At 41.0% G+C, this 72,089-nt stretch overlaps 2 protein-coding genes across 2 annotated transcripts in view; one reads left to right on the top strand and one right to left on the bottom strand.

The window, feature by feature from the left end:
* Nucleotides 1–15,006, top strand: part of man2a1 (mannosidase, alpha, class 2A, member 1) — a 96,907-nt gene extending 81,901 nt beyond the window's left edge. The window contains 5 exon segments of the mRNA XM_055633217.1: nucleotides 3,074–3,207; nucleotides 11,810–12,004; nucleotides 12,820–12,879; nucleotides 12,881–12,931; nucleotides 13,219–15,006. Of these exon segments, the coding sequence (XP_055489192.1) occupies nucleotides 3,074–3,207; nucleotides 11,810–12,004; nucleotides 12,820–12,879; nucleotides 12,881–12,931; nucleotides 13,219–13,371 (593 nt within the window). The 3' untranslated portion in view covers nucleotides 13,372–15,006.
* Nucleotides 15,007–24,263: 9,257 nt separating this feature from the next.
* On the bottom strand, nucleotides 24,264–68,607 carry tmem232 (transmembrane protein 232). The gene is made up of 14 exons (XM_055633216.1): nucleotides 68,461–68,607; nucleotides 62,448–62,607; nucleotides 60,869–60,980; nucleotides 59,339–59,444; nucleotides 54,707–54,864; nucleotides 53,896–53,995; nucleotides 48,244–48,413; nucleotides 47,473–47,624; nucleotides 43,663–43,789; nucleotides 41,435–41,648; nucleotides 36,922–37,094; nucleotides 31,790–32,034; nucleotides 29,012–29,105; nucleotides 24,264–24,679 (listed from the first exon to the last, which is right to left on the bottom strand). Exons 2-14 carry the CDS (start codon nucleotides 62,582–62,584, stop codon nucleotides 24,578–24,580), a joined length of 1,890 nt encoding a protein of 629 aa, XP_055489191.1. The 5' UTR covers nucleotides 62,585–62,607; nucleotides 68,461–68,607; the 3' UTR covers nucleotides 24,264–24,577.
* Between the last annotated feature and the right edge of the window lie 3,482 nt (nucleotides 68,608–72,089).

The raw sequence follows: 72,089 nt of genomic DNA, 5'->3' as shown, positions 1-72,089 counted from the left end.
AGAGCTCGGCTGGTTCTCCTTGTTTTTGACACATTGAGAGAAATTTATGTCGTTCAATGCTCACATTAATTTATAACTCACAGTTGTCGGAATTTACGTAGGAGGCACTCAGGACCACGGATGGACTCTGCTGGAATTTGTACGTTATTATCATCCACACCAGCACACCACACCACACCAGTGAAATCTTCTGGCATGTCGTGCTGCTTCAGTGCCTGCTAAGTTAAGGAGAATCGAGACACGAAGAGCGGGTACTGCGTTCGGATAAGCAGCATCAATGTAAATTGAGAAATCTCCCTCGAACACACGCCATCGTTCTGCAAGATCAGCATCAAACACCAAGATATCTGGCATTCTAAGAGCAGCAGTCATAATCGTGGTTAAAAAAATAAACTAAGATAAAAACAATATAATCTATCGGAGGGTGAGATCGTAAACTTTGACACCATGTTGGTTTTGAGTGTGTAATAATAAAGATCTCACACCTTGGAAAGGTTATACACTGTTTATTTAGAATAAACAACTACAAGCTCTTACTTGAGAGTTAACTTCATACTGAAGAGTGCAGTAGATCGTGACGCTAATAAGCTAGTGGGCGTAACTACAAAAGCATGACATAACATGAGCCACTGATCTACATTGACCTACAAACCTGTGGGTCTTTGGAGTGTGGGAGGACACTGGAGCATCCAGAAAAACCCCACGTGGTCATAGGGAGAACATACAAACTCTGTACACATAGCACCCGTAGTCAGGATCAAACCCTGGTCCCTGGCATTGTAAGGCAGCAACTCGACTGCTGTGCCACTACGCTGCCCTCTGATCATCAATTTCAGTATTGTTGGGTTACTGGTAATGGAGCCGATTATTGTTTCAGGTCTGAAAAATAATAACTAGAAATCATGTCTCTCTCCCCTAACCAACAAGTTTCACATATCTCTGGGCTGCAGGCATAAAGCCTACACTGTAGCACTTAATGGCAGGCATAAAGCTTACAGACAAGAACTGAAAAATGATATATTCCTAAATGTTGATGCATCTGCAGGCATTGTCTCAAAGCTCTTAACTCATCTATAGTTGCCAATTAAATATATTAACTCTAGGTACATGCATTAGTACTATGCATGGAACATCCCAGCAAGGGCATTAAGCTTTGTTTGGCAATCTCTACCAAAGATCCTATATAGCAGAGCTATAGGATCTTTGATCTCTACTGTCAATAATACCCATGAACCTTTGAATATAGACAACATCAAAACAGATCTGTACAATGTGGGCTTAAAGCTCAAATATCCTGTTAACTTTGTTCTGTTGTTTGTTCTTCCCATAATTACATGCATAAAGCCCACACTATGTACAGAGTAGATATTTACTTAAAGCAGCCATAAACCCTCTTCCACGCCTGTGGTCAGTTGCTACTGCTTTGTATACATTCGAATTTTCTGGCAGCGCTGTGAAACGGCTGTGGCTCGCCTGCAGTCTGTCTGTTTTTACTTTTTTTGTGTTTTTGTTTTGTCTTGTTCAGTTAAACTTTTGGTATTAGGTTGTGTTATGTGTGGGGGGGGGGGCTGAAACAGGGCTTTCTGTCTCTCCCTTCGGGGGAATGCGACTTTCTTGTCGTATCCCCCTTCTCTTCCCCCGTCTGAGCTGAGGCCTAATGGCGGAGCTGGCGGCCTCCAACCTGCGACCGACCTCGAGGCTCCGGATATAGAGCCAGCCAGGACCAACGCGAGGTCGGCGTTCGGGCAGCGACACGACTTGGCGCTCCAGTGAGGGTTGATGGCACGGGGCTGAGACATTCATGTGTGGGCGGCCTGGCTCCCAGCTGGAAGGCGCTCCCGTGTGGCCGGCCCGGCTCCCGGCTGGAAGGCGTTCCCGCGTGGGTGGCCCGGTGCGGGGCTGAGACGCTCCCATGTGGATGGCCCGGTGCGGAGCGGAGACGGTGCTCCGGTGGCTGAGGCGGCGTTCTGGCGGCGGCGACCTGAATCCGGGGCTCGGCCGCGGGCCAGTGGACGACATCGTCGGGAGCTCGCAGGTCACAGGCTGATGCCTGTTTTCCGGAGCTCCCGTGGCAACAGCTGCATCCGCTGGACTGGAGGGCGGCAGCTTCGACCACCCCGGGCCGCGGAGCTTGAACCGCGGGACTGACTTACCATCGCCCGGTGGGGTATCGCCTCAGCGCAGAGGGAGAAGAGGAGGGAAGAGACTGTAACCCTAAGACTTTTGCCTCCATCACAGTGAGGAGGTGCTTGGTGAACTCACTGTGGTGGATGTTAATTTGTGTTTATTGTGTGTTGTTTATTATTACATGTATGGCTGCAGGCAACGACATTTCGTTCAGACCGAAAGGTCTGAATGACAAATAAAGGATTCAATTCAATTCAATTCAATTCAATTCAATTCAATTCAATTAGCTGAAAAGGAAAATCAAGTCCAAAATTGCACTTTGCTACTTAGTGAACCTTATTTGCTCAGCTTGCATCATGGTGTCCTGAACTGAAAGTTGTGGTCACATTTGCTATCAATTTGCAGACTGGTGGAAAATGTTGGAAATAAGCAGAGTTACTTACAGATATAAATAATCCGCTTTGAAAAGTACAGTGGATTTAGTTATTTAAGAAGGAACTGCAGATGCTGGAAAAATCGAAGGTAGATAAAAATGCTGGAGAAACTCAGCGGGTGAGGCAATATCTATGGAGCGAATAAATAGGTGACGTTTCGGGTCGAGACCCTTCTTCAGACTGATGTGGGGGTGGTGGGGCGGGAAGAAGTAAGGAAGAGGCGGAGACAGAGGGCTGTGGGAGAGCTGGGAAGGGGAGGGAAAAGAGGGAGAAAGCAAGAAATTGAAGAAGTCAATGTTCATATACACAAGCAAAATATGAGGTGCTGCTCCTCCAATTTACGGTGGGCCTCACTGGCCATGGATTTATTTATTGGTCTGTTTGTTTGCAAGAATCCTATACATATGATTCATTAAAAATATGCAAAATATACCTAATCTGTGTTTCATTTAAAGTAATCCTGCCAAATAATAATATTCCTGAATGTTAAAACAAAAATTTTACTTTAATAGGTGAGCTGGAAGTCATAATGGATCGCAGACTGATGCAAGATGATAATCGAGGCCTAGGTCAAGGTCTTAAGGATAATAAAGTCACAGCCAATTTATTCAGAGTTTTATTGGAAAAAAGAATGGGAGTAAATCTGGTAAGGTTAGAAATGCAGCAGCAGTATTATTTTTCCTGAAGTATGGTTTTAAATGATGCACATCACACGAAAACATTGTGTTATTGAAACTTAGAAAGAAACTTAAATAGAGAGAGAATGTAATGAAACATGACTTTTTGTTTGTTTTTAATAATTTTTTATGCGTAAAGAATTATAGTCAAAGTTCTTATTTATGACCTAATCAATGTTGGGGTTAGTGATGGTTGTGAGCCACCTGAGCCCAATGTTGCGAAGGTCATAATAAGTGGAAAACATTTTGATTGTCTTCCGGATACTGTAGCACACACAGAGGACCCCAGCCAGTCTTTAAATAGAAAATCTTTAAATAGAAAGTTGAGAAGCTGGAATCTGCAACAAATACAGAAATGTTGGAAGAACTTGGCCAGTGAGGCAGCATCTTAGAGTCATAGTGATACAGTGTGGAAACAAACCCTTCAGCCCAACTTGCCCACACCGGCTAACACTTCCCAGCTACACTAGGCCCATCTGCCTGCGCTCGGTCCATATCTGTCCTATCCATGTAGTTGTCTTTAACTGTTTCTCAAACGTTGGGATTGCCCCAGCCTCAACTACATCCTCTGGATGCTTGTTCCATACACCCACCACCCTTTGTGTGAAAAATGTTACCCTTCAGATTCGTATTAAATCCTTTCCCCTTCACCTTTAACCTGTGTCTTCTGGTCCTAGTTTCCCCAACTCTGGGCATGAGACTCTATCCGATCTATTCCTCAACTTTGGAAAGAGAAGCTAGTCAACGTTTTGGATCAGCAACCCTTCCTCAGACTTTAAATGATATTTCGTATCAGAATTATATCTTCACACTAGATCTATAATTCTTTGCATCAACTATATGATCTTAGTAATTCAAGGTATCATGAATAGGCCTTTGTCTGTCGTCAGAATAGCTAATAATGAGGTCAACTGAAAGCAGGTAGAGCGCAGTTCCACTCCACTCTATCACAAGTTCACAACAGGAAATTTTGACGCGTAATTTTTAATTTCTGAATTATAGTACGCTTGTCACAAGATAACGGGTTCACATCCCACTCCAAAGACATGAGCAAATAATTCCACCTACTTAAAGTATTAAGGGAGTGCTGCATTGGCAAGAGTTATATTTTGGTTAAAGTATTTAATTGATGCTCTTATTGCATACCAAGATGAATGCAAGAAAACCCAATTTCATTATTTGAAGAAGTGCACAAGAACTTTTACAGAGCACTGACCAATGTTTATCTCAGAACCAAAAGTGCCACAACATCATATCTCACTACTGTTTCCAGGGTCTTGCATTGCACAAATTATCTTTACAACTGTACCTGCGCTTCATAATTGAAGAAGAATCATGACCTGAAATAATGTCTCCTGTTTACCCTCCCCAGTTTGTATTTTATTCAAAATTCCTGTATCTGCAGTCTCTTGTGTCTCCAAATTTATTTGTTTTAAATACTTTTTAAAACATTTCAGCATTGTGAAATGTTGAATGTAAATTTTTTTGTTCATATTTTTGACTGAACCGTAGTGTAAAATAATGGTACATTGAGGAAATAAACTCAAAATGAGCTGTTAGGTATTTCCAACAATGGGTTACTGAAGGTATAGAAGAATAAACTTCCTAGAAATGGTTTTGCACAAAAATAGGAGCCCCCACAGGGTGAGGCAATTTAGAAAAATAGTTAGAAGTGGTGAGTTTGGTTTATTAAATTTAGGAGAGGAGAACAGAGGAAAGTGAAATTGAATTTCAGTGTCACACTGTGAATCAGTTTCAATGTAAAATAACAACATAATGGAAAAATAAGATACATGCATGTTGCAAAGTCTGTTAATTTCTTTCACATCCCCCATATGTTTTGAATGCTAGTGCACAGAAGAAGCCAGACAAATTTTGAGACATCAAACGATAGTCAATTTTTCTCCTTGCACACATCCACTCTTTCACCATGATAGTCAAGCCCCTGTCCCACTTTCACGACCTTATTGGCGACCTCTGCTGAGTATGCCCTTGACTTGCACTCGCAGCATGGTCGCCACGAGGTCGTAGGAGGTCTTCGTAACTCTTCCTCATGCTCGTGAGTGGTCTCCGCGTACTTGTGGCCTCAAGTAGGTTGCGCCGTTTTTTCCAGTCTGATAAAAAATGTCCACAAGTAAAAAAAAGGGCGGCATGGAAAAAATGGATACTTTTTACTCGTAGGTAGGTTGTGATGGTGGTCTTAGGTAGTCGTAGGTCAGTAACTGGACCGAGAAAAAAAATGCAAACATGACACCATTTTATCATGTGATCATTTTCCACTCGTAGATAGTCGTAGTTGGTCTTAGGTGTGGAAGACTGAGGTTGAGGGGGATTGTAGTAGGTCGTAGACATAGTTGTAGGAGGTCTTTTTCTTCGGCGAGTCAACATGACCGTGACATTTCTTTCAACTCGTCTAGGGTCTTCTATACTCGTGGATTAGGTCGTCCAAGTGGGACAGGCCCTTCAGACGTGTTTCAGTGTTATTTGCACTGGTTTGGTCTCCTGCAAATTTGTGCCTGGCTATCCACTGCCTGCAATCCCACTTTAACCATTTCCAGTCATGGCACTTCCAGCTTGCAGCTCGACATGATCATTATCTAGAATACAATTTGTTGTAACAGCCCCTCACCCTGATTCTCTATTCTAGCCTCCCACACCATCACCCATGTCACCTTTATCAACTCCATCTGCACCATTCCCTAATTCTGACTCAATGGCAATAATTTCTCATTCTTTCTGTCCAACAACCCAACCCTCAACACTATTACAAATCCAGACTCCAATCCACTGTCAAGGGATTGGCAATGGCACTTCCATCACCCTGATATCTCAAGCTCATCCTGGCTCAGGATCCAGTCCTGTTTTACTCCATTTCGATCATTCACTCTGCGCAAACCTGCAAAGGCAAGACCCTGGATTGTGCAAGGCCTGTTCAGTAGTTCACAATGGTCTGTGCCTTGTATGCTACTGAATTTCTCGATGGCAATCCATTGAACACTATTGTTATTATTATTCTGTCATGAGCCCTAGCCCGATTTTCTTCCAACTAATATCAATTATCAGTTGTGAATCGGATACTGTGAGATAGTAAGGCAATTAAAATCTATCTTCAACTCGGGCAAGCTTGCCTTGAAGATAAACTTACAGGGAGTAACATTCCTACGAGTCTCTTGCACTTTTTCATTAAGTGTCACAAGCTGTGGATTTAGGAGGTAATATGGAAGAAGCCTTGGTGAGTTGCTGCAGTGGATTTTGGAGAGTATATGTGTTGCCGCTATTGTGTCCCAATAGTGCAGGAAGTGAATGGAGTCTCAATCAAGTGGGTATCTTTGTCCTGGATGGTGTAGGAGGTGTAAATGAGGAGAGGTTCATAATGCTCCTGACTAATGCCTGGAAAATGTGGAAAATCCGAAGGCAGTCCGAAAGTTAGCCATTTCTTCAGAATATCCAGTCTCCGGCCCACTCTTTTAGTCCAAGTGTTTATATTGCAGATTGTGTGAGGTCCCTGAATCTCAGGTAGCATCACCCATGTTTTAAGGTGCAACAGACAAAGGGCGGAATAGGAATTCTTCAATGGGTTAGAAGTCAGTGGAGGTGTATTGACAAAAGAAACAATTGTACAGGCCAACGAGATAAATGGAAAACTGAAGGAGATTAAATTGGGAGAAACACAATCCTCGTCTGATATTATTACAGAAACATATTGTGTATTGTGAAAATCTGCAATAAAATCTAGAAATCTCCATTATGTAATCATTGTACATCGAAGATGAAGACCAGCTGGAAGATAGAAACTGAAACACAGTCTGCAAATTGAACAGATGGAATGTTGAAAAGAGTGGAGAGAGAAAGATGTGTACCATTAAGCTGAAACAATCAATATTTATAGAACATGATCCATCAGTTGTTGAGGCAGCAGAACAGAAGGACAAGGGAAACCCTACCATCGGCAGAGGGAGGAGGAGAGATGAGAACAGAAGTGTGCGAATTGGAACTGATGATCAAAGGCTTTCTTACTGTATGGTAAAGCCCTCACTTGAGAAATAAAAACACCTGAAAAGCACTAGAATGGAAAGCAGCAGCGTCAGAACAGGTATAACCATCAGAGAAACTGGAAAATGTAATATTTCAGCAAAAAGGACAAGAGGCCCAATGTTGAAGGTGGCTGTGGGAGACAGCAGCCTACTATTGGATATCCTTGGATATAGACAATAGGTGCAGGAGTATGCCATTCGGCCCTTCAAACCAGCACTACCATTCAATGTGATCATGGCTGATCATCCACAATCAGTACCCCGTTCCTGCCTTCTCCCCATATCCCCTGACTCCGCTATCTTCAAGAGCCCTATCCAGCTCTCTCTTGAAAGTATCCAGAGAACCGTCGTCCACCACCCTCTGAGGCAGAGAATTCCACACTCACAACTCGCTGTGTGAAAAAATGTTTCCTCATCTCTGTTCTAAATGGCTTACCCCTTATTCTTAAACTGTGGCCCCTGGTTCTGGACTCCCTCAACATCAGAAACATGTTTCCTGCCTCTGGTGCATCCAAACCCTTAATAATCTTATATGTTTCAATAAGATCCCCTCTTATCCTTCTAAATTCCAGAGTATACAAGCCCAGCCGCTCCATTCTCTCAGCATATCCTGCCATCCCGGGAATTAACCTTGTGAACCTACGCTGCACTCCCTCAATAGCAAGAATGTCCTTCCTCAAATTTAGAGACCAAAACTGCACACGATACTCCAGGTGTGGTCTCACTAGGGCCCTATACAACTGCAGAAGGACCTCTGCTCCTGTACTCAACTCCTCTTGTTATGAAGGCCAACATGCCATTTGTTTTCTTCACTGCCTGCTGTACCTGCATGCTTACTTTCATTGACTGATGAACAAGGACCCCCAGATCCCCTTGTACTTCCCCTTTTCCCAACTTGACACCATTTAGATAATAATCGTCTTTCTTGTTTTTGCTACCAAAGTGGATAACCTCACATTTATCTGCATATATGCATATATGGATGAAAATCAACAAAGGGGAAGGAACAGTTGGAGTTGGATTCTGTAAAGTTGAGATGTGAGTGGAGATTTTCAGAAAAATTTATGGCATTTTCTAGTTTTGAATGCAAATCCAAAATGACATCAATATAAAAAATTATGGATAAGCAAAATATTTGAAGTTGTGACCCTGACTAGGTTTGAGCTGAAGAACATCCCACAAATCCTAGCAAACAATGAACCTGGCTTCCAAAGCAACATTTCTTTTCTGGAGAAAGTGAATGGAGTCAAAGGAGAGTCTGTTTAATGTGAAAACATTTCCCAGGATATTGATAGTAAAGCTGCTGCAACAGTAATTGTTAAATTCTGCATATTTGAGATAACGCTTGCCAAGTACTTCTGTGGTGAGTATAGTATTGCTCCCTATTAGTTCTTTTTCCCTGTTAGCCAAGACTGGAATGACTTGGAATCCAAACTGAGCCTGTGGGCCAGTTAATCGAGAGCAGGTGCTGCTTGTCACATACACCTTTCAATGCATCAATGATAATTGACCGATTGTAATTGATCGATTGGATAGTAGTTATCTGGATTTAATTTGTTCTGAATTTTGTGAATGAATGTACCTGAGAAATGTTCTTTATTTTCAGGTGGATGGTAAGAGTTTAAAGTGCAAGGAAACAGGCTGTCTGGCCATTGTGTGTATGCCAGCCATCAAGAATATAATTACCGTATACTAATCTAATTTTCCAGATCTTAGACTGTGGCACTCTATGCCATGGCATTTTCAGTGCATGTCTAATTGCTTCCTAAATGTGAGAATACCTGTCTCCACCACCACTGGAATAACTTGTCTAGGGTGGGGTCTGGTTCTGATGCAGAATTCTTCTCCACAAGTGGGATGTTGATGGGGAACATAGAAAAGTCAGTCACTCACAGATTCTACTCCAAAAGCTTCTCCAAAGCCCACCATCTCAAAAAGGACAATAGCAGCAGACACAGGAGAGCACTGCCACCTGCAGTATCCCTTGACATTTTACACCATCCAGACTTAAAATTACATTGACTGTCAGTATTGGTTCTAACCCCAGACATGCACAACAACATTGGGCGAGTAATTTCACCAGAAGGAGTGCTGCGGTTAAAGGCGATTCACCACGATCTTCATCTTGGCAATTGGAAATAAGTAATAAATGTTGATTTATGGAGGGTGTACATTCCATAAATTAATGCAAAATAAAATGGGAAGGATCTTCTGCCTGACATTACAGACAATACCTGGGCTTGCCTGGAATAAATGCCTGTCTCATCAGTGACATAACGTTATTAAAAGTGAATCCATATATTTTTTAAATCCCTTTGTTATAACTAGTAGCCTCAGCCCTTTCTGTATTTTATTGAGAATGAATTGAATTGCCTAAGGACTGGCTGACAGAGACCATGGAAGAACCACCCATTCGTCACATTTGGTTGAAAATGGTTTAAAACACCTCTGCTCCCTTTGTACTTGCAAGATGGTCTCTACCGTTATTAAGAATGGGCGTATTCATGGTGTCTCTATCTCACTTTCGCCGTCCGGTGGCCTAGAATTCTGCGTGATTGTGTAGTTTTCAGCTTGTTGATCTGTTCTGAATTTATTCCATTCGATAAGTTGCTAACACTGCGTGATGTGTAGAGGGCATGTAGTGAAAGCAAGTAATTTACTCTTCAAGAACTGTCGAAATGTTGCTCTGATTAATACTGTCAAGTCAAGTTTATTTGTCACATACACATACGAGATGTGCAGTGAAATGAAAGGACAAGCTGCAATAGATAAATTGTGAAAGCAAGTAATTTACTCTTCAAGAACTGTAGAACTGTTGCTCTGATTAATTTACTCTTCAAGAACTGTAGAACTGTTGCTCTGATTAATACTGTCAAGGGCAAGCTGCAACAAATAAATTATTGAACACGGGGATCAAACAGACTTTTCTCCCAAGTTGTTTTTTCATCTTCTGACACTTTGGAGCCAGTGTTCTTCAGTCTTAGACCAGGTGGATCAGTAGTGGTGCGACGATCATAGATACAGAATGGATTCACTTCATAATCCCATCCAAGCTCATCTCCAAACTCTATAATTTTGAAATCAGCTCCCCCTTCGTGACTTTCTGACCCACAGACCTCCCTTGGTGAGAAGTGGTGACAACACCTCTTCCGCAATAACTCGCAACACTGGTGCCCTGCAAGGATTCATTCTCAGCCGCCTATTATATTCCCTTTACACTCATGACTGTATGGCCAAATTTAACTTTAACTCAAGCTACAAACTTGTAGATGACACCACTATGGTGGCCGATTCACAAACAATGACAAGACTGAGTACAGGAGAACTTAGTGACGCAGTGTTTCTCCCTCAGTGCACACAAGATGAACGAGCTAGTTACTGACTTCAGGAAGCATAGTTATGCAGCGTGGAAACAGGCCCAACCTTGTCCAAGCTGATCAACATGCCCCATCCACACTAGTCTTCCCTGTCTGCACTTGACCTATATCCCTCTACAGCTATTCTATCCATGCACCTGTCCAAATGTATCTTAAATGTTTAGATAGTACCTACCTCCTCCAGCAGCTCGTTCCACATACCCACCACCCTTTGTGTTAAAAAATGTATCCCTTGGGTACCTATTAAATCTTCCACCCCTCACCTTAAATCTATATCCTCTGGTTCTCAGTTCCCCTATTCTGAGCAAAAGACTGTGTATTTACCCAATCTATTCCTGGTGGAGTACATGGGATGGGAATGGAATACATTCAGAACAGATCAACTAGCTGAAAACTATGCATGGTGGAGTACATGCCCCAATCAGCATCAATGATGTGGAAATGGGTGAAAGCTTCCTTGGCTCTGCCCAAAACCAGAAGAAATTCCAGAATGTTGTGAACAGCCCAGTCTATCACATAGACCACACTTCCCACCATTGACTCCATCCATACTTTATGCAGCCTCGGAAAAGCAGCTAATATAATTCAAACTTATCCCACCCTGAATATGCCTTTTTCTCCCTACTCCCGTCCGGCTGAAGGTTACAGAGGTTTGAAAGTGTGCACCACTAGACTGGGGAACAGTTCTTTCACCTCAATTTTTGGCTTTTGAATTGTCCTTCCACAAGCTAGAGTAACAGCTTCTACCCCATTGCGTCCATTGGAATGTATCTGAGGAACTGATGCGTCACAATGCTGAGAGCTATATTTTACACTCAATATCTCCCCCTTTTGTTCATGATTTTAAACTGTATCTATATGTGGTATATCTAATCTGTTTGGACAGCACACAAAAATACGCTTTAAAATAGAGCTTTTCACTGTACCTTGGTACATGTGATAAGTTGAATCCTCCGCAAAATAGAGTAATTAGCAAGTAATTAGCATTCTAGATCTGTGTACAATCTCTCTGGGTATTCTATTAATCTCCCCTTAAATAACTCTCCTTAAAATCACAGGCAATTATTCCTTTCTTATTTTTAATTGCATTGGTTTTTCTTTTACTACTTGTTGATACTGAGATACATTTTTTTGATTTGTGCATTTCTATTTTTTACCAGGATGAAGTGAAGGCAATGAGTTATCCATCTTTGTTGAGCCACAAAACATCATCTTATCTGAATCAGCCAGTCATTCCAATGGTTGTGAACCTAAATGTTGATGAAATTCCTCCACTCTTGAATGTATTCAGTCCTCTTTCATCATCTATGCCATGTGATATGCAAATACTTAACCTTAGAACAATAGAGGGAAAGGTAAGGCCTATATTTTACATGTAATTCCAAAAACTGATGAATTTTGAGTTTCTGTGGTAAGTTTTGCTCAAGTCCATTCAGTCTGGCTGTTGGGGTGCAAATTTGGTTGTTTCTGGTGTTCAGAAGATGTTCAGACCTAAAAGTAGGGAATATTGTTAGTAAGTCTTGATTCATTCTAACTCAGACTTGTGATTTAAAGAAGTAGAGCTATTGTACCAGATCAAAAACAAATTGCTCAGCAGTCTAGGCAGAATCTGTGGAGGGAAAGGGATAGATGATGTTTTGCGATCGGGCTCTTCTACTGAGTCAAGGCACTTCATCTTTTCATCTAAGCAGTAATATTGAGCATAGATAACTAACCTGAGGCATCTCCATAATTACTTAGCTAACCCATTTGGTACTGTCCTTTATTTTCTGTCTATTAATCATCCTTCTAGCCATACTAAATCACCTTTAATGTGGTATAGAATCATTGGCATTTGTGAATGTAGACCAACTCCATCCACCGGCTCCAGTTTATCTCTCCTGTTTCGTGCATCCTTGAAAAACTTAAGAAATGTGTTGATTATTTTTTTTCCAGTCATGTATCAAGGTTGATTCTGCCTATTTGTGTTAAACTTTTCAAAATGCCCTGTTATTACCTTCTTAGCAATGGATTCCAGCATTTTCTCAAAAGCTTTCCGTTTCCTGATGTAGAAAAATAAATCCTGCTTCCTTTATTTGCCGTTTTTACTGGATATAAAATACTCTCTATTGATTGTATCTTATAAAAAGTGGATAAATTGGACCTTTGAAAAATTGGCTTGTCATTACAGGATGAATGGAATCCATCAGATGAAGTAGCCCTGATCATCCACAGAAAGGGGTTTGATTGTAGATTTTTTAAACAAAAACACTGGACTTTTTTGTTCTACTACACAAGGCAAGGTAGGTAATTCTGTTTTGAACATCTGGCTTTGTACTCTTTGGGTAGGAAGTTATGCTGGTTAGAATTTTAGATTTAGAAAGGTTATGTCCTTTATTGCATTTAACATGCATATACAAATGTTTTTTTAAATTATTCCTCCAATGATTGAAGAGTCATATGTAAATATCAAAAATTATTTTATGTTTTTATGTTATTGTATTATTAATTCCTGTTTCTGTGTTAAAAAATTACGATAATATTAACTTCTACTTCTATTCAAACAATGAAATGAAAATATTTTTTGCAGATCCCTGTGCAGAAACTCTTTCGAGAATTAAAAATTCAACATTTTACCCCGTCAACTTTGACTTTGATGCACGTAATACAAGATCCAAATAATAGTACCGAAATAGAAGTGAATCCAATGGAGATAAGAACATTCAGAATTCAATTAAGATGATGCTGTCAATAGCTCTGATTGCGGAACGAGCTGTATTGAAGAACATGCTGCGCACATTGTTGAAATGCAATAACACTAAGCACATTAAAGATTATGTAAATTATGTCAATTCTACTGATCCAACAAAGGCCAATGATAAAATAAATTTAATTTAATTATGTGGAAATATTATGAAATTATAAAAGGTGAAAAATCATGCAACATAAGAAAGGAACTGGGACCAAAAAAACTGCTTCTTACAGTAGTTTAATTGTCTGTTTCATGCATAACTCAATAAAATATTGTCAGCATTTCAATGAGTTAAAGAACCCAGAAAGCATTTGCAGGTAGTATAAAATTTACTCCATTAAGCTTGACATTATTAAGTACAGTTTAGTTATTGCATTTAGCATCTGGTCTGTAACATTAAGATACAGGTGCAACCTAAACTTTAATGATATATCTACACAAGATATTATTTTCTTGTGAAAATGTACTCTTTATGAGTGAAATAAATGTTGAAATGTTACGATTTATGAAGCAAGAAATAAGGCAAAGATAACATTTTAAATGAAACAAAAATTTTAGATTAAACACTGGACTACATTTTGAGGTGCAGAATGATTGAACTCTGCAGATTACTGTCTCATTACTTGACTAAATGGGATCAGTGCAATGTTTCAACAGTCAGTTCTGATGACATTAAGCGTCTATACCAACAGTTAATAAAATATGTAAAATATATGTTTTCTGCTATTAATATATCAGAACAGCTGTTTTTCTATTCAAAAGTTGCCTCTGTGCCTTACGCAACTGACCACACTTTGCTGTACTTTTCACCTTGTCTCTGTTTTATAATCCAATCTTAAAAACTTTTATATCTTAATGTTAGAATTTCATGAATAGATCAACTATAAGGACATTTGATTCACTAAAAATGCAAATGTCATGCTTTTACTTATTTGAATATATATCCTTTCCTTTATCATTTAATATCTTAATACTACTGTAAACTGTCCTCTCAAGTCTTCAAGAAAGAAAATAATTAGTTTCAGAATATATGGTCTCACAGTCAGTCTTGTAATTCCAGGGATCAGTTTTGTGGTTCCTCAATTAATCATGTTTGGATCTTCAGTATACTTATGTAACCAAACTAAGATTTAAAAGCTCATCTCACTTAATAGGGGAAACAAAACTTTAAAATAATAATTAATTAATCTTTGCGTCAATAAATGCATGATGAATTTTTACATTTTTTTATATTCCATTATTCAATGACATTTTGAATGTAGTCATTTAACAAAATAGGATATTTAAAAAATGCTATTGATTAATATCATATTCTCAGTATAGTGAAGGATGTATAGGAACATTGAACACGGAATTTAACTTAAAAGATCTGCTAAGTTTTAATTGTGTGGTTTTGTTGGAGGCATTCCATTTTGATATATTGTCAAATTACATTGCCATTAATGTGCATTCAAATTATTTATCCATTAATCACATAAACCTATCACGTATTATTTGCACCGTGCAAACCAACATGATCCTTTCTGCTCCAAATGGTGGTGTAATATATTTACATTTGTATGTTGCTGTGACTACTTTTTGCCAACACCTGCTAATGTCAGTATGGTATCAGTAAAATGTGTTTTATACTAATACTAAACAAAAAATCTTGTTTGTGTAAATCAGTGTTTTTATTGAAGTGCCATATTAAGAAAACAATGCATTTATTAGGGCTTTATACTAATTTCCAGTACACTGACGTATCAAAATTCTGCGTATTGTCAGAATTCGCAAATCAGTGACTGATGGCAATCCATCCACTAGTTGCATTGTAATTTTTCCATAACCCCCTTCCCAAAGCAAGTCTGTACCCACATATATACAGGTTATGCATGAGGCAGCCATGACTTGTATTTGGCCAAAATTGTACTTTAATGTGATTATATATTTAAAAATGTATTAAATAAATGCATCTCTTCATTTAATATTTTATTATTGTTCAATTATGAATAGCAATTTTCAAATAAAATACCATGTTTAGAGCACATCATTATATTTTAAATGTATGCTGTTGAAGCAGTCAGTGCAAATTTACATAATTTCCTGCAATTAATAAAATTAATTATTTTTATACCATCCAGCAAAAGCTCTAAACTACTAGTGTCAATCAAAAATGCCTAGAATACCATAGAAATATAATTCTAGCATTCATTTTAGTTGTTAAATGTAATTATATTTTTGAATACTTATAAATGACATTATTTTAATTCTGGGGAAACGATTCATTATATACAATTCTGGAAAGCATTTTATTTGATCTGTGCATAACTGAACAACTGTCGTAGGCGGAATGAGTCTACATTAATAAATCTGTATAATTTTTCTTAACTTGTTTTGCTGAATAAAAGAGTCAATGATTGATTACTATATTTTGTTTTTTTAAATATATAATATTTTACAGGGATTTGCTACTATGTATATCGGAAAAATATTACCTTTCAAATTACATGTTTTCTAAAAGGTGTATGGTGAATTTATATCAATAAGAATGCTTTGTTTTGATGAGTTGTGCCTTCAAATAGGCACAAGTGACATTTATTTTTTCAAATTGTCAAAAAGATTTTACTGGGTGATTGTGGAATTGGAAATTTTGCTGCTTTACATTATGTGTCTTAAGAGTCTGTCAGTTTATAATTTACATTTTAATATCTTTCAATTTACAACAAAATGTTTTGATAATTTTTAAATGTTTATTTCATTATTTTCCCATTTTTTCAGCAGAAACATATTGTAAGAAAATAAACTGAATAAACTGATTTTATCTGTGGATCTTTTCATATAAGGAATAGTTTTTGTTTTTAATTTTAGAGATAGTCAAGAGTGTTTTATTGTCATGTCCCAGACAGAACAATGAAATTCTTACTTGCTGCAGCACAACGGAATATGTAATCATAATAACTAATATAACAAAAACTCAGAAAAGAAAAAACAAACATGGAAATAAGCTCTACGGCCCACAGAATCCACACCAACCATTGGTCGTTCACACTAGTTCTGTCATCCCATTTTCTCATCCATCCCGACATGTTAGCGGCATTTTCAGAGTGCAATTAACGTACAAACATTAGTGTTGTATTTACATAACATTTTATTTGACAAAGCACTCCTGACATCCTTCCATTCTTTTGAAGTTGGTTGAAATGTGATGATTACACATGCTGACTGAAAATGTTGGGACTAACCATATTATTGCTTGTAAATCTAAAAACTACAGAGAATGGAAATCTGAAATGAAGCAGAAAATGCTGGGGATGCTCAGCCATGTACACAGCATTAGTGGAATTAGTTGATCCTTGTCCACAGATCCATATCAGCACTTTGAGCTCCTTTCCCTTCATTGACTAAAATGCTTGTGCTTTCAACTGTTGCAGGGATGTTGTAAGATTCTTCATAACCTTCATTTTTTTGGTGCCCCCTCATCTTGCCTCTAATATTACTCTCACACAAGATTCTTGTAGCAAATAATATGGTGCTCAGAACTGAACACAATACTCTAAATGCGGCCTCACCAACATCTTGTACAACTGCAACATGACCTCCCAACTTCTTTACTCAATATTCTGACTGATGAAGGCCAATGTGCCAAACGCTTTTTTGACCACCCTATCTACCTGCGACTGCACCGTCAATGAACGATGCACCTGCACTCCTAGATCCCTCTGCTCTACAACACTCCAGAGGCCTACCATTCACTGTGGGTCCATCCCATGTTAGACTTCCCAAAATGCACTACCTCATATTTCTCTGTATTAAATTCCATCAACCATTCCTCAGCCCACCTGGCCAATCGATCAAGATCCTCCTGTAATTTTTCACAACCATCTTCGCCATCTGCAAAACCACCCACGTTTGCATCATCTGCAAACTTGCTAATCTTGCCATGTATGTTCTCATCCAAATCATTGATATAGATCTCTACTTATTTCTCTACTTAAGCATATTATAGTTCTGAAATTTTGGTTACCATTGAGTCCTGGAAGAGTATGATGATGGGACTTCCACGTGATTTTTTTTTAGCTTTTTTGAACATCTTTAGTGACTTAGAAAGCAATCTTGGGGAAAAAGTGATAGAAATGTTTATGATATTAACATTTAGCCTCTGTAAGGTTTTGAAATATGGCAGGATTTTGCAACACTGTTGAATTTCCTCTTTCAATGACAACTTGCTGCGAAGGGCCAGCAATCCTGTGCTAAGCTACCGTAGAAAAGATAACTTTGCCTTTAAATGTCAAAAGAACTGACAGGCCAGAAATTGGAAATGTGAAGCTAGAATATTGTTCCTGCCCTTGGAATAAATGAGTTGGCTCTTTGCGAAAGCTGAACCGAGCATGTGTTTGACCTCATGGCTAGTGCAGAATCTGAACAGCTGTGGACCAGGCAACAAGGCTGAAGGGTAAACACAACAGAATGATTTGAGCATTGGAAAGCCTGCCAGAAACCAAACCTCAGTCTGACAGAACATGAAGGAACTTGGCACAGGGATCTGTGGTGAGCTTGTAACCCATCCTTTCTGAACTAAACCAGATGGTGAACACCATTAGCAGTAGCATGTCTTTAAGCAATCACATTGTGAAGTCTGCCAGATTTTTCAGTTTAGAATGATCGGCCAAATCTATCAATGCATATCTGCTCCCGTAATAATGCAACAAATAATATCTCAATCACAAGCAGTTTCCATGAAAATCTGTAGTTTAGACTGAGGTTGTGCAAGATAAACATGGAGGCAAACATGCTTAGACTGTAATCGCTGTGAATATGAGTTTCCAATGGGTTACAGATTTTGAAATTAGTGTGGCAATGTTCTCCAACATCAATAATTTGGATATATCTCACTATAGGCATCACTAGTAAGTTTGGAGATGACTTGAAGACTGGTGGTGGTGTTGATAATGAGGAGGTTACCTCCTCACAGCAATGATGCACTTTGGGAGAGCAAATAAGGAAAGGACATATAGAGTGAATGGTAGGGACTTTGGGAGAATTATGAAACAGGAACCTTGGTGTATGGATCCCTGAAGGTGCTAAAGAAGTCATATGGGATAATTGTCTTCATTAGCTGGGGAATGGTAAATGAAAACATGGAGGCTTACAACTTGACTTTATAAAATATTGCTTAGTCTATAGTTGGCGTACTGTACACAGTCTGACCACCCCAGTTTCGGAAAGACTTAATTGCACTGGAAAGGGTGTAAAGATGTCTGACCAGAATGTTGCATGAGATGGATCATTTTAGTTATTGGTTATGTGAGACTGGTTTGGTTGGGTTTATTTTCTTTGGAACAGGGGCTGAAGAAAGGACTGATTGAAGTACACACAATGGTAAAGAATGCAGAGAGGATAAATAATAGAAAGCCTTTCTGGATAGAAGGTTAGCGTGCAACAAAGGCTTTTCAAAGTACATTGGTACACGTGGCAATAAACTCAACTAATGTATCCGGCAAAGAGTTAATGGACGGTGCCAATGTTCATTTGCAACAAGGACCGTTTGAAACAACCTTCAAAAAGGTAGACACGGCTGGGACCCACGGAAATGCTCATGGCTACACCTTTAACTTGAAGAAAGTGAGTGGAGTCAAAAGAGAAATTTAGTGTGAAGACATGTTCCACCTCACATAGGAGATTGTTGATACAGGGGAACTGATTGGGTCTCAGTTCAAGGAAGAACTGAATATCCCTGAAACCATCATGGTTGTGGATGGAGGTGTAAAGGGGCGATGTCCATGTTACAGATGAGGAGATGGGGCGTAGCAATTGAGTTATTGATGTTTGAAAGATGTGCAAGGTGTCTCTGAGGTAGGCGGGAAATATTCGGTGATGATTCAGTGGGGCAGGAGCAGGCAAAATCAATGAGTCTGCCAGGGCAGTCCTGTATATGGATTTTGGGAAAGAGATAGTGTGAAGGGTAGATTGGCAGAGGTGATGAGATCTGTAACAGTCTGGGAGAATGTGGCTTCATGATCATGGTCAAGGGGTAGGGAATGAGGAGCTGTATGAGAGTTGGTGCCTCGCCTCATCACAGTAGAAGTTAGCCTGCAAACTACAACAACAACTCCCTTGTCAGCAGGTTTGATACCAATATTGGGATTATTACTGTGTGAGGAGAGGGCTGTGCATTCAGAGGGGGTGAGATTGGAGTGAGTGAGACACATGGAGAAGTCAAGATGCTTGATGTCATGCGGGCAATTGTAAATAAAAGGGTCCAGAGAGAGTCGGCCAGCAGGGGGAGTCCATGAGGAAGAGGAATGTTAGACACAGGGTCATCACTGGGAGGCGAGGACTCTGAAAATGAAAAGGGTTTGAAGGAGGAGGCAGCGGAAGAAGAGAGCAACTTTATGATGAGCTCCGAACTCATTGAGGTGTTGCACTACAGGTGCTTAGGTAAGGCCTCTGCTGAGGACAGACCACTCTGTATTGTGAATGGGGGGGGATGGGGGGGGGGGGTGAAAAACCTAAAAGGGGTTAGGGCTGGGGTCAGATCCAGACTCTGAGGAGGGCAGGATGGGGCGGAGTGCCTGGAAGAGATATTGTCGAGGCGGGATAGGGGTTCAGAGATGAGGGGGTTGTGCAGGATGGTGTTGGAGTTGGAGTAGTAGAAGTGCCATTGTTAGCATGGGGAGAAGGGCAGCAGGATCCAACAGTGTTGGTATTAAAGTCCCTGGTTTTTAAGCAATTGGGGGAGCAGTAAGACCCAGGAGAATCTCTCAAGGGGAAGCAATTGGAGCAGGCAGTATCAAGCCAGGGGAGGAGGTGAAGTATGATGCAGTCAATGTCTCCGGTCCACAGATGTCTGAGCAGGTTGGGACCTTCAAAGTAATTGACCCAGCCTGAGAGCGCCCATGGATGTGGTGAGGGCCAATGGTGGTGCCTGGACAGGAGAAGGTGTGGAGGAATACCGGCCTAATGCTGGCAAATGGTGGCAGCATAAACAGGCATCGTGGTTGGCATGGATGAGGTGGACCAAAAGGGTGTATTATTTTGTGATTCTATGATTAACAATTTTTAAGGACTAGGAGACGAGGGAAAGAACAAAAAGGGTGTGTTAACGATGGTGAATAATTAATGAATAAAAATTATGTTTGGATAAAGCAAGGTGTGAATGAAAGCTATAAGGGTTTTACCTCATTCCAGGTAATTACCACCTTCTATGTGGACAAATACACCCCTCCTCTAAGTTTTTCCCTGCTCACCTTAAACCTGCGCCTGTACTTCTAGATCATTCTGCCCTGAGGAAAAACAAACTCCAATGAAAGTTAATGGTCAATTTTAAATGGTCAAACCAGGAACCCACCTGGAGAAATAGAAACATAGAAACATAGAAATTAGGTGCAGGAGTAGGCCATTCGGCCCTTCGAGCCTGCACCGCCATTCAATATGATCATGGCTGATCATCCAACTCAGTATCCCGTACCTGCCTTCTCTCCATACCCTCTAATCCCCTTAGCCACAAGGGCCACATCTAACTCCCTCTTAAATATAGCCAATGAACTGGCCTCGACTACCCTCTACGGCAGAGAGTTCCAGAGATTCACCACTCTCTGTGTGAAAAATGTTTTTCTCATCTCGGTTTTAAAGGATTTCCCCCTTATCCTTAAGCTGTGACCCCTTGTCCTGGACTTCCCCAACATCGGGAACAATCTTCCTGCACCTAGCCTGTCCAACCCCTTAAGAATTTTGTAAGTTTCTATAAGATCCCCTCTCAATCTCCTAAATTCTAGAGCGTATAAACCAAGTCTATCCAATCTTTCTTCATAAGACAGTCCTGACATCCCAGGAATCAGTCTGGTGAACCGTCTCTGCACTCCCTCTATGGCAATAATGTCCTTCCTCAGATTTGGAGACCAAAACTGTACGCAATACTCCAGGTGTGGTCTCACCAAGACCCTGTACCACTGCAGTAGAACCTCCCTGCTCCTATACTCAAATCCTTTTGCTATGAAAGTTAACATACCATTCGCTTTCTTCACTGCCTGCTGCACCTGCATGCCTACTTTCAATGACTGGTGTACCATGACACCCAGGTCTCGCTGCATCTCCCCTTTTCCTAGTCGGCCACCATTTAGATAATATTTGATTTGATTTGATTTAATTTATTGTCATTGTCTTCAATGAAGAGACAACAAAATTATTTTCCCCCTTACAGTCATACAAAACAAATTAAATTAAATAAACACAAAACACAGAACACAGTTGGTGTCCACAACACAAACATCCCCACAGTGGCACCAAAGTTCCCCACTGTGAGGGAAGGAACCAAAGTCCAGTCAACCTCCTCGCCGATGTTCCCCAATGTTCACCCGTGGTCGGGGCCTCCTGCGCACCCAGTATTCGCCGCTACGGGCGGCCCGATATTCAGGCCCTCTCGCCGTGGACCTCTCGTCGGCCACCTTCCACCGGAGTCCGCGGCTCCCGATGTCCACAAGTCGCGCTGGGCGGAGATTTGCGCTGGCGACCCCCGGCAAAGGATCCCAGAACTCCGCGATGTTAAAGTCAGCGCCGCCCGCGCTGGGAGCTCTGCACCCACAGCTCCGCGATGTTGGAGCAGCGGCCCAGCACTCCGGAGCTCCAAGCGATGATCCCAGGAAGGGCCTCACCCGCTCCGCGATGTTTCCAGCGCCTCGCTGCCGCTGCTGAAGCTCTGGTCCGGTCCAACAGGAAAGGCCGCGCCAATCCAGCTGGTAGGCCGCGAGGAAGGGGGCGAGGACGCGACTCGGATAATAGCCGCATCCTCGCCAGGAAGCAACTGAAGGACGGTTTCCCCCTTACCCTACCCCCCACATAAAATACCTCTAAATAAACACTCTAAACATAACAACAGTTAAAAAAAGGCAGCCAGACCATGGGCGGAGACAGCTAGCAACAGCGCCACCAGATGTCCAGAAAAAAAAAATAGCTCCTACTGCTGAGGAAAGTCAAACCAACATTCCCTCCACCCATCCCAGAAACTCTAGACCACTCTTGTAACTCTTGCTTCTTTCCCCGATTATTCTCCCTTCAATCATCCAGATGTTCATCCCGTATTGCAGTAAGTTCCAGGTTCATACCTTTGAGCTGGTTGAGTTAGCTTAAAAATGGGGTTAAGGTTGGAACTATAGACAATAGACATTGTGCAGGAGTAGGCCATTCGGCCATTCGAGCCAGCACCACCATTCAATTTGATCATGGCTGATCATCCCCAATCAGTACCCCGTTCCTGCCTTCTCCCCATATCACCTGATTCCAATATCTTTAAGAGCCCTATCTAGCTCTCTCTTGAAAGTAGCCAGAGAACCGGCCTCCACCGCCCTGAGAATTCCACAGACTCTCTGTGAGAAAAAGTGTTTCCTCGTCTCGGTTCTAAATGGCTTACCCCTTATTCTTAAACTGTGGCCCCTGGTTCTGGACTCCCTTACAGTATAGTGAAGGTTAACATTGGATATGGAAGTGTCATATTTTTTTGCTTTTTAGAACAAATACTTAATCATTGTAGGGATTGCAGCAGTAATGATAATTAGTTCTGCTTCACAGTATGAAGTGCAGACTTGTTATCTATATATTTGTAAAACTCTCATCTTGTTTCTTTCTATCTATCTATCTATCTATCTATCTATCTATCTATCTATCTATCTATCTATCTATCTATCTATCCGTATGTGCTCGCGGAACAACGCCAAAACGGTATACGATAGCGCTAACATTTTTGCTGACAGCTATGACATCACAATGGGATTGTAGCCCTGCTAGCAGGACTCGGTGTACTTGGATAGCAACAATGTTGCGAGCAGGGCTACAATCCCATTGTGACGTCATAGCTGTAAGCACAGGGAAGAAATGTTTCTTAAATTGGGGTTTTGTAAATCTAAAAATGTCATTAGCGTGAAGTATAACATCAATCTGAACAAAATTTGACACAAAACAACCACAGGACAATTGTGATTAAGGTGGTGCATCTGCAGTTCTTTCTAAAACATTAGGTCATAAGTGATATGAGTAGAATTAGGCCATTCGCCCCATACTCCGCCATTCCACCATGGCTGTTCCATCTCTCCCTCCTAACCCCATTCTCCTGCCTTCTCCTTGTAACGCAGGACAACCGCAAAGATTTACAAGGATGATGCCAGGACTCGAGGGTCTGAGCTACAGGAAAAGGTTAACAACATCTTTCCTATAACATGGTGTCACCTTGTCAACAATACCTGCACCAAGGAATGAATTGATCACAATTAAATGATTTTTTAAAAATCTAGAAACACAAAAAAAACAACAAAAAAAACCCCCCCAACAAAAACAGTCTTGGTTGGTAAACATAGAAACATAGAAATTAGGTGCAGGAGTAGGCCATTCGGCCCTTCGAGCCTGCACCGCCATTCAATATGATCATGGCTGATCATCCAACTCAGTATCCCGTACCTGCCTTCTCTCCATACCCCCTGATCCCCTTAGCCACAAGGGCCACATCTAACTCCATCTTAAATATAGCCTTAGTCCCCTTTCTGCGGAGTTTAATGTTATAATAGAGCAATTGTTTCTCCTTTCTTTTTCCTTCTTTTCTAGGCTCTACTTTCTTTCTTTACTTCCTTCCCTAACTTCTTTTCTAAGGGGCTTTCTTTTCTCAACACTCTCCTGCACCTTCACGACTCTTGCGCACTTTCCTTACTTCCTTTACTTCTATCTTTTTTTTAAAGCTCAAAAAATGAAGCGGTACAAAAAATGTATTAAGACATATGTGTTGTGTATTATTGTAACTTACCGTACTTCTAATAAAGATAAAATTTAAAAAAATAATAAAAAATCTAGAAGCATACTGTGATAACCTACTAAAGAATGTCTCATGACTAAATGTAATCAACAGATGGATTATAACTAAAATTAATCACATTGATTATCATTGTTCCAGATTAGTAACATAACATTTTATTGGTAGGGTTTAAGAATATATTCTTTCAAAAGAATACAGGCGTTTTCAGAGCATGTGAGTACTAATGTTAATTGGATTTCCAAACGTTCCAGTTGCTTCTTTGTTTTAATGAATTCTATCAGAATGTCAGAAAAAAATGGAGGGCGAGAATAAGCATTTCATTTCATGACACCGTTCCCTCGTCTAACACAGTGATGATAGCAAGGACACACATTGATGCCTTGAGATTTTCCATCAAACAAGAATTTGCAGTTGATGTTAGTTTCAAATGTCTCTTCCCTCTACATAAAGTTGATGGTTTTCTTGTAATTGTAGCTGCCTGTCCCTTTCTCGTTCTTCCAATTTATTACAGAGGTATTTTCTCCACTGTTGGACATAGAAGGAAAATGCAGAAAAATGTAAAACATTCAATATAATGAAAGGAAAAATAAACATATTAATGTTTGCAGATGACACAAAGTGGGTGCTTTGTAGATAGTGAAGATGGTTGTGAAAAATTGCAAGAGGATCTTGATCGATTGGCCAGGTGGGCTGAGGAATGGTTGATGGAATTTAATACAGAGAAATGTGAGGCGTTGCATTTTTTGGACGTCTAACATGGGCAGAATTACACAGTGAATGGTAGGGCTCTGGGAGTGTTACAGAGCAGAGGGATCTAGGAGAGCAAATATATAGTTCCTTGAAAGTGGTATCACAGGTGGATAGGGTGGTCAAAAAGGCTTTCATCTTGGCCTTCATTAGTCAGTATTGAGTTAGAGGTTGGGAGATCATGTTGTAGTTACATAAGACAATGATGAGGCCACATTTTGAGTATTGTGTTCAGTTTTGGACACCATGTTATAGGAAAGAAGTTGTCAAGCAGGAAAAGATGCAGAGAAGATTTACAAAGATGATGCCAGGACTCGAGGGTCTGAGCTGTAGGAAAAGGCTGAGCAAACTAGGACACTATAGCTTGTTGTGCAGGAGGATAAGAGGTGATCTTAGGAAGGTGTACAAAATTATGAGGGGAATAGATCGGGTAAATACATAGGGGTTCTTTCTCAGTTGTGGAATAGAGTACCAGAGGACATAAGTATAAGGTGAGGGGGTAAAGATTTAATGGCACGTGAGGGGTAACTTTTTTTATACCAAGGGTGGTAGGTATATGCCGGAGGAGGTAGTTGAGGCAGGTACTATCATAACGTTTAAAAACCATTTAGACAGGTACACGGTTTAGAGGGATATGGGCCAAATGCAGGCAGATGGGACTAGTGTAGATGGGAAATGTTGGTCGGTGTGGGCAAGTTGGGCTGAAGGGCCTGTTTCCACATTGCACATTCCCCAACAATTTTTGCCAAATCCAAATATTTGATAGAGGCCTCAGGTAGAAACTTTCAAAAAGGGATGAAAAGACACAAAATACAATTTAATGGACAAAAATAATCATGACATTGGGAATGTGTAAGTTTCTGATTTATTTAAATCTGCAGTGAGAAAATACAAACATGTTGGGTGACTTGTAGGAATCCGGTGTCAAATGGTACAATCTATTATTGTTTCACACAGCAAAATGCTTGAGAAATGTGGGCACAGGAATAGGAAAACAAAAAAATAATATACCAACCCCCTTGTCAACCCCTTACTGCAGTGCATGGCCTTCCAACATCCTCCTTGCTAGAGTGGAGTTAATCACAGCAAAAATACTGTCCCTCAACACAATTTCCATGCTGTTTTTCTCATCAACAATATTAATTTGTTCAATAGCTTAAGCTCCTGAATGAAAAATGGCCCTAGCACTGTCAATCACTCGTAATGTTGCAAATTGCCCTGTTCAAAAAAAGTGGAACAAATGTAAAAGTCTAATTACTGCCTGGCCAGCCTGCTTTCACTCATTTGCAAAGTGATGGAAAAAGGTGTAGCTAGTTATATCCAGCAACATTTATTCATTAGTAAGCTGCTGCACAAGGCTATCAAATAAAATTCGAGCATATGATATTGGGAGGTGATATACAGGAGTAAGGATTGGTTTCAATGTCTTGGATGGTGGGGCCAAAGTTGATATATTCAGGGTTGATACAAAGCTGGGTGCCCGTGGGTAGGGATGTGAGGAGGATGTGGAAACCTGGAGGGATATATCTTGAGACAGTCTGAACTGCGGAATATCTCCAGCATTTGCTGGTTTTATTTCAAATTTCTCGAAACTATGGTTTTTATGCATTTCAAAGAGATATACCCAGGCTATGCAAATAGGTGACAACTTAATAGATGGAATACAAAATAGAAAACAGTAAAGTAATCCACCTTGGCAGAAAACCCCCCAGAAAAGCAGGGTATTATTAATGGTGAGCAGAATTATAGCCACCATTAAAGGGTTAAAGATGCTTAAACTTGGTTTGTGACAATTTAGTGGGTAAAACAGGATACACCTGTTTGTGAAAACTAGGATATCTCTTCTCAGGAAGATCAAGGATATCTCTACTCAGGAAGATTGAAATCCCAAGATAAAATTTAATGATCTTCGATTGATAAGAGTTAATGGATGGAAGGACAACGCCTGTAGCTGGAATACAGATCAGTAATTAATAAATGGCAAAATGGCAACTTCTGTGCCTATGTGTGCAGACCTGGGACATATAGTGACTCTAGATTTTCTTGTTAGAATTCAGTCTTGAATATTTCACATGAGTAGAGGATTTTAGCTTCTCAATAATATCAATATTGCATTTGATTCCATTTTAAATCGCACCGCATTTGTTCCATGGTGTTCTACAATAATTCATCAATAATGCTTAGATTCTTTAAAAATTACATAGAAACAACATAGAAATTAGGTGCAGGAGTAGGCCATTCGGCCCTTCGAGCCTGCACCGCCATTCAATATGATCATGGCTGATCATCCAACTCAGTATCCCGTACCTGCCTTCTCTCCATACTCTCTGATCCCCTTAGCCACAAGGGCCACATCTAACTCCCCCTTAAATATAGCCAATGAACTGGCCTCAACTACCCTCTGTGGCAGAGAGTTCCAGAGATTCACCCCTCTCTGTGTGAAAAATGTTTTTCTCATCTCGGTTTTAAAGGATTTCCCCCTTATCCTTAAGCTGTGACCCCTTGTCCTGGACTTCCCCAACATCGGGAACAATCTTCCTGCATCTAGCCTGTCCAACCCCATAAGAATTTTGTAAGTTTCTATAAAATCCCCTCTCAATCTCCTAAATTCTAGAGAGTATAAACCAAGTGTATCCAGTCTTTCTTCATAAGACAGTCCTGACATCCCAGGAATCAGTCTGGTGAACCGTCTCTGCACTCCCTCTATGGCAATAATGTCCTTCCTCAGATTTGGAGACCAAAACTGTACGCAATACTCCAGGTGTGGTCTCACCAAGACCCTGTACAACTGCAGTAGAACCTCCCTGCTCCTATACTCAAATCCTTTTGCTATGAAAGCTAACATAACATTCGCCACTGCCTCGCTGCATTACCTTCAATGCTGGTGCTGCAGGTCTCGCTGCATGCCTACTGCATTGCCAAACAATGACTAGTGTCATCCGCAAACTTGGAGATATTGTACCATAGCTGACTGCCACTGCCTCTCCATACCTTCTGATCCCCTTAGCCACAAGGGCCCACTGGCCTCAACTACCCTCTGTGGCAGAGAGTTCCAGAGATTCACCACTCTCTGTGTGAAAAAAAGTTTTTCTCATCTCGGTTTTAAAGGATTTCCCCCTTATCCTAATCGTCCTTGACTTCCCCACCATTTAGATACAAAATCTGCCTTTCCTTAAGAATTTTGTTGCCACCAAAATGGAGTAAAACCTCACATAAGATCCTTATCCCACATTATGCACTCCCTCTGGCATCTGCGCAAACATTTGCCCACTCACCCAGCCTATCCAAGTCACCTTGCAGTCTCCTAGCATCCTCCTCAGCATCTGCACCTGCATGCCACTTTCTAACACTGCCCCCCAGCTTAGTGTCATTTCCGCCTGTTTTTGGAGATATTCCCTTACTGCATCTGCCAAACATTTCCCTCACCCAGCCTATCCAGATCATTAAGATACTATATTGTAAATAGCTTCAATTCCCTCCCAGCACTGACTGAGCCTTGCATGTGAATAATAAACATGTCCAATAAATAAAGGTAAGTCTCAGGAAGAATTGCTTCTTCAAAACACTCTGTCTAAATGCATGGGTTTCAGCTGCCAATTTAGCAGACCTCTGTATAATTGGCTCCAGTGTGGAACTGAATATGCTGTGGTCAGTAGAACGTTGGTAATACACATGCACTGATAGAACAGCTGGTAAAGCTGCTACCTCACAGTGCCAGAGACCCGGGTTCAAAAGTGACTTTGGGTGCTGTCACTGTGGAGCTGCACGTTCTCCTTGTGACAGGTTTTCTCCCACGTCCAGACGTGCGGGTTTGTAGGTTAATCGGCTTCTGGGAAATGCCCCTAATGTGTAGGGAATGGATGAGAAAGTGGGATAACAGAACTGGTCAACACACACTCAGTGGGCTGAAGGGGCCTATTTCCATGCTATCTCTAAAGAAATATACGGAAAGAGGCTCAAAGATGAATCTATTTTCTTTACCCCACCCCCAGCCCCCTCAACTTCATGGCCTCCTTAGAAACAAATATGTTATTGTAAACAACACTTCTTGCTGTCAGATCTTAGCAGTGCAACTCTAACACATTTCACCTCCACAAGAAGCAGATTTACCTGATCTTCCACGATCCTTCGCAGATCAAAGTCTGTGCGAGTATTGAAATCGGGTAATGAATGTTTACCTGCTTGTGCCAACATTATTTCTTGGCTGCAATAAAACATGACATTTAGAGTTAAATTAACAACTCACATATAAAAAAACACAAAAGTTCTGCAAAGTAATTAGCACCACAAGAAAAAAAATAACTTTGCTTAAACTGCGACATTTTGATTAGAGGTGAACCCATTTGTTAAAATAGACACAAATTGAAAACAAACTTCTCCGTATATTCGAATTGATTTTATTGTAGTAGTAACTATAAAACCACTTTGATTCATGCTTCACACTTCTTGTTTGGGTATCATGTTATGTGATCCTAAATGCAAAATGAGATTCACATGAAAGGACATAATTGCATCAGTTATTTTCATCCACGATGGCCAAAGTTAAAATTAGAATGTCAGAATAAAAATATTGAGCGAAACGGTCATCTGGTCTTTGCTTGGTCTCGGTGATGTAAAGGATGCCACATTGGGAGCACCAAATGCAGTAGATGTGGTTATAGGCGGTGAGTGTGAAACTCTGTCTTACCTGGAAGGGCTGCTGGAGTCCCTGGAAGGATGTGAGGGAGAAGGTGTAATGGCAGATGTCACTTCTCCTGCAGTTGCTTGGCAAAGTACCTGAGGAGGGGGGCATTATCGGTGAGGATGATTTGGCGAACTAAGGAGTGGTGGAGGGAGTGGTCTCTACAGAAATTGGTTGGGATCGGAAAATGTGACTCATGGCGAGATCACGTTGGAAGTGACGGAAATGTCGGAACATGATGTGTTGGATGCGGAGTCTGGTGGGGAGAAAGGGAAGGACCAGGGGAACTCTATCCTTGTTCTGTTTGGGGAGAGTGGGAGCAAGTCCAAAACTGCCGCACACCGAGGAAACATGGGGATGGGTTTTTTCTTTAATAGCTGCTTATACACTGACCATTTAATGGGAGAATCAGGAAGTGCCTTTTCATTAATGTTAAAAATAACTTTATAGAATATTTTCAGATATCAGAATAAACTAATTTCTATTTAATCAACATATGCACATTAGTGACTGCTTTAAACAGTTCTCTTCTGCAGTGCCATGAAGCTGAGGTGACTAATGAGACATATAGGACATGATACCAAGGTAATCTAATCTCCTCTGCCTCACATGGTCAATATTTCTCCATTCCTTACATATACACATGCTTATCTAAAATCTTCTTCAATGCCACTATTGTATCTGCATCCACCACCACCCTGGCAACATATTTCAGGCACCCCCATTGTCTGTGTAAACAAAAACCTATTCCACGTATCTTGTTTAAACTTTGCCTCTGTCATCTTAAAGCTATACCCTCTAATCCTTCACAATTCCACCCTGGGGAAAATGTTCTGATTGAGGCTTTTGTCATCTTGACTATTGTACATCTGGTAGGATCACTCCTGGCTGAATCTCCAAAGACCCTCAAAAGTAATTAGACAGACGATTTGAGACACTATAAATGTGGATAAGGATTGCAACAAATTGGAGATATTCCATGATCTTGAACTGTCCTTGGGCTCTAGATGGCCTGTTTTTTCCAGCTTAAATCGCTATTGATTTCCCTGAGCAAAAACAATCTCGTCGACATAATAGTCATGACATAAAGATTGTGTCAATGTATTAGCTAACCACTTTAGTATTCTACAACACCAAACTATCTGCTGAAGGAACTCAGTGGGTTGAGCAGCATCTGTAGGAAAAGGAACTGGGGCATCACAGTGGCGCACGGGTAGAGTTGCTGCCTTACAGCACCAGAGACCCGGATTTGATCCCGACTACAGGTGCTGACAGTGCGGAGTTTGTATGTTCTCCCTGTCACCGCATGGGTTTTGTCTGGGTATTCTGATTTCCTCCCACACTCCATTGACATATAGGTTTGTAAGTGAATTGGCTTCGGTAAAATTGTCCCTAATGTGTAGGTTAGTGTTAGTTCATGGGGTGATAGCTGGTCAGTGTGGGCTGAAGGACCTGGTTTCCGTGCTGTCTATCTAAACTCTAAATAATTGTTTATATTTTGTTGTAATTTCATGATAACTTTGGAAGGATTCCTAACAGTTTTACTTCTTTTCTGAATCTTAATCAATCCAATAATTTTTTCATTGGTTTCCATCAATAATAATTTCCAAATCATGTCCTTGGTGATGCTGATTGCAGGTACAATCCTTGATGATTCATTCTCAAGATTTAATGTTTGACTGGGCAACTCAATAACTTGCAATTGGCCACCTCCTGAATCTAGTGTTATTCTCAAAAATTGTTCTCACTTTTGTCTTCCTTTGTAAATTCCTGCCAACAACTCTTGTGATGTATATGACATCTATATTTGGAACATAGAACAGTACAGCACAGGAGCAAACCCTTCGTCCAAATATGATGCCAAGTTAAGCTAATCTCCTCTGCTGCACATGATCCGTATCCCTTCATTCACTGAATATTAATGTGTCTCTCTAAAAGCCTCTTAAATGGCATATTAAGCATTTATGAGCATTTTACATCCTGATTCCATTGTGTCTTCTTCTGTCTCCCATCACATAATGGCCATAGTAAATGTTGGGATGTTTAAGGCATGTCAAGGAAGTTTTAAAGAAAGAAAATTGTGTCAGTCTTTGCCCATCCAATACTTTCAGTTCCTAATTGTGACTTAACACAACTACTGATGTGAAATAATGGAGTTTTATTTTTATTATCAGATTTCTAAATCATTGTATAAAATTTGTACTTACCTGAGGGGAAGACGTACAAGTCTTTTGTTGACATTCTCTTTTCTCTTAAGTGGGGGTCTGGGACCAGTGGGTCTTTGTGGCAACAATCGAGGCAAAGGAATGTAAGGAACTACTGGAGGCAGGCAAAGCTGAGACAAAACACTTGCAATTCGCCAACCCAGAGTGCAAAATGATACTGATTGCTTGAGAGATGAAGTCTTAAGGTTTGTATTAATGAAAGGATTTATTGGACCATTTAATTCTGCCTGGGAAAATAAGGATGCCAATACGAGTTAAGTGAAACATGGATAAGCATCATCCGTGTACAAATAGTACCAAATAAGGTCTCAAAAATAAAGATACGGCAATTTTAATTATTTATGACCTTGGTTTCTGCAGCTCTCCCACATCCATTGGGACAGACAAACGGGAAGGCCCTATAATACTGAATTACACTTTAAAAAAAAATCTTATTCAGTAGTTATTTATAATTGAGACTCATTGACTGCATAGAATATTTTTCATGGCATGTAGTCAAAAGTCACTCTCATAACTTTTTCAACCTGTTTGAATTAGCTGGTTCATTCCAGGATCATAACACAAGTGGGTGAGTCAGCCGGGTACAGGCTGGTGTTCAGAAACGCTCTTAGAAAGGGAATCAGTATATAGACTTCTAATTGAAGGCATATTCAAAACACCTTACATTCTTTACATATTATATCATAAATCTTTCAGTGGTTGAAGTGAATCAACGATAAAGATTAGGTTGATTGCTCATAACATTCCATTAGCTTTCTTCACTGCCCGCTGTAAGCCAACTTTCAGTGACTGGTGTACAAGGGCGCCCAGGTCTCGCTGCACCTCCCCCATACCTAACCTAACCCCATTGAGATAATAATCTGCCCCCTTGTTTTTGCCGCCAAAGTGGATAACCTCAAATTTATCTATATTATACTGCATCTGCCACGCATCTGCCCACTCACTAAACCTGTCCAGGTCACCCTGCAACCTCCTAACATCCTCTTCACACATCACACTGCCACCCAGCTTTGTGTCAACTGCAAACTTGCTAGTGTTGCTCCTAACTCCCTCTTCCAAATCATTAATATATATCAGATTCAGATTCAGATTCAATTTTAATTGTCATTGTCAGTGTACAGTACAGACAACGAAATGCATTTAGCATCTCCCTGGAAGAGCGACATAGCAAACGATTTGAATAAATAATAATAAGTGTCCGGGGGGGGGGGGATTGGCAGTCACCGAGGTACGTTGTTGAGTAGAGTGACAGCCGCCGGGAAGAAGCTGCCATTCGGCAACGGAGAAAAGCGCCTCCCGGATGGTCAGGGTAAACAGTCCATGGTTGGGGTGAGAGCAGTCCTTTTGCTGAGCGCCCTCCGCAGACAGCGCAGACAGCGCTTGATATGGTAAAGTTGCGGCCCCAACACCGAGCCTTGCGGCACTCCACTCACCACTGCCTGCCATTCTGAAAAGGACCCATTTACTCCTACTCTTTGCTTCCGGTCTACCAACCAATTTTCTATCCATGTCAACACCCTACCCCCAATACCATGTGCTCTCATTTTAGTCACCAGTCTCCCTTGCGGGACCTTATCAAAGGCTTTCTGAAAGTCTTCCAAAGAAGGGGTGCCAGATACACTACATCCACTGGCACCCCTTCATCCATTTTACTTGTCATATCCTCAAAAAATTCCAGAGGATTAGTCAAGCATGACTTCTCTTTCATAAATCCATGTTGACTTGAGCTAATCCTTTTACTGCTATCCAAATGCCCCATTATTACCTCTTTAATAATTGACTCCAGTATCTTTCCCACCACCGAAGTCAGGCTAACTGGTCTGTAATTCTTCGTTTTCTCTCTTGCTCCTTTCTTGAAAAGTGGGATAACATTAGCTATCCTCCAATCCACAGGAACTGATCCTGAATCTATTGAACATTGGAAAATGATCACCAATGCGTCCACTATTTCTAGAGCCACCTCCCTGAGGACCCTGGGCTGCAGACCATCAGGTCCAGGGGATTTAGCATCTTTCAGTCCCATTAGCCTACCCAATACTATTTCTCGCCTAATCCTCGAATATTTCTTTCAGTTCCTCTACTCCCTTAGATCCTCTGTCCTCCAGTACATCTGGGAGATTGTTTGTGTCTTCCTAAGTGAAAATGTTTTGGGAAACTGCCAATATAGTGGCTAATAGTTATTCTTCAACAAACATGACCAAAATGGGCATGCCTAGAAATTGTGCTGTATTAGATATGGATTATGGTTATCAAACAGCCTGCCGATAGTTTCCGAAGTGTGCACAATGATGCAAACAAATGTAGTTCAAGGAATTGGACACTGTTGAAAGGGAAGTGTGACACCTGCAACAGAGGCTGCATTTGAGATGTTAGTGCGGGGAACTGACTAGATCAGAAGCCTGATAAATGTGGGATACTGGTTGGGTCAACAATTAAGAACATAATAAATATGAGCAGGAGGGTAATTTTGAGCCTCCTCGCCTCTCAATGGATCATGGCCAATCCAATCTTGGCATCAACTCCACTTTCCTGACTGTTCCCTATAACCTACAACTCCCCTATACACCCCATTTATTAATGTTGTATGCCATTCCTCTTGCAATAATACCGAATGCTCCAATTACTGCCCTGGTTTCTTGCTTATCTGCATGGTGAATTTCCAAGTTTCATCAATGAGGGCCCCCAGATCTCTTACACAGCACCATTCTGAGGCTTCTTTTTTAGTTTAGTTTAGAGATACAGCGCAGAGACAGGCCATTCGGCCCATCGAGTCCACACCGAGCAGCGGTCCCCGCATCCGATACATTATCCTACACACACTAGAGACAATTTACATTTATACAAAACCAATTAACCGAAAACCTGTCCATTTTTGGAGTGTGGGAGGAAACCGAAGATCTCAGAGAAAACCTATGCGGTCACGGGAAGAACGAACAAACTCCATACAGACATCACCCGGAGTCAAGATCGAACGCGGGTCTCTGGCGCTGTAAGGCAGCAACTCTACCGCTGCACCATCCTGAGCATTTCAATCCTGATTTACCATTCCTCCATCAAAGGTTGTAACAACCACCTACTAATTATTTCGATTATTTACTTTATTTATATATTTTTTGCAGACTGTGCCCTTTTCATAGCTTGCCTTTTTGATGCCTTTGTTCTGATCCTTTTGGTAACCCACTGGATACAACTTGCCAACCTTAAAATAACACCTTTATAAGTTAATAAATCATAGTAGCAGAATTAGGCCATTTGGCCCATTGAGTCTACTCCGCAATTCTATCATGGTTGATCTATCTCTCCCTCTCAATCCCCATAACCTTTGACACTTTTACTAATAAAGAACCTGTGAATCTCCACTTTAAAAATACCTAATAACTCGGCTTCCAAATAATTCATTCAAACTGTTCAATGAATTCCACAGATCTCCTTTCTAAATGTACCTCTTTTATTTCTGAGGTTGTGCCCTCTGCGCCTAGACCCTCCCACTAGTGGAAACATTATCTATTGCCATCTTTATATTCTGTTAGATGGACTATTTCTAAAAGTGCATTGCCGGTTAGATGGGAAATTGGCTTGAGAAGGGGAGTGGAAATGGAAGTGCAGATCATGTAATCATCAAATAAATGGTCCTCCACAATGCTGAATGAGCTGAGGAAGACGGGAAGCCAGAGGAGATGAAACTGCTGCCTTTGCCTCGTCCAGTCCCACCACCTGAGAACCCTTCCAAGTGAATCAACAATTTACTTGCGTTTCTTACAGTTTAGTGTGCTGCATTCATACCACACAATGAGGTGGTCTTTACACTGGAGAAAACAAATGAAGATTGAGTGGATCACTATTCAAGGCACAGGATTTTCAGTCACCTGTCACTTTAATTCTTCATTCCACTCCATCTCTGACATTGACCTACATTGGTTCTACAAAGATCAGTACAAGTTTGAGGAACAGCGCCTCATCTACTGCCAAGACTTATTGAATACCTGTGGACGTTATATTGAGCACAGGAGTTTCAAATTATTGGCTTTTCCTGCTTGTATTCTGATGCAAGATCATTTATATGAACTCAGTTTTTCTCTCTCCATAAATGCCATCTGATCTGCTGGGTAATTTTAGCATTTTCTGTGGGGTTTTTTAAATTGTCTTTCTAACTGCCCTTATTTATCTATCAACTATTTGACTCTGAAAGCATTAGGTCACCGGGGTAAGCTTGATCTCCACCATATTTCCTTTATTCTCTCATCCTCTTTGCAACTTAAAATACATTTGCTTTTTCTCATTCCAGTAAACATGTTCCAATCTCTGATGAAGGGTCTCGACCCGAAACGTCACCTATTCCTTTTCTCCAGAGGTGCTGCCTGACCCGCTAAGTTACTCCAGCATTTTGTGTCTATTCCCAATGTTAACTTTGTTTCACTCTCCACAGATACTGCCTGGCCTGCTGAGTATTTCTAGTACTCGCCATCACATTGAACTACTTTCGATTCTAGAGTAGTTACCCTCTGGAACAAATGTTCCAATGTGTTGGATGGAGAATGTGCACTTGATAATTATGGGCAGGGTCATTGGACCAATATAATAGTAAACAAGAACTTTCAAAGTAATGCAAATAATATTGGTAAATTATGGCAGATGGAGCTCAATATTATGCAGATTTACATCTGTCTGAATGTAAGGCAAGCTTTTGAGTTACCCCCATTGAAGCAGACTCAAATATGTTTGTTTTATATATATATATATATAATGCTGGATTTTTTTGTTGCTTATTATGGTGATTACAGATTACATAGAAATTAGGTGCAGGAGTAGGCCATTCGGCCCTTCGAGCCTGCACCGCCATTCAACATGATCATGGCTGATCATCCAACTCAGTATCCCGTACCTGCCTTCTCTCCATACCCTCCGATCCCCTTAGCCACAAGGGCCACATCTAACTCCCTCTTAAATATAGCCAATGAACTGGCCTCGACTACCCTCTGCGGCAGAGAGTTCCAGAGATTCACCACTCTCTGTGTGACTATATATAACTGTTGTGCTGCTCAAATTAAGAATTTCATTGTTCCATTTCAGAACAAATGACAATACAGCACTCTTGACTTTTGACCTGAAATTACCTCAGCTACTTTAATGGCTGCAAGCACTCGAGTGTCTTGCTCCACGGTTTGATGTTTCTGTAGAGCTTTCCAAGCAGCATTCCTTATGCCTTCTCGACTTCTGTCACCATAAAGAAGATGACAGATTTTTCCCAAACTGTATGATGCTCCATAGCGAACCCACCAGCTGTGATCTGCAAGATAAATTATTTATTCCCTTTGCTTCCAATGATGTTTGTGATGTGCAATGTGATTGCAGGATACAAGAAAAATAAATCTGCATCTTAATGATAAAACCTGGCATTTTGATAGAGCATTTTTAAATGTACAGGATTTGTGTCCAAATCACTAAAAGTCCCAAGTACAAAGTATAACTAGTAAAAAGGATGCATTATTTACGTGCATAAAATGCTAATAAATGATAACATGTTAGAAGGAAATTAATTGCTTTTAGATTCCATTAAATCACGCAGTAAGAACAGAAATCCATCTTTGCTAACATAAATGTGAATCTATAATAAGGAATATTACTTTTCAGGGCATGGAAGTGACAATTTAAGTGAAATCGTGAAACTGAAACCATTAAACCGCTTTGGAATGCAAACAATCATAATTTGAATAGATGCCATAATCAATTTAGTTTATTTTTCATGGACTAATGCTGAATGGGTTAATGTAGAATGTAATATATATCAGGCAAAGAGACAGTGCAAGGGTGTAGCCCCACAAAACTGATCAGTTGTTTTCTGCCACAGGTCTTTCACAGTATAACTAACCCCATGATGATGGAGATGAACACAACAGATTTTATAGACTGCGTGACCAGCATGAATAGATGAACTTGAAAGTAATCATTGATATTATTGACGTTTCAGAAATGAGAAATGTAATATTCTTGGGGAGTTGAGAGGCTGGAGGAAAGCGTACAAAGAGCTGAAATCAAATTTTCAAGACGGGGACATCGGCAAGATACTGTTAAAATGTCATTATAATTTTTTTAAATCAATTTCTACTGGAGAGCTGATCAAGTTAAGGGTCTGACTGATGGCTGGGACATTATCCAAATGTCAAGGGTCATAATCAGGGAATGCTTCAGATTGATGATCTTTCATCAAGATGGAGTGGCCTTGACTTAAATATGGAGACACAAGTAGATCCAGAGGAGACAGGAAACAGTTTAAGGACTCAGTGGGTTGGTGACTTGGAGAACCTAACTAACTTACCCCCAAATCTCATGACAGTGTTATGTGATCTACAGCAGACCTCCTGACCCAGTATTCAGCATCATAAGAATGGAGCTTACAACTTCCTTACATTTAAGTTCAATCTGAAGATTTAAGATATGGCTGCTTAGAAACTAGATAAAAGCATTTAAAACCTCATTGTGTGTAATGTTAGCATCAGTTTGGGAATACTGCAACAAAGGGTAAGCATTTAACGTATTTCCTCCCTCAAAAAAGTTATGATAGAAACAACCTTTAGAGCTTGGAATGCATGTTATTGTCATGCTGTTCTCTGGGAAATTATCAAATATTTAAAATCCATATGGCAGTCTCTGATGCATAAAAGGCAGCTATGAAAGTGAGGGATTGTGTGAGTGAGAGAGTGAGAGAACAACCTTTAGAGCTTGGAATGCAGAGTTATTGTCAGAGAGTAGTCTCAGGGACGCAGGCATCACCAATGGTTGTATCCTGATGGAGGTATGTATGTCAATATTTGAGGAAAATCCATATGGCAGTTCAGACTGATTCCTGGATCAAATGAAGAAAGACTGGATATGGAATTTAGGGATTGAGTGGGGATCTTATGTTGGGGAAGTCCAGGACAAGGGGTCACAGCTTAAGGATAAGGGAGATCCTTTAAAACCGAGATGAGAGAACTTTTTCACACAGAGATTGGTGAATCTCTGAACTCTCTGCCACAGAGGGTAGAGGCCAGTTCATTGGCTATATCACCATATGGTTGTCTAAGGGGATCAGGGGGTATGGAGGAAGGCATGTCACTGAGTTGGGATCACCATCATATAATGGCGGTGCAGGCTCGAAGGGCCGAATGGCCTACTCCTGCACCTATTTTCTATGATCTATACCATAAGATGCAGGATGATCAAAGAAGCACAGTCTGCAACATGGTGCAATGAAGCTGAGAAAATAAAATTCTATAATGATTGATGGACAAAATAATCATGAATTTTAAAATGTAGGTTTAAACTCTCCAGACCAACATTCTGTGGTGCAGCATGTTTTCAATCTGCGGTGGAGATCTATACTAATGAACTAATTTTAACTTAGATCTATGCAAGAATTAAAATTAACTAAGATCTGTACTAATCTGTGGCTAATTAGCCTACTAGTGCAACTTTTGCAATCTCAGTCAACAATGTTTCCGATTTACAGAAACTTGTGTTACATACAGTTTCTCAGACCCATTGTGTGGCCTGGGAAGTGTCTATATTAAAAAGACAGTTCTGCTCAGTTAGAGATTATCTGGGACATTTTCTATGATCCGACACCAGTGATGCCTCAAGGGTGCCAGGCTAGAATGTTTCAGTCTGTATGAGCTTTTAAATCTCTTGCACATAGCAAAATGAAGCTGTCAGATATTGTGTGCTATTCAGAATAGAGACACTTTCTCTCAGGTCTCTGCAGGTATTGTCACATGACAGTCATTTTCTCAATTTGGGTGGTTTAGTTAGGGCACGAAGTGTGAAATGTGAAGTGTCAAACATGTAATGTTTCCACATTTGATGTGGAAAAGATCAGATGCTCCACCATATCTCAGCTGCAGATGCCTAGTCATGATTTCACCCGATCAATTTCTGCATGCTTAGTATCCAAAAAAGGGGACTCATTGTTTTGAATTCTTGATGTCAATTAAGGGCCTGTCCCACTTGGCCGTCATTTACGCGACAGGCCGGTAGTGACTGACGCGCGATGGTCACGGGCGTCATCATGCGCCCGCACAGCCGTCTGGAGCGCGTGACGTCATTTGAAGATAGACACAAAATACAGGAGTAACTCAGCGGGACCGGCAGCATCTCTGGAGAGAAGGAATGGATGATGTTTCGGGTCGAGACTCCTCTTCAGTCTGAAGAAGGGTCTTGACCCGAAACGTCATCCATTGCTTCTCTCCGGAGATGTTGCTGGTCCCGCTGAGTTACTCCTGCATTTTGTGTACATCTTCAATCGTCTTGGCCCCGCTCTGGGAGTGGGAGTGGGGGCGGATCCATATCCACAACGGCCGTGAGCCCCAGGCCGAGCTCGGCGATCGTTTGCCTGCTTCTGCTGCTGTTGGAGGTGAGACGTTGTGCCGGGCCAGGGTCTTGGGCCTGTCCCACTTTGGCCGTCAGTTACGTGACAGGCTGGTGACGAGCGAAGGTTTTGTGTGGAACGAAATCCACACTCCTCCACGCCACTCCACACTCCTCCACATCCCTCCATGAGCCCGTCCCGCGCTACCCACGCGCTACCCACACGCTAGCAGGTCGCGTAAATGGCGCACGAATGACGGTCAAATGGGACAGGCCCTTTAATCTATTAACATGCCACAGATCCCTCTGGAGAACAGTATAATGATAGGAACCTCGGACTCAAAAGCCTCCAGAAATATCTACGGATAGCAATAAATGCAAAGTTTTAGATAAACTGGATAGCAAAGCAGTTTTAAATATATAAATGCCAGAAAAGTAAATGCAGTATAATCACATATTCTGGTATTTCACTCTCAATTTTAAATCTTAAAATCCTAATTTGCATTTCATTCTCATGGTGGCCGATTGGGAAAGGGGGAGATGCAGCGAGACCTGGGTCTCATGGTACACCAGTCATTGAAGGTAGGCATGCAGGTGCAGCAGGCAGTAAAGAAAGCGAATGGTATGTTGGCTTTCATAGCAAGAGGATTTGAGTATAGGAGCAGGGAGGTTCTACTGCAGTTGTACAGGGTCTTGGTGAGACCACACCTGGAGTATTGCGTACAGTTTTGGTCTCCAAATCTGAGGAAGGACATTATTGCCATAGAGGGAGTGCAGAGAAGGTTCACCAGACTGATTCCTGGGATGTCAGGACTGTCTTATGAAGAAAGACTGGATAGACTTGGTTTATACTCTCTAGAATTTAGGAGATTGAGAGGGGATCTTATAGAAACTTACAAAATTCTTAAGGGGTTGGACAGGCTAGATGCAGGAAGATTGTTCCCGATGTTGGGGAAGTCCAGGACAAGGGGTCACAGCTTAAGGATAAGGGGGGGGAAATCCTTTAAAATCGAGATGAGGAGAACTTTTTTCACACAGAGAGTGGTGAATCTCTGGAACTCTCTGCCACAGAGGGTAGTTGAGGCCAGTTCATTGGCTATATTTAAGAGGGAGTTAGATGTGGCCCTTGTGGCCAAGGGGATCAGAGGGTATGGAGAGAAGGCAGGTACAGGATACTGAGTTGGATGATCAGCCATGATCATATTGAATGGCGGTGCAGGCTCGAAGGGCCGAATGGCCTACTCCTGCACCTAATTTCTATGTTTCTATGTTTCTATACTTTACCATCTTCTGCTGTTGCTGCCAACCGGATTTGTAGCAGTTCAATTAATCCTGGTTTATAGGTCTTGTTGGTTGACTTTGATGGAACCTCGCTCCCGGTTAGAGCAGCTTTTTGGATTTCTGACGTACTGCCATGGAGGCAGATGTCCCCCAATATACAACAGTATAGCTGATTTAGCTGCAAGGGCCAAACATGTATATCTGGACTCACATTTTCCTAGAATTAAAATACAACATGTTAGTTTCAAATTCTTATCCTGTATAATTGATTGATTGATTGATTGATTGATTATTGAAAGATACAGCATGGAAACCAGCTGACCATTGATCACCCGTTCACACTAGTTCTGAGTTTTCTTTGAAATGTAAAGCACCAACGTTGTAATGTTTCCACATTTGATGGTGTGTGAGAGATCACTCTCCACCATATCTCAGCTGCAGATGCCTAGTCAAGATTCCACATGATCCATTTCTGCATTTCATCCGTTCTATACACCAGAGGGAATTGACAGAGGGCAATTAACCTACAAAACCGCACGTCTTTGGGATGTGGGAGGAAAGCAGAGCACCCAGAGGAAGCCCACATGATAATAGGGAGAACACTCAAACTCCACACAGCCAACAGGTCCATGCCGCTGTGAGACTGCAGCTTTACCAGCTGGGCCTTATTGTTGATAATAATAGCAACAAAAATAATTGAGTTACATTGCTCAATAATAATGTGATTCTATTGAACAGGGTAAAATAATCCATTTCTTTGTAGCACACTTTGTGCATGCAAATCCATTTAGAACAGGGTTGGCTGAGGAGTAAATTTTCAAATTATTTGGAAAGCTCAAGCAACTTGATTGTGATATCAAGATAATAACCAGTGAGACATAGACAGAGTTATAACACAAGCCAAAAGGGCTTCACTACCACCTTTATTTATTTAATCTTTAACATTGTAAAATATTTCAATTCTGCAGTGTCTCAAAACAAATTTGACTATCTACTAAATTTGACAATCATGAGTTCAATCAGACATTTTAAGCAATATTCGGAAGGGAGCCTGAGGTGTTTAAGAAGGCAATGTGGTAGCTTAGGATCTAGGCTGCCAATAGTAGAATGGTTCAAACTGAGGATACACAAAAGGCCAGAAATGTAAGCCTGTAACCATCTTGAACGGTGTAGGGTTAGAGAAAATGTCAGAGGGAGGGGAGGACAAAACAAAAGAGATTTGGAAATAAAGAAGACTAAAGTCAAGGCATGAAAGCCAAGGCCCCCAAAAGGGTGAGAGATGAAAGAAACTATGCTTGCAATAAAATGGGCAACAGAAAATTGTATGAACCCTGTTCAAATTAAGTGGAAAGTGAAAGGCTGATCGGGAAAACACTGAAATAGTAAACTCTAGAGATAACAATGGTATGAGTGTGGGTGCAAGAGAGAAATTAGTTTAAGGAGTAATGTGGGTAAGGAATTTGTGAAATGTGTACAAGTGAACATTTTTCTTCGTTGTGCTTCTTGCATCATGTGACTGGAAGCAATCTTAAATCTGGGAATGATGTAACAACACGTACAACATTGGCCAAAGAATCTGTCAGTGAATTGTATTCAGACTGGAAGAAATTCCCCAATTCTGATGCCAAATCACGATTAGGGCTTAGGAATAATTCAAAATCTGCAATATAAGAATGTAGTAAACAATGTGGCTGCCAAAAAAAGATTACCAAGAGATGATGATAATAGTGAAATGGGAATATGAATGACTGGCTAAATTTAACACGGAGATATGTCAAATGATATATTTCATTGGAACATTGAGAAACATTATTAAACAAATACCATTATTTTAAAAGAGGCTCAGAACTAAAAATACACAATTTTTTTGTGCAGAATTATTTTTTAAAGTAACAGCAAAACTGCTAAGGTTATTATTTGTGAAGAAGGGTAGGGTTCACACTCTCTGGCAGAAGTTGCTCATGAGAACAATTGCAGCTTAGTGTTTCTATAGTTAACCTTTATAGAAGGAAAGTTTTCTGCAATAGAACATAAAATACTATTGAAACCCAACAGATTTGGTGACAAGAGAAATAGAGTTTGTGTTTTAGGTCAACGATGTCCAGAAATGTCACCTTGCTCAGTTTTTCTAACTTCTGATTTATTTCAGATTTCCAGCAGTGGAACATTTATGGAAACATTTCTTAGAAGAATGGTTTGTAATAATTTGCATTGACAGAATGTAACTTTACCTCCTTTAAGTTGGGAACACTGAAATGTGTTACAAGATTTATACCCAGCTCTTTCAAAGCTTTCAAACAAGCCATGTTTATTTTGGCACTTTCACCAAGAAGTAGTAAACCAAGTGCAGAATCAATCCTGGAAAAGAAAATCAAGATATTATCATCATTTATTTGCATGGTTATCATACCTTTGTTTTTTTTTTTTTGTTTTATAATAGGTGCAGTGACAAATATTAAAAACTGTACAATGCTTTTGTATTGCATCATTTCATAAGTTATACTGGTTGCAATAATTTAAAAGAATACAAATTAAAATAAATAAATATAAAGTTGGTTGAGAAGAAAGTTCTCAGGGACAATATTAATCATTTAGAAAGATGTTGGGGAAGTCCAGAACTAGGGGTCACAGTTTAAGAATAAGAGGGAAGTCTTTTAGGACCGAGATGAGAAAATCATTTTTTACACAGAGTGTGGTGAATCTGTGGAATTCTCTGCCACAGAAGGTAGTTGAGGCCAGTTCATTGGCTATATTTAAGAGGGAGTTAGATGTGGCCCTTGTGGCTAAAGGGATCAGAGAGTATGGAGAGAAGGCAGGTGCGGGATACTGAGTTGGATGATCAACCATGATCATATCGAATGGCAGTGCAGGCTCGAAGGGCCGAATGGCCTACTCCTGCACCTATTTCTATGTTTCTATGTTTCTATGTAAGAAGTATAATTTAAAAAAGCATTTAGCATGGCTTTCCCAAGGAAAAATTGGGTCTTACTAATTAAGATTTGAGGTGGTAGTAATGATAATTAATGAGAATCACTGTTGATGTTCTGTGGAGGTAATGACAGAGTGTACAAATGCTGGAATGTTCCTAGTTTTAGCTGTAGGGTAAAGGTGGATGAGCTGAAGTTGTCTTCTTTGCAGTAGAGAAGGCTGAGGAGAGATTTAATTGAATTGTATAAGTTATAATGGTGTTAGAGAGTTGATGGAAATATTTCCCTTGGCAGAGTGGCCAGTAACCATGAATCATAAATTAGAGTAGAAACAAGATTTATAGCTGATACTTTAAAGGGTGCTGGAGCCAGAAGCTCTCAATGTAATTAACGTTGGATAGACATTTGAAATGGTGCAACCTAAAAATGTAACTTGTTTTTGGGAGATTACAGGTGAATATTGGGAATGGTGTTCTTAACCAACTGAACAATTTCAGTTCATCAGAGAGATCCGCGTGGACTTATAAAGAAGAGTTATGAATGACAAACTTGAGGAATATACATGGTTAGTGGAACATCTATGGATATTCTTGAAGGCATTTGATAATGTCCCTCATATGAAACTGTTATTTAAAGTTGCAGCATATAGAAAGAAAAACAATTCGTTGATTGGCTCAGAAATGAGCTGAGTGCAGGGATAACGATATATGATATCAGAGGATCGGCCGTGGGCCCAGTGGACGACATCGTCGGGAGCTCGCAGGTCACAGTTTGGTGACCTGTTCTACGGAGCTCCCGCAACAACAGCTGCGTCCGCTGGACTGGAGGGTGGCAGCTTCGACCGCCCCAGGCCGCGGAGTTGAACTTTTATGGCCGTTGTAGTGGCCTGGACGAGGTCAGAAAATGGGTTCAGAAGTCCTTTGATGAAGCATGGCAAAACACACAGATCACCCCGAGCTGGAGCCGGGAAACTGCGTGGGCAGACAACCATCCCTGTCCCTCAAGAGCCGAGGGGGGTGACCCAAGGAGTGGCCTAATCTCCAGGGACCGCCACACCGTCTTACACCATTTACAGTATTTAAGTGATTTATTGAAAATGTGTATACAACTCTGCCCATGGAAGCAGTACAGAATTAAATAACTAACGTACCGAATAGTGAAAGGCTTGCATAGAGTGAATGTGGAGAGGATGACAGTTGCCTAAAAAATCGCCTAAGTGGGACAGGCCCATAAGAGATGTTAATAAAAGAGCGAACAGGAAAAGAATTGTGGCAAATGGGAGATCGCATTTTTTGGACACAGAAAGTACAGCATTTAGTGCATTCTAAAAGTTAAAATCTATCAAGGTCCAAATAGATGCAGGCCATATACATAAATAATTAAAATGGTTTAGAAAATATATACAAAGGATAATGGAATCTTGGTCTTAATACCTAATATACTGAAGTGACTAAATGTTATAAAACCTCTCACCCCAACCATGGACTGTTTACCCTCCTACCATCCGGGAGGCACTACAGGTCTCTCCGTTGCCGAACCAGCAGGTCGAGGAACAGCTTCTTCCCGGCGGCTGTCTACTCAATACCTCGGTGACCGCCAATCACCCCCCCCCCCCCCCCCTGAAGGACACTTATTATTATTTATTCAAATCGTTTGCTATGTCGCTCTTCAAGGGAGATGCTAAATGCATTTAGTTGTCTCTGTACTGTACACTGACAATGACAATTAAAATTGAATCTGAATCTGAATCTGAATCTAAAACATAGATTCATTCCCATTTGGAATATAGCGAGTCTTTCCAGGCACCACATCTTGCAGGAATCATTGATTTCAAAGGTTGAGAGGTGATTTGATTGAGCTTTTAAAGATATTTTGAATACTGTGAGAACCAAGATCTAGTGAGTATACTGTAAAAGGAATGAAGTTATGGTATGCTAGCCTTTATAAATCAGAGCATTGAGTATAGAAGTTGGGATGTAATGTTAAAATTGTACAAGGCATTGGTGAGACCAATTCTGGAGTATGGTGTACAATTTTGGTCGCCCAATTATAGGAAGGATGCCAACAAAATAGAGAGAGTACAGAGGAGATTTACTAGAATGTTGCCTGGGTTTCAACAACTAAGTTACAGAGAAAGGTTGAACAAGTTAGGTCTTTATTCTCTGGAGGGCAGAAGGTTGAGGGGGGACTTGATAGAGGTTTTTAAAATGATGAGAGGGATAGACAGAGTTGACGTGGATAAGCTTTTCCCCATTGAGAGTAGGGAAGATTCAAACAAGAGGACATGACTTCGGAATTAAGGGACAGAAGTTTAGGGGTAACATGAGGGGGAACTTCTTTACTCAGAGAATGGTAGCTGTGTGGAATGAGCTTCCAGTGGAAGTGGAGGAGGCAGGTTCGATTTTATAATTTAAAAATAAATTGGATAGGTATATAGATGGGAAAGGAATGGAGGGTTATGGTCTGAGTGCAGGTAGATGGGACTAGGGGAAAATAAGTGTTCGGCACGGACTTATAGGGCCGAGATGGCCTGTTTCTGTGCTATAATTGTTATATGGTTAATGCACATTATGGAATGCATAAAGAGATTTTGAATACTGTGAGAACCAAGGACTAGTAAGCATATTGTAAGAGGAATGAGGTTATGGAATGCATATTCATACTTAGAGTATTGATCTGAGGGCACTTTTGCTTGAGGGACTAATTTGGATTCTCCCATTCCAAGTTACTGCAAGGCCAGGGTCTAAAAGGTGAAAAGTAGGATTAGTCTTCATGGCAGATCTCCCAGCAGGTCACTGATGGTCTCATGTGCCAAAAATCTCAATGATACTCTGTATGATAATGCCACCAATCTGAAATGAGAAACCGGTTTCTGTCTCCATATATCCTGTCTGCCTGACCTGAGTAGTTCCAGCATTTCATGTTTTTATTTCAGCTTTACAATATTTGTAGTTTTTTGCTTTTCAAATTTTCCTTTCTAATCTGTCAAATAAGACTATGTGGAAATCTTAATGAATATAAATCCGTCAGCAGTAATTTTGTTTCTCTGATACACATCACCTTTTGTTTAATGACATTTGAAAACAAATCCAATGTTTTAAAAATGAAACCTACCAGTTTGCCTTACAGAGTTGTTCCTTTAGGAAAAGATTTTTCAGAACATCATCTATGATTTGAATATTATGCTTTACGCAAATCCAAACCATAAGGCATTCTCTTAGGACTGGGCTGATGTTACATGTTTTCAGTGTGGGCTCATCTATTTGCTGAGGAGATTGACAGTCATTTTTTTAACAGAGGCAGAAAAGGAACATTTTGTAAAAGTTATTACAATTCCAGTGATGTTCTTAATCCAATTACAATTCCAGTGATGTTATACTTGTTGCTAACCTCCTTTAGTTTAAAAACAAACAAAATAAATTGATAGTTACAGTGAGCAATTTTGTATAATTCAAGGAAACAGTAAATAGATTGACATAGTTATGATAGGAATTTGAATTCAGCAAACCGACAGTCAGATTATATTTATATCTGAACAAGGGTCTCGACCCGAAACGTCACCCATTCCTTCTCTCCAGAGATGCTGCCTGTCCCGCTGAGTTACTCCAGCATTTTGTGCCTACCTATCAAATAATATTGTTCTCTGCGATTTCTATGGTCATACGATTTTTAAAATGTTGCTTAATCATTATCCAAGCATAACTAAGGACCAAGGAAATTACAGAACAATGACGATAGCACTCTTTCTCTGGTGATTTCAATGGTATTTCTCCAAACATTACCGTGGATGTGGGATAATGCGAATATTTCTGTAATTTTCTCAGAATTGTTGGAGTTATTAATTTTTCCCTCAATATGGCTTGAACCATATTCAATTTTCCTCACCTGTCCACAGGTATTTTTGTTTGGTTCCTCATTTGAAACACTACTCTCATGAGCATGTTCTTCAGTTGGTATCTGAGAACCACAGATGATTTCTCCTGAGCTAATGATGAAGTGAATATCCAGCAGAACACTCGGATAGGATCGATAACAAGGTTCACACTCTGGGAGACCTAAAAATAATGATAGTTTTTGACATCAGATATTTTATCATCAATGGAATTGGGATGGGTTCTTGACAAAGTAATATGGATTACTGACTAAGCAATATTATTGGGCCTGGACTCACCAATCTATTTATTTATGTTGTACTACATTGCATTAGCATCCATTGGAGCAGTGCTTTTTTGTATACAAATAATTCCAGTACACATATCAAAAGTTAAGCTAGATTTGTCAACATTTTTTTCCAAAATAATACACCCTCCTCTTCTGCTTTATTTGTGTGACCAATCAGCTTCCAAATTATTAAACTAATAATGAAAAATTTATAAAATCAAATAATGAAATCCACACATTTAAAATGTGAGAATCTAGTTATTAGCTTTATAGAGAATGTTAATGCTGTGCCAGCACATGTTGCCATAAAAAAGGTCATTGCAGGAGTAAACATAGAAACATAGAAAATAGGTGCAGGAGTAGGCCATTCGGCCCTTCGAGCCTGCACTGCCATTCAATATGATCATGGCTGATCATCCAACTCAGTATCCTGTCCCTGCCTTCTCTCCATACCCCCTGATCCCTTTAGCCACAAGTGCCACATCTAACTCCCTCTTAAATGTAGCCAATGAACTGACCTCAACTACCTTCTGTGGCAGAGAATTCCAGAGATTCACCACTCTCTGTGTGAAAAATGATTTTCTCATCTCAGTCCTAAAAGATTTCCCCTTTATCCTTAAACTGTGACCCCTTGTTCTGGACTTCCCCATCATCGGGAACAATCTTCCTGCATCTAGCCTGTCCAACCCTTTAAGAATTTTGTAAGTTTCTGTGAGATCCCCCCTCAATCTTCTAAATTATAGCGAATACAAGCTGAGTCTATCCAGTCTTTCTTCATATGAAAGTCCTGATATCCCAGGAATCAGTCTGGTTTGTGTAGTTTGTGAAGTCCTTGTGAAGAGCATAATCCACCTTCATATTAAGAGATCTACTACTGGGTAGTACAAATGAACTTCACTGCCAGAAGGGATCATAATGGAATCTCATTCATTAAAAGACGCCCCGATTAATGGAACAAGATTAATATTTGCACAATTTAGAAGCTCAGAACTGGACATATACTTTGGTCTACTGTCATCAAGATTAAAGGCCGACTTTGATTCAATGTTACAACAAGGAAGTGCCAGGCTGAGCTTATTGCCATTATGCACAGATATGGCGAGGTATAGTACAATGAAAATCTTGTTTGCAGCAGCATCACTGACACATTGTTCAGGTTTTTTTTCCTCCAACAAACTCATCAGTGTTCCAGCTCTCCCATCTCTTTGGAAATGCATCTTATCTAATGCCCTTAAATCCTGCCCTGAACTCATTACTACATTATTTCTCTTCCTCCTCTCAGTCAGCATTCTTCATTTCAACTACACTTGCTCTCTGAACTTGTTAATCCTGTTTCCTTATCTCTTCAACAAACGAGCTAAATTAATGACCGACTCGTCAATGTTGTTATGTCATATGGATGTTACTACATCTATGGACTTCTTTATTTTATGGGTCTCCGTTGCACTCAAGCCATTTGCAGCTGCTTCCTTGTTAACAACATCATCCAAATCCCCCTTCCTTCTTATAGAAACATAGAAACATAGAAATTAGGTGCAGGAGTAGGCCATTCAGCCCTTCGAGCCTGCACCGCCATTCAATATGATCATGGCTGATCATTCAACTCAGTATCCCGTACCTGCCTTCTCTCCATACCCCCTGATCCCCTTAGCCACAAGGGCCACATCTAACTCCCTCTTAAATATAGCCAATGAACTGGCCTCAACTACCCTCTGTGGCAGAGAGTTCCAGAGATTCACCACTCTCTGTGTGAAAAAAAGTTCTTCTCATCTCGGTTTTTAAAGGATTTCCCCTTTATCCTTAAGCTGTGACCCCTTGTCCTGGACTTCCCTAACATCGGGAACAATCTTCCTGCATCTAGCCTGTCCAACCCCTTAAGAATTTTGTAAGTTTCTATAAGATCCCCTCTCAATCTTCTAAATTCTAGAGAGTATAAACCAAGTCTATCCAGTCTTTCTTCATAAGACAGTCCTGACATCCCAGGAATCAGTCTGGTGAACCGTCTCTGCACTCCCTCTATGGCAATAATGTCCTTCCTCAGATTTGGAGACCAAAACTGTACGCAATACTCCAGGTGTGGTCTCACCAAGACCCTGTACAACTGCAGTAGAACCTCTCTGCTTCTATACTCAAATCCTTTAGCAATGAAAGCTAACATACCATTCGCTTTCTTTACTGCCTGCTGCACCTGCATGCCTACCTTCAATGACTGGTGTACCATGACACCCAGGTCTCGCTGCATCTCCCCCTTTCCCAATCGGCCACCATTATAACACCACTTCCTTTACATCTGTCCCTAATTTATTTTTAAATTATCTCTCACATTTGTGCTTTTTTGAATTCTACCCAGCCTAACCTTTTGATGTTATTATTTTGTCCACCTTTTCGAATACAGTATACCCAATTTTGTAATAATGTCCGTCTGATCTCAGCCCATTTTGTCAATGGTGGAATAACCAAATAACCAAGTTCTTTTTGTATTCTACATCCTCTATCTGCGTAGTGTTCAATAGCAAAAATCAGTGTAAGTGATCAGGGAGCAAAAAACTGGAAATCCAAAACAAGGATAGGAAATGCCAAAAGCATAATGTTGTTTCCACTATACTGGAGAAACCAAACGCAGATTGGGTAATCATCTTGCAGAACATCTCCACTCTGTCCACTAGGGGTCCTGAGCTTCCAGTATTCTGTTAACTCTTTTTTCTATTCCACTCCCACTTTGATTGTTCCTCTGTTCTCTTGCATAGCTCTGAATGCCTAATATTTCATCTGGGTACGATACAATCCTTGAGACAATAATGTATTTAATGTTCAGATAGCCCTCTTTTATCTTCTCTCTCTCCAAAGATGTAGCTCCATCTTTCTGTTTCCATATGTATCTTGTTTGTTGGTACACAAAAAAGCTGGAGAAACTCAGCGGGTGCAGCAGCATCTGTGGAGCGAAGGAAATAGGCAACGTTTCGGGCCGAAACCCTTCTTCAGACTATCTTTTTTGTTGTTGTGGTTTATCTGAAATTAGACTTGGCGACCGTTTTGCTGAACACTTGAGCTCACTCTGCCAAGGCCCACTGGATTTCCCAGTTGCTAACTATTTTAGCTCCTCTTCCCGTCCCCATACTGAAGGTTTGCCAGACTGATTCCTGGGATGTCAGGACTTTCATATGAAGAAAGACTGGATAGACTCGGCTTGTACTCGCTAGAATTTAGAAGATTGAGGGGGGATCTTATAGAAACGTACAAAATTCTTAAGGGGTTGGACAGGCTAGATGCAGGAAGATTGTTCCCGATGTTGGGGATGTCCAGAACAAGGGGTCACAGTTTAAGGATAAGGGGTAAATCTTTTAGGACCGAGATGAGGAAAACATTTTTCACACAGAGAGTGGTGAATCTCTGGAATTCTCTGCCACAGAAGGTAGTTGAGGCCAGTTCATTGGCTATATTTAAGAGGGAGTTAGATGTGGCCCTTGTGGCTAAAGGGATCAGGGGGTATGGAGAGAAGGCAGGTACAGGATACTGAGTTGGATGATCAGCCATGATCATATTGAATGGCAGTGCAGGCCTATGGCCTACTCCTGCACCTATTTTCTATATTTCTCTCCTGGGCCTCCTTCATTTACAGAGTGAACGCAAACTGGAGGAACAGCACCCCATATTCCATTTGGGTAGCTTACAACACAATGGTATGAACATTGAATTCTCCAATTTTATATCAACAATAAAAACCTGACCCCTCTTCTCTTTCCCCCTTCACTTTTTCCACATTTTGTTACGTTACAGCTTTATTTTAAAATGGATTAAATTCATTTTGTTTTATCATTAATCTACACACAATACCCCAGAATGAAGGAATGAAAACCAGTGTATAGACATTTTTGCAAAGTAATTAAAAAGAAATAACTGAAATATCACATTTACATAAGTATTTGCTATGCCACTCAACATTAAGCTGAGGTTTATCCTCTTTCCATTGATTATCATTGAGATGTTTCTACAACTTGATTGGAGTCCACCAATGCTAAATTAAATTGATTCGACATGATTCGGAAAGGCACACACCTGTCTATATAAGGTCCCACAGTTGACAGTGCATGTCAGAGCAAAAACCAAGCCATGAAGACAAAGGAACTTTGGAACCACCAGGACTCTTCATAGTTGGCCACCCGGCTAAACTGAGCAATCGGGGCAGAAGGGCCTTGTTCAGGGAGTTGACCAAGAACCCAATGGTCACTCTGGTAAAGCGCCAGAGTTCCTCTGTGGAGATGGGAGAAGCCACTCCTCAGTCAAGGGCACATGACATCCCACTTGGAGTTTGCCACAAGGGTTGTTTTCTCTGGTGCTCTTGGCTGATGAAACCAAGATTGAACACTTTGGCCTGAATGCCAGGCATCATGTCTGGAGGAAACCAGGCACCGCTCATCACCTGGCCAATACCATACCTACGGTGAAGCATGGTGGTGGCAGTATCATGCTGTGGGGATGTTTTCAGTGGCAGGAACTGGGAGACTAGTCAGGATAGAGGGAAAGATGAATGGAGCAAAGTACAGAGAGATCCTTGATGAAAACCTGCTCCAGAACGTTGTGGACCTCAGACTGGGGCAGAGGTTCATCTTCAAACAGGGCGACAACCCTAAGCACACAGCCAAGAGAACACAGGAGTGGTATCGTGACAAGTTTGTGAATGTTCTTGAGTGGCCCAGCCAGAGCCCGAACTTGAACCCGATCAAACATCTCTGGAGGGAGCTGAACATAGCTGTGCATCGACACTCCCCATCCAATCTGACTTGAGCTTGAGAGCATCTGCAGTGAAGAATGGGAGAAATTACCCAAATACAGGTGTGCCAAGCTTGCAGCGTCATACCCAAGAAGCCTTGAGGCTGTAATCGCTGCCAAAGGTGCCTTAACAAAGTACTGAGCAAAGGGTCTGAATACTTATGTAAATGTCATATTTCAATTATTTATTTTTAATTACTTTGTAAAACTTTCTGATCACCTTTTTTCGCTTTTTTATTATGAGGTATTGCGTGTGGATTGATGATTTAAAAAAAGTTTAATCCATTTTAGAATAAGGCTGTAACATAAGAACATGTGGAAAAGTGAAGGGGTCTGAATACTTTCTGAATGCACTATAGATTAATCAAAAATACTGCATCTTGATATTTAGAAACATAGAAACATAGAAAATAGGTGCAGGAGTAGGCTATTCGGCCCTTCGAGCCTGCACCACCATTCAATATGATCATGGCTGATCATCCAACTCAGTATCCTGCACCTGCCTTCTCTCCATACCCCCTGATCCCTTTAGCCACAAGGGCCAAAGTAAAGATCCCTTTAGCCACAAGGGCTTTGTAAACTATTTTCTCTTAATCACATGCATACCTTTTAAGTAATTACGAAGACGACATTGACATTGTTCAAAAGGTCTTATAAATCCAGCAAGGTGAAAGATAAACAATCTTAGAAATGTGATAAATCCAACCTATTGAAAGAACAAAACAAATATAATTTCTAAATATTATAAACCATATCATGTACTTTTAACGTCAAAAATAGTTTAGGTATAAAGATTTAAATTTGTAAGGTAAAATCAAAATTGACTATAGTTCTATTTTGTAAATGTTTTATTGAAACCTGAAAATTAAAACCAATAACCATAGATGCTGGAAATCTGAAATAAAATCTGAAATAATATTGTTTGTGGACTGACCCGGTGATACTCTGTAACGTGGTGGTCCAATTTGCATTTGGTTTTCCCAATGTAGTGCAAACCACACCACGATGACCACATTTACAGAATTGGAAGTATTACAGGCAAATTACTGGGTCAAAACTAAAACAAAATGCTGATGTTGAAAATCTGACACAATATAGAGAAAATGCCAGAGACAGTCAGCAGGTTCAGGCATTCCCTGTGGAAATACAGGTAGTGACTGATGAAATCCTGACGAAGGACCTCAGACCCAAAAAGTCATCTGTTTCCCTTTCTACCTGACCTGCTCAGTGTGTTTCCAGTATTTTCCATGTTTAATTTACATGGAAGGACGTGTTGGACCCTTGAAAAGCACCAAAAGCTTCAACATTTTAAAAATATAATTTAAAACATCAATCTATTTTGTGGCCTCAAAGTGTCTTCCCATCTTGTTATGCTTATGTGTTTAAAGACTAGGTGATATTTAACTTAACAAAGTACCTTTGTTATCTTGACTTCACAGGTGTAGAGATATGATTGCTTCACTGCATCCGTACAAATCCAGTACAAGATTGATTCCGCAAGGAAGAATAAAACTGGAATTTGGTCTGGATGCAATGGTGCATGGTCCAAAGAAATCAAGAGAATGTCCAAAGCCTCTTGAGAAATAAAATAACTCTATTAGTAACAAATCAGATAGAGCTCAATCAGCATAGATTAATCTAACTGTTTGTGTTACTTTTTCATTAAACATATTATCTTTAGCAAAATATCTATTTTATTAAATATTAGATTTGATCATAATCAAAGATATTAAATTCAAAATAGATGCTGTGGTCGATATGGAAACTAAAACATTTGTCCAGGTTTTTTTGTCCATCTATTTTATGACTGGAACCCCATGAATGAAATTTACAAGTCCAAAAATTCAGGGCAATTATATGGTTCTAGATTTTTTTGCACCTATTTTGGCCAATAGTCAGTCAAGGCTTTACAATGATCAGGAAGACCTTAGGTGTTAATCAACTATTCCTTCATGAGAGCGGATTACACAATAGACATAGAAACATAGAAAATAGGTGCAGGAGTAGGTAATTCGGCCCTTTGAGCCAGCACAGCCATTCAATATGATCATGGTTGATCATGCAAAATCAGTACCCCTTTCCTGCTTTCTCTCCATATCGCTTGATTCTGTTAGCCCTAAGAGCTATATCTAACTCTGTCTTGACTACATCCAGTGAATTGCCTCCTTTGCCTTCTGTGGCAGAGAATTCCACAGATTCACAACTCTCTGGCTGAAAAACGTTTGACCTCATATCAGTCCTAAATAGCCTACCACTTAGTCTTAAACTGACCCCTGGTTCTGGACTCCTCCAACATCGGGAACATATTTCCTGCATCTAGCCTGTCCAATCCATTAAGAATTTTATATGTTTTTTATAAGATCCCCCCTCATCCTAAATTCCAGCAAATATAAGCCCAATCGACCCATTCTTTCATTAAATGTCAGTCCCGTCGTCCTGGGAATTAACCTGCTGAACCTAAGCTGCACTCCCTCAATAGCAAGAATGTCCTTCCTCAAATTAGGAGACCAAAACTGCACCCAATACTCCAGGTGTGGTCTCACCAGGACCTTGTACATCTACATCCTTGCTCTTATACTTAAATCCTCTTGCTATGAAGGCCAACATGCCATTTGCTTTCTTCACTGCCTGCTTTTTTTCAGTGAATGATGTACACAGTCACCCAGGTCTCATTGCATCTCAGTTAGGCCACGTACCATCAATGTCTTAATGAATGTAACTGACACAGCTAATCACTACACTACATCTTGAGGCCTCAGGACTTTAAACCTCGTCATTATTTATGTGGGTCCTGACCGATCTGAGCAAATTATATAATAAATATTTTGAAAGGAAATAAGGAAATATTGTCCTTAAGTGGCTCAAATTAGCAGAAAAATCACTTCAATCCATTCTCCTATTAAACACATTAATGTATGGCACTATGATTTTATTTTTCTGTATTATTAAATGTTTCTGTCATTCTGTCATTCTTTCAGTACAGTTATGATGACCATCTTTCCCTGCCCTAGGTAGATTTACTTGATGTCTCAAAGCTATTTCTATTTGTTTGACAAATAGATTGATGTGGATGGAAGAAGTTTTGAAAGATGTACTCCATTTAACACCATATTTCAAACCACATTTGTTAAAGCACATTTGGTATTCCATTCCAAACACTCACAGGCATGCAGTTTACATTTCAAAATGAACATTTGCTTGGGCTGCACATTAGGAACATAGAAGAATACATAGATTCTTTGTCAGGAATCAAGATGTCATAAACATGGTGAAAATCACCGCTCTTATCACTGCTGGGTGCTGCTCTATGGGGAACTAGGCACTTTAGTGAACTCTTGAAGTACTAAATCATACTCAGTGAAGAGAGACTGCAATTGAAAGCTGGTGTTGGAACAGCTTGGGGCGTGTGGTGTGGCTGTTTAGTGTTGTAATCTGGGACTCGAGGCTGCACCCTGCTGGCACGATGCTTTCCTGGGAACTGAAGCACGGGTAGAATGATAGAGAAATCTGGGCAGAGGAGAATTTGCAGGCAAATACATGGAGGCAGAGAAGCAGCGGCTTCTATCACATCCAAGGGAGATCATAGGGTCCAGGATGTTTTGTTGCCAGGCATTGGCCCCCAAACACCATAGCAGCCAGTCCCACATCTCACTGCAGTGGAAGTAAAGCTACAATCAAATTGCCAGTCCAATGCACCATCGCTGAGCCGTAGGCGATTTATTGCTGTGGGAGTACCAGCAATGAATTCATACCAGGTTCCTGGCACAGTAGCAATGGAGAGGGCGGATGTTTGTAGCAGGTGTCAGCACAGTGTGCTATATTAATTCAACAACCTCTTTTATTGCACATTTCATTGGCATTCTCTTGCCTGGAAATGCATGCTAAGCACTATGGTTGAGAGCTTCAGTTTAATGGTTGAGAGCTTCAAGTTCCTGGCTGTTATACTACCAATGATCTGTCGTAACCAACCAATTCGCACAGTATTGGTCTGTCTTTTTTAATTTTTTTTGTCTAGTTAAATGTAGTGTTGGTGTTTTTTAATACTGGTTTTAAATGTGTATATGTGGGAGCGGGGGAGGGGGAAACTGTTTAAAATCTCTTCCCTGTCCGGGAGACCCGACCTTTTCCCTGTTGGGTCTCCGTTGTTGTTGGGGCCTAGCACCGTGGAGCGGCCTCCAACCTGAATGACCCGGGGGCTCGAGAGACTGCGGAGCTGCGGACTACTCACCATCGTGGGGCTGGCTGGCCTCGGAGCGTGGGGAGCGGTGGTGACTCGCTGCTGCGACTCGACTCCTGGGGCTCGGAGGCTCCAGCTGCAGCCGCAGGTCTGGTGGACTGGGACATCGGGAGCTCGCGGGTCCGGGTGGAGAGACCGCTTCCCGGAGCTCCCGCAACGCGACTTCTCCAGCCCGTGTCGCGGGGTTGGAACGACCCGGAGCGGGGCCGTACATCGCCCGGCGCGGCTTCATGGCCGTGGGACATTACAGCGCCCGCCGGGGGCTCCAACATTGTGACTTTTAGACCGGGAGCGGGGCCGTAAATCGCCCGGCGCGGCCTAAAATGGCCGTGGGACTTATCATCGCCCGCCTGGGGCTTGGACATCGGGAGAGAAATGGAGAACAGGGGAGAGAAAAGACTTTGCCTTCCATCACAGTGGGTTCACTGTGATGGATGTTTGTGTGAATTAAATTGTGTGTATGTCTGTAGGAAATTGTCTTTGTTTGTATGGCTGTGGAAACGGAATTTCGTTTGAGCCTCACTGAGGCTCAAATGACAATAAATATTGTATTGTATTGTATTGTATTTGATGCAAAAGCCAAAAATGCACACCAATGTCACTAGTTCTTGAGGAAACAGGAAATTTGGCATGATTTCAGTGACTTACAAACTTCTACACCTACACCATAGAAAGTATACTGTTGGATTACAGCGTCTTGCTTTGAGAACAGCTCTGCCCAAGACCTCAAGAAATTCCAGAGAAATGTAGATTTATCCCAGTCCATCATACAGATCATACTTCCCACCAATGACTCCACCCACACATCACCCTACCTCGGACAAACAGCCAACATAATCAAAGACTTGTTCCACCCCGATCATTCCTTCTTCTACCTGCTCCCATCCGGCAGAATGTGCAGAAGCTTGAAAGCACGCACCACCTGACTCAGTAACGCCTTCTTCCCCCTGTTATCAGACCAAATCTGAGGAAGGACATTATTGCCATAGAGGGAGTGCAGAGAAGGTTCACCAGACTGATTCCTGGGATGTCAGGACTGTCTTATGAAGAAAGACTGGATAGACTTGGTTTATACTCTCTAGAATTTAGGAGATTGAGAGGGGATCTTATTCAAACTTACAAAATTCTTAAGGGGTTGGACAGGCTAGATGCAGGAAGATTGTTCCCGATGTTGGGGAAGTCCAGGACAAGGGGTCACAGCTTAAGGATAAGGGGGAAATCCTTTAAAACCGAGATGAGAAGCAAAGAACTTTTTTCACACAGAGAGTGGTGAATCTCTGGAACTCTCTGCCACAGAGGGTAGTTGAGGCCAGTTCATTGGCTATATTTAAGAGGGAGTTAGATGTGGCCCTTGTGGCTAAGGGGACCAGGGGGTATGGAGAGAAGGCAGGTACGGGATACTGAGTTGGATGATCAGCCATGATCATATTGAATGGCGGTGCAGGCTCGAAGGGCCGAATGGCCTACTCCTGCACCTAATTCCTATGTTTCTATGTTTCTGAATGGTCCTTCAATAAGCTTGGGTGCTGTTGGATTCACGTCTACCACATTGAGGGCATTGGGCATTGTCTATGGAACTGCGGGGGCCACAATGTTGTGAACTACTGTATATTCTGCACTCTGTACTATATCTTCCCCCTTTGCTCACTGCACTTAGCTCTATCCATTTAATGGGATGTCAACAAATCAAATTTTAAGTTTAATCAACAGAATGACTGTCATGCATTGCACCTGTAGTATTCAACAATTTGTTTTATGGATTAGTTAAGAGTAATTATCACAATACTTCCTTGAAGTTGACATAAAACTTACCTTCTTGAATTTTCCCTTTACATTGAACCAGCAAAGCTAGCTCTGCCCAAGCTACTGGTAGATTTACGTGATCCCCTGAACCAAGTGTACTCAGGCCAACTTTGCGCTAAGGAGTGAAGAACATCAATTAACATAATTAACATCATTATTTTGTTTGTAGAATTCAGCATTTACCAACACTATACCTTGTCACTAAAGGAACTGCATTACAGTAAAATAAGGCAAAGCTTAGATTGTGATTATAGAAACATAGAAACATAGAAAATAGGTGCAGGAGTAGGCCATTCGGCCCTTCGAGCCTGCACCGCCATTCAATATGATCACGGCTGATCATCCAACTCAGTATCCTGTACCTGCCTTCTCTCCATACCCCCTGATACCTTTAGCCACAAGGGCCACATCTAACTCCCTCTTAAATATAGCCAATGAACTGGCCTCAACTACCTTCTGTGGCAGAGAGTTCCAGAGATTCACCACTCTCTGTGTGAATTATATTACTTAATCACATTATATTAATTAATGTGTGGACCTATTCAGATGAAAGGTCCTGACACGAAACATCATCTATCCATTTTTTCCAGAGATACTGCCTGATCTGCTGAGTTACTCCAACATTTTGTGTCGATCACTGCAGAAGCTACTGCCTGAGTTCCTCCTTTTGTGCTGTAGTTTGTCATTTCATGTCCCTACATTAGTACTCCAAATTGTCCTAAACTTTCCCTTCTTTGTAGACTTTGGTTAAAGTGCACTCACTTATTACTATTAAGAACCAAGTGTTAAGAGTGTTTAATTGCCATATGCACTGGGAGCAGAACAATGACATTCTTACTTGTTACAGAGAAGATTTGTAAGAATGTTGCCAGGACAAGGGGCTGAGCTATCACGGGAGGCTGGGCGAGCTAGGAATTTGTTCCTTGGGGCTCAGGAGGATGAAGGGTGGTTATAGAGGTGTATAAGATCATGAGGAGAACAGATAGGGTAAATGCACAGAGTTTTTTTTAACCATAGGTAGGGGAATCAAAGCTATCAGAGCCAGAGGACATAGGTTTAAGGTGAGGGCGCAGCATTTAACACAAACCTTAGAGGTCAAAATTTTTCACTCAGAGGGTGATGTGTATATGGACTGAGCTGCCAGAGAAGGTAGTTGAGGCAGGTACTGTAACAACATTTAACAAACTCTTGGACAGGTACATGCATGGGAAAGATTTGGAGAGATATAGACCAAATGCGACCAAATGGGACTAGCTTACATGGGACATTTGGGTCAGCATGGATGATTTGGGCTGAATGGCCGGTTTCCATGCTGTATGATTCCCTGACTCATTATACTCTATTCTCTGCATCTGCAATTTTATTATTTTCAAATATGAAATGTAATTTCAAATGTAACAAATTGGAGAAACTGAGCAACTCATAAAATTAGGGGCTACCCCTCCCATCTATCTATGATAGTATTTTATATAATGAATATGCCAAAAATTGCTATTTGATCTAACGATGGAATTTGTATTATTTCATGCCGTTATTCACCTTATTTCTGGTGAGCATTTTTTTAGCCAGATCAATCATTCGTTTCTTCTCATTTTTTCCTTCTGCACACTTAAACTTCTGCACAAATTGTTCTGTGACTTCAAAGAGGGGTCTGAAAAACAATATGAACAATAGCATATTGTAAACAGTAATATTAAAAGCAATTGTTAATAATTAAAAGCAGTTGTTTTTGATATAGTTCTTTTTTAGTTAAAGATGCTCAACAAGACTTTTCAGAAATGTCCAATCACTAGGCTGAAACATTAAAAGGCTTGTCCCACTTTGCGATTTTTTTTCAGCGACTGCAGGCGTCATTGACCGATGTATCAGGCCACCGAAAAACCGTCAAGTTGTACAACAAGCTTGACACAGATGACGACAAGCTGCGACAATCTGCATAATCCGTCGTCACAATTTTTCGGGACCTGGGACGACCACAACAGCGAGAACATACGACAACCTACGACATCATGCGACCGCACAGACGTCAAACAAAGACTACCGAGGTCAACATACGTCCACCCGCAACACGATACGGCAAGATACAACAAGCTAAGACACTGTCTGTGACAACAGAAGACAAGTAACGTCATTTTGATCCGTATCTTGATGCAGGCGCTGTCGCCGGTTGACGTATGATGACGTATGATTGACGCAGGTTGTCGCAAAAGGAATTCGCAGAGGTCATGACCTTGCGACATCGTATGTCACCTGGCGTCATCCTGGCAACAACCTACGACAACCTACGACAGGAGATGACAGGCAACGTCAGGCAACGTCAAGCCCACTGTTGCTGCAAGGTTTTGAACATTTCAAAATCCAGCGGTGACAAGAATAAAGTGACGACACTTGCGGAGACCTGTCACGACAACACAGGCGTCAAACCGCGACCATGAGGTGACAGCCTATCTTTCGGCTGTCGCCAAAAAAAGTCGCCATGTGACCGAGGCTTAACTCTGTTTCTGTCTCCACACATGCACTCTGACCTCGAGCCCCTCCAGGAAGGGAGGGGAGGACATTCTAATACACAGAAACATAAGAGACTGCAGAGAGGGGTGGACACAACTTTACAACCAGCCAAGAGCAATTGGAGTCATGAGTAAAACACAAATTGCTGCACACAATGCACTCCAGTAATCATAACCCCTATAGTTATCCTGCAACATTGCCTTCCTCGATATCCCTGCATGTGAAATGTTATCATCTATTTTTAGCTTATTTTATCTCTCTTCTATTCTCCTGTTCCAATTTCACAAATAAGCCAGTTTAAATTCTCCACAATAGAACACAACACCAGCTCCTCCTGTCTATAGAAATTCATTACTGCGTAAAATCTAGTAAGTATTATTGCACGAAGGCATCCTTCAGTACATAAAATGTAATTGTACACACTACATTATAAATTCAAGAAACACCATAGAAATGCTTTGCATTATATTCCGTTAAAAGAGTACAATCATAAGGATGCATCACAAAAAACAAAGCAATAATATATAAATAACACGTCTTGGTACTGAATGATAATATATTTGACAATCATTTGTGACATGACAATATAAGCATTAAAGTGGCACTTAACTTTTTAGCAGCGTGTGTTGAATAGCGGCCTTTCAAGGCTTCGGCTGTCTTTTTTGCAAGTGTAGCTTCAAGTATTACGTGATCATTTTGGGAAACTATCCCAAATCTGTGCACAATGGGTATCTTCAATATCGGCATCTTTACAGTTGTAAATGGCTAATCTATTTGCAAAGTAAATGCACAGCAAAATATTATAAAAGTCATACAAATACAGCAGGAGATACTCCAAACATAGTTGCAAGGCTTTAAAATTTAGAGGTCTTTAAAATGATGAGAGGGATAGACAGAGTTGACGTGGATAAGCTTTTTCCATTGAGAGTAGGGAAGATTCAAACAAGAGGACATGATTTGAGAATTAAGGGCCAAAGGTTTAGGGGTAACATGAGGGGGAACTTCTTTACTCAGAGAGTGGTGGCTGTGTGGAATGTGCTTCCAGTGGAAGTGGTGGAGGCAGGTTCGATTTTATTATTTAAAAAAAAATTGGATAGGTATATGGATGGGAAAGAAATGTAGGGTTACGGAATGAATGCAGGTAGATGGGACTAGGGGAAAATAAGTGTTCGGCACGGACTAGAAGGGCCGAGATGGCCTGTTTCCGTGCTGTAATTGTTATATGGTTATATGGTAAAAAGGCAATGATTCATTTCCGGATGTTAAAATTATGTTGTAATATATTTGTCATATAGAGTAAAATTATGTTGTAATATATTTGTCATATATAGTAAAATATTAATAAAATTATTAAATGTCACCGTACTTCATGGTCATAGCATTACATTAGCACAGAAACCAGCTGTTCCACCCAACTCCTCATTGCCCACCAAGTTGCCTACCTAAGCTGGTCCCATTTGCCTGCATTTTAGCTACGTTTATTGTCATGTGCACTGAGGTACAGTGAAAAGCTTTTGTTGTGTGCTAATCAATCAGCGGAAAGACAATACATGATTACAATCGACAATCCAGTGTACAGACACATGATAAAGGGAATAATGTTTAGTGCAAGATAAAGTTCAGTAAAGTCCAATTAAAGATAGAGTTTGAAAATAGCTCAGAAGTGCCCTCCAGTTGATAGAATGGCTCAGTTGCCTGATAGCAGCTAGGAAGAATCTATCCCTGAATCTGGAGGTATGTGTGTTCACTCTTCTATCCCTCTTGCCTGATGTGAGAGGAGAGAAAAGGGAATGACCGGGGTGAGACTTATCCTTGATTATGCTGGTGGCCTTGCCGAGGTAGTGTGAGGTGTAAAGGGAGTCAATGGAACAGAGGTTGGTTTGAGTGATGACCTGGGCTGCATCTACAATTCTCTGCAATTTATTTTGGCCTTGGATGGAGTGTTGGCAAACCATGCGGTAATGCATCATGATAAAATGCTTTCTACATCTGTAGAGGTAGGTGAGAGTTGTTGGGAACATGCCGAATTTCTTAACCTTCTAAGGAAGTAGTGTTTGTGTTTTCTTCGCCTTAGCTTCGATATGGATGGTCCAGGACAAGTGAATGAGTGAAAGGCCAGGCAGATGGCAGCTGCCATGGACCTGTTGCAGCAGTAGGTGAATTGCAGTGGATCAAGGCTGGATTTAATGTGCACTATTACCAACCTCCCGAGACACTTCATAATGTAGATGTCAGAGCTACTGGGCGGTAGTCATTAAGGCACACCACCTTGCTTTTGACCTCCTAATGAATAGATTAAGCAAATGGACACACAACAGATGAATTCCAAAGATGTGTGCAACTATCCACGTTAAGGAGACATCAAGAGAAATAGATGAGGCTGAAAAATAGAGGACAAGGGAGCATTGTTTGTAAATCAGAAGCAAGCATTTCAGGGATGAAATTGGGAAATATTTCTAAAAAGGCTGTGGTCAAATTTTGGAACTATCTTCCACAAAGGGCAACTGATGTCAAATCATTTTTTTAATTCACATTTGAGATTAATAAGATTTTGGTCACCATTGGTACTAATGGACAACAGGAAATGACAGTATTAAAAAAGTCATGTTATTGAACATGTGTAAGAAGGAACTGCAGATGCTGGTTTAAATCGAAGATAGACAAAAAAAGCTGAGATAACTCAGTGGGACAGGCAGCATCTCTGGAGAGAAGGAATGGGTGATGTTTCGATAACCCAAAACATCGGCCATTCCTTCTCTCCAGAGATGCTGCCTGTCCCGCTTAGTTAATCCAGCTTTACATATCTGTAGCGGCACCTAGTGGTTAAACTGTGTATTCAGAACCCTCATCATTGGTCGGGTCGGTCACGTGACAGGGGTTCGTTCGTGGGCTTTTCAGTATGTTCAGTAGCTAGTGCTCTTCATGACGTCAAGAGCTTAGATCGTTTATTCCTGACCAAGTACACATGTAGTGTGAGTGTTGTTTTCGCCAATAATGAACATTCAAGGACCCAAGCAGGCGTTCCAGGTGTGACAGAGGTTCACCTGCATCTCCTCCAACCTCATCTATTGCATCCGCTGCTCTAGCTGATCTACGTCGGTGAGACCAAGCATAGGCTTGGCGATCGTTTCGCCGAACATCTCCACTCGGTCCGTATTAACCAACCTGATCTCCCTGTGGCTCAGCACTTCAACTCCCCCTCCCATTCCAAAACCGACCTTTCTGTCCTGGGCCTCCTCCATGGCCAGAGTGAGCACCACCGGAAATTGGAGGAGCAGCACCTAATATTCCGCTTGGGCAGTTTGCACCCTAGCGGCATAAACATTGACTTCTCCAATTTCCAGTAGCCCTTGCTGTCTCCTCCGCTTCTCAGCTCTCCCTCAGCCCACGGGCTCCTCCTCTTCCTTTCTCCTTTCTTCTCCTCATCCCCCCCCCACCCACCCTAAATCTGTCTGCCTATTTCCTTTGCTCCATAGATGCTGCTGCACCCGCTGAGTTTCTCCAGCACTTTTCTACGTTCGATTTTCCAGCATCTGCGGTTCCTTAAACATATTAGGCAGGGAATGGTGTTGGCAAGACTGATGGGACTGAAGGGGCTGATAAATCCCCAGGGCCTGATGGTCTGCATCCCAGGATACTTAAGGAAATGGCTAAAAATTGTGGATGCATTGGTGCTAATTTTCCAATGTTCTATAGATTCAGGATCAGTTCCTGTGGATTGGAGGATAGCTAATGTTATCCCACCTTTAAAGAAAGGCAGGAGAGAGAAAACAGGGAATTATAGAGCAGTTAGCCTGACATCAGTGGTGGGATAGATGCTTGAATCAATTATGAAAGATGAAATAGCGGCACATTTGGATAGCAGTAACAGGATCGGTCCAAGTCAGCATGGATTTACGAAGGGGAAATCATGCTTGACATCTTCTGAAATTTTGTGAGGATGTAACTAGGAAAATGGACAAGGGAGAGCCAGTGGATGTAGTGTACCTGGACTTTCAGAACACATTTGATAAGGTCCCACATAGGAGATTGGTGGGCAAAGTTAGGCCACATGGTATTGGGGGTTGAGTACTGACATGGATAGAAAATTGGTTGGCAGATAGTAGGTATGTTACAAAACCTACCTGAATTGTGGCTGAGCATCTGCCCTACCCCGTGTGTGTGATTTTGGCGCTGTTTAGAGGGGGCGGGTTTAAAACGCGATTTTTACTAGGCTGTTGCAATCGAAAATGTTCAGCCTAGTAAATCATTAATGGAAAATCGCTGAAAGACCCCGTCGCAAAAGGTATTATTAGTTTTTATGGCCTTGTAAAATAGTTATAGTAGTTTAAAAACCACTCTCTAAACTCGCAACCTCTCGCAGCCCCAGGGTTTTATAAAGCAAACAATTAAAGGTATGTACCTTATTTTTACATTAAATGGGGCTTGTATGTAACCCTGTATATAAAGTTTTCTATAGCGAGTAGTTCATTTTGGGCTCTTTATATCCCGCAGTATTTTTCTGGGCATTTGAGGGCACAAATCCACTGCAATGTGAACGTTCTAAACCAGCGCGTTCCACAGGAACCCATTAGAAAGCAGATTTAAATTGACTTAAGAATTTACAGCAATTGAACACTAAATTCCTTCCATTTGGCCTATAAATTGATGTAAATGAGATTTAAAAATCATGTTTTATTGTGAATTATTTGTGAATATTATTTGGACACTTGGGCTATTTAAAAATGTTAATCATTTATTAAGAAATGGATAGATGTTTAGATCTAATAATTGAAGTTTGAAATTAGCTACAATTGCTGGGGTAACTAACTAATTATGTGCTTAAAGTACCCGGTAATTTCATCCCAGCGGCATGTGGGCGGCACGTGGGCAGCAGGAACCCCATTCGTGTCTGCTGGCACACCTCCGCGAGCAGGTGGGCAAGCTGGCCCCTGTCCCGACCTCTTGCCATTGGGTTGGCCACTTACTATGGTCCCCCTGCCCTCAACAAACTGAATTTGTTGGTAGCAGATCCCGGCTTTCAGGTCATCCAAGTAAGATTATTTTATATTTGTTTCAGAATGCTTCAATCTATGATAACTGAAAATTTCATTTTCGGTTCTCTTAATTTTTAGAAGGTTATGGGCTTTTGACTGTCCACGATCACAGCTTTTTTGTTATGTCCATAGAAAATCAATAGGGAACAAGATGCTAATTTCCGAGTATGAAAATGGCCATAACTTTTTTATTACTTGAGATATGAAAGTGAATTAGGTGTCAATTAAACTTATTGTTATGCTTTATCTGATGGGATAAATTGCAGACTTGATTTTTTAAATCTCAAAATTTTGTAACATTGCTACAGATAGGAAACAAAGAGTAGGGATTAACGGGTCCCTTTCAAAATGACAGGCAGTGACTAGTGGGGTACAGCAAGGCTCGGTGCTGGGACCACAGCTAGTTACAATATATGTGAATGATTTAGATGAAGGGATTCAAAGTAACATTAGCAAATTTGCAGATGACACAAAGCTGGGTGGCAGTGTGAACTGTGAGGAGGATGCTATGAGAATGCAGGGTGACTTGGACAGGTTGGGTCAGTGGGCAGATGCATAGCAGATTCAGTTTATGTAGCGACACCTCGTGGTTAAACTGTGTATTCAGAACCCTCGTCATTGGTTGGGGCTGTCACATAACAGGGTTTTTCAGTATGCTCAGAGCTAGTGCTCTTCACAATGACAAGAGCTTAGATAGTTTATTCCTGACCAAGTACACGTGTAGTTCGAGTGTTGTTTTCACTAACAAAGAACATTTTGCTCTACCTGCCTGGACTCACTACACTATGTTACTGAACACAACAGGCTTGATGAGCTATGTGATCATGTATTGTTCGTATATGTGCTTTACTTTCCCCCCAGCTAAATTATTTAAATCTCTGGGGAAGGGGAAGTATCTTTTAATTGTATCTGATTGTGCCTAAATTCTATTAGCTGAGGGATAAAGTATTCTCCTAGTGTGATATGCTCACTGGCACTCTACTTCTTATACTGAACAACATTTCCGGCTCCTACCACACTCCTTACTCCTTACTCCACTCTTACACTCGACAATTTCTTCAGATTTTTAATATTTTTCGCTTCTTTGAAAGCAGCAATTGCTGTAGCTGGTTCTTAGCCTCGGTTTTGACAAGTCCCAATCGCCGCTTCCTTCCGATCCTATTGTTTGCAACCTTAGCTAATACTAGATCCAACACAGTCTGCTTGTTTGTTGCACTAAAAAACAAAGATCTTTGCTAAAAACACTCTAATTGAGGAGGATACTTTGTAGTATTTCCAACCCCCCTTTGTGTTCTTGTCGCTGCCATTTTAATGATATAGTACTGTGTTAAAATCAGACTAAGTTACCTTCAACTCTTGGGGCCGAAGGAAATCGCGTTTAACTCCCTCTGGGAAATATTTTAGGTAAGCATGAGAACGACAATGAAGAAGGGGTTAAGAAAAGTTGTTTTTTTAATGATATTTCCACTTGCTACTTGCAAAGCAATTTCTATGGTTCAATGGCCCGCGCAAAAGACGGACATTTGGTATGTTATAGCGACAAGGGGAGGGTAGCCGTAGTAAAATAGAAATGGATCTAATACCGACCAGCATTGAGGGGGAAATCTCCGAACCCCATCCCTGTCCAGACTGAGTCGTTGTTGTTGTTGTTGTTGTTGTTCCTCCATGTGTCGAGTCTGTTGTCCCGGCGGTTTCCATGGAAACCTCCCCCACCCCCGGAGCGCGCGCCACGGGTCACCGAGAGGCGAACATGGTCTCTCTCTGCAAACAAACTTTAGTTTCTTACTGGATTTAAAACAGCGCTACGTTTCCGCTGCTCCTCTCAACCCTCCAGATAACAAAAAGATCATACATGAAACGCAAGCTTGTTGACAATTCTGATCATGCATGATTCCGTTTTATTTATCCGTTCACGGTCAGGCCATGCTCTTAAATGCACAGAATTAAGTCGCTTGTTTGGCTATTTAAGAGACATGTGAAGTGTTAACGACCATCACTATGGGCTAGAGTAGCCAACAGTGCATTATTGAACAGGATGGAGAAACTCAACGGGTGCAGCAGCATCTACGGAGCGAAGGAAATAGGCAACGTTTCGGGCCGAAACCCTTCTTCAGACGAGAAGGGTTTCGGCCCGAAACGTCGCCTATTTCCTTCGCTCCGTAGATGCTGCTGCACCCGCTGAGTTTCTCCAGCATTTTTGTGTACCTTCGATCTTGCAGCATCTGCAGTTCCTTCTTGAACACTTATTGAACAGGATGCCCCGTTTTTAAAAGTAAACCTGGTTGTCGTATGGCCAAGTCAACGAAAGAGCCACGAAACAAAATAATTACAGCCTATCCTATTTGTATGGATTCAATACAAGGAGAATCCTCTTCGTTATTGATTCTATTCGGTACTTAATTTTTGAAAACTCTTATCAAGTTTATTCCATACAATTCATTTTGAACAAATCCATGTTCATTTCTCTCATCAATCATGCGTCCAAATGACAATTATGGTCTGAATATTATGTGGGGCAGTCGGCTGTGTGAAATTACATTGAAATGTTTGAGTGCACAAGCAATTGGCAGCATTTAAGGAATAATACATGATTTAAAAAAGTATTCCTTTAATGCACAAAAACCTAATGGGAAAAGTGATGAAGAAGAGATTTGTTTCATTTGAATCAAAATAAAAGGTTTATGTTCCCAGAAATATCAGGAAGCCCAAGGAGGAGGACTAAGAGACAGGATATGCTGTAATCTGGAGCAAAAAACAAACTGCTGGATCAACTCAGCAGATCAGGCGACATTTGATGATGATTGATGTTTTAGGCTGAGACCCTGCATCAGCACTGAGTGTGTAGATAGGAGATATAAAGAAGTGAGAGGGAGGGATGAGGCAAGTGAATCTGAAAGTAAACTGGAAATAAACATTACAACAGACTGTAAAGTCTGTAAGGACTGTAAAGTACATCAAACGTGAGGGCAATTGTGCATCCCATACCTTGTGGTCATCACTTCCGAAGAGTCCACTGGAAGTTGGACAATTTATATTGGACAATTTTTTACATTTATCAAGCCAATTAACCTAAGTCTTTAGAATGTGGGAAGAAACCGAAGATATTGGAGAAAACCCATGCAGGTCACGGGGAGAATGTACAAACTCCGTACAGACACGCCCGCAGTCGGGATCGAACCCGGGTCTCTGGGGCTGCATTTATACTGTAAAGCATCAACTTTACCGCTGTGCCACCATGACAGACAGAAGTGGGAGAATGGGAAATGACAGTATTACAGCGCCTGAGACCCGGGTTCGATGCTGACTACCAGTGCTGTCTGTATGGAGTTTGTATATTCTCCCCATGACCCCGTGGGTTTTCTCCGAGATCTTCAGTTTCCTCCCACACTCTAAAGACGTCCAGGTATGTAGGTTTGGGGTATATGTAAATTGTCCGTAGTGGTAGGATAGTGTTAATGTGCGGATATCGCGGGTCGGTGCGGACTCGCTGGGCCAAAGGGCCTGTTTCCGCACTGTATCTCTAAAATAAACTAAACTACTCGGATCTAATGAGAATGAGACTTAAGAAATTAAAACAATAGTACAAGAGATGTTGGTGATTCAGAAAGACACTGTGTCTCAAGGATTTACAGCCCCCAGAATTAAATGGACAGTTATTGAAATCCTGAACTTATTAGTTGTTATCATCCACATCCTATGGATTCGGGTATTTTTCCTGCAAATTGCAACATAGCAAACATTATTCCTCTATTTTGCTAAGGAGAGACCAAAAATAGGGAATTGCCAAGTTGTTAACCAAGTAGTAAAGAAAATACTGGAATCAATATTGCAAAAATGTTCCCGAGCATATGGCAACACTAGTAGATATAGTGGTAAAGAAGGCAAATAGTATGCTTGCTTTCATTGGTTGGCACATTTAGTGCAAGAGTCAGGAAGTCATGTGTCATGATGCTGCCCCACAAGTCTTCAGTTAGAATGTATTTGGAGAATTGCATGCTGTTCTGGTCGCCCTATTACCAAAGATTATAGAGGAGCTCTCCTCTAGGATCTTTGCTATTACAGGAAGGATGTGGAGGCTTTGAAGAGGGCACAGAAGAGGTTTACCGGAATGTTTCCTGGATTAGGGAATTTTAGCCGCAAGGAGAAATTGGACACGGTTGGATTGTTATCTCTGGAGCGCCAGAGATTGAGGGGGGACCCGATAGAAGTATATATCGTCATGAGAGGCATAGATAGAGTAGAGTTTAAATCTTTTTTAGCAGAGTGGAAATATCTAAGAATAGATGGGATTAAGGTGAGAAGGGCAAAGTTTAAAGGAGGTTTTATTCAGAGCATGGCCAAGAGGCAGAGGGGCATATAAGATAGTGACTTTTAAGAGATTTCTTGATAGGCACGTGGATATGCAGAAAATTGAGGTATTTGAATCAAGTGCATGCAGATGCAGTTCTATTAAAATCTCCGCTTTCCGTGAGACAGTGGGGTGTCACTGTTAAGCGCTTGTGAAATGCCTCTATTAACATTGTATTCACCAATTGTATTTTGACCTTCAAGTATTACTGAAGGTATTCATGGAGAATTTCTTAAAGTTGTCTGATGCGGGCACAATTACCATTTGAACTAAGGTACACAAAAATGCTGGAGAAACTCAGCGGATGCAGCCACATCTATGGAGCGAAGGAGATAGGCAATGTTTCGGGGCGAAACCCTTCTTCAGACTGAAGGGTTTCGGCCTGAAACGTTGCCCATCTCCTTCGCTCCATAGATGCTGCTGCACCCGCTGAGTTTCTCCAGCATTTTTGTGTACCTTCGATTTTCCAGCATCTGCAGTTCCTTCTTAAATACCATTTGAACTAATTGGATGTATTGGTGGATGGGAAAGATTTAAATGGGTATCGGATTTAAATGGGTCAGGTCATTAAGGGCTCCAGTTGAACGGGTTTCCTGGCTGGCTTGCAGGTAAGTCCCTCATTCACGGTCACTCACGTTATTTAGTATTTTTTTTCCCATCTCTCTCTCTCTCCCCCCTCCAAGGTTGGTTCTTCTGTTTGCCTTTATTTACTTCAGTTTTATTTGTCTAAGTGTTATTTATCACATTGTTGCTTTTGAAAGATTCAAGCGTGTATCAGACGTTTTCTAACGCGCTGCGTCGGTGATCGAGGCTCCCGATGTTGAAGCCCCCGCTAGGCTGATTTTAAGCCGTACCGGGCGATGAAAGG

Source organism: Leucoraja erinacea, chromosome 3, assembly GCF_028641065.1.
Source record: "Leucoraja erinacea ecotype New England chromosome 3, Leri_hhj_1, whole genome shotgun sequence".
NCBI classification, from domain to species: domain Eukaryota; kingdom Metazoa; phylum Chordata; class Chondrichthyes; order Rajiformes; family Rajidae; genus Leucoraja; species Leucoraja erinaceus.
Note: the sequence above shows the minus strand (reverse complement) of the source record. Positions and strands in the feature narration are given on the sequence as shown.

Coding starts and splice junctions, on each gene's coding strand:
- tmem232 (XM_055633216.1), bottom strand. CDS start 62,584: ATGCCGATATTGAAGATACCCATTGTGCACAGATTTGGGATAGTTTCC. Junction 53,996..54,706: donor GTGAAGTCAAGATAACAAAG/GTACTTTGTTAA, acceptor TTCTTTCAATAG/GTTGGATTTATCACATTTCT. Junction 48,414..53,895: donor TCTTCGTAATTACTTAAAAG/GTATGCATGTGA, acceptor CATTATTTTTAG/GTCTCCCAGAGTGTGAACCT.